Below are 70,256 nucleotides of genomic sequence, written 5' to 3' on the forward strand. Positions count from 1 at the left end.
ATATCAGAACAAGAATATTCTTTGTTTTTTCTTTTATCTATCTTTCCTTTCTTTGCTATGATATACATAAGTTCCTATTCCTTCTAATATTCAGTGCTGAATATAGAAGAAGGTTTGTTGTGTCTTGAGAGGATAGCCGCTAGAGTCTTATGCACCGAGTTTCGTACTACGAGGGGCGGAATTATCCTTAAGAATAGTGATTAGCACGCCTTAGACAATTGATATTATTTTCTCATGTTTTTCAATATATTTTCAATTCTTCTCATTTTTTCATGTTACCTAATATATTTCCAACAATCTTAAGGATAAATGCCTTGTGGATTCCGAAATTGAAAACTGCCACTACTACCACCGCCGTTGAAATTGAACAAGGACTTGGAGATGGTAAACGACAACTATATATTCACAACAGTTTGTCATGGGACATTACCGACCACAGGCACAAAAGAGCTTCCGGTCGTTTCGTTGAAACCACGAATGTTGCTTGCGGGTTAAGGGGCAACAAACCCTAAAGAGCACAGACGTGAATGATTGGTCAAGTTAGAGATCAATGGCTGATGGTGTCCTCCACGTTGAACTTCGTCGATGGGCTGAAATCTTGGTTAGTGCTCCTGTATCAACATATACTGCGGCCAAGGTAAGTCATCTATGCAACTTTAAGATATTGGAGTATGGACCTAGCTGATTCTATGCAGCCAGATAATTTTTTATTAGAAGTTATTTACATAATTTATTAACCTAGAGATTAACCTCCGTTCTCCTCTTTGCTTTTAGTTTGGGGGAGGATCATAGGAAGTTGGTAGCATTCATGTTCCGTCAAATCTAGGCCTTAAAACAGAAGTAACGTTTTGCTCTATGCTTCGTCTCCGGAAAGAATGGACTAAGTTAATACCTGAAGTTGTGCCTATGTTTATTGATGGTTTTTGAGCTGCTTTGTAATGGTGCGTTTGGGGAGGTGCTTCGATGTCGAGCCCATTTGGGTTCTCTCTGGCTTTTTAAGGCAATTTCTGGGCAGTGAACAGTGCTCCAGTGTTTATTGATTTAGTAAATAGCTGCATGAAAGGCGATGAATTTAAGTGCAAACTGGTTATGAAGGAGGAAAGCGAGCTTCTTCTTGAGGTTAGGGTTTCGATTCTTGGTTTTAATCTGACAATTTTTGTGGATCGAAGATGCGCCATTTCATTTGTTGTTGATTAAGATGTGTTAGAGATCATTGCGATTTGATTACTCCGATTGTTTTAATTGGTTGGCCACTTGATATTAGCCATACCGTAGTGACCTCAGTTTAATGAAAAAAAAAGATGGAAACACTCAAAAAGGGATTTTTGTGATTAATGTCATCTCAGTTTCATTTTCGTGTTTGTACCTTTAGAGTTGTACTTTTTGTCTATCGAATGTATTGCCATTGGATAAACTGATCAACATGCACGCTCATGGTGTTTTGCGTAATTCATTTCATTTTATTTATCTTCCATTTTAGCCTTAGCACAACATAGAATGCATTAGCATCAAGGGGATCCATATAGCCAACGCCTTTCACCGAAACAAGGCTTGGTGGTGCTTGCTGTTGTTCTATAATGTCTTTGAGCCTGTTCGAAGGAGCCGTAGAAGTGTATGTGATCAGTCCTCCTACCGGAGAAAACATTGAAGATGTCTATTCCTTCTATGAGTAGTAATAATTGAGATGTGGGATGGAAGTGTTGAGGTTGTTTATAGTGTGCACGCTTGACATACTCTTATCCAAGCATGCATCTGATGATTTCATATTTTCTTTGGTGCACATTTATTCTGACCTAGGCAATTTGTGCTTGCGATGTTTTATAGACTCACTCCTCAATGGGTGTTCTTGAGATCTAAAGAGAGGTATACATACGATTTTTGCATGTTTAAGTATCAGCTGTTTGATTCAGAGCACTTAAGGTAGCATTTTAACCACATGAACGTGCCATCAGGAGTTCTGATGTTGTGAATGTGAACAACCTTTTCTCCCACTTCTTTTGCTGATTGTTCTTAATTAATTACTCTGTGCCATGTCTATGACAAAATTTGCATCATAATGTCTTTTGTGTTCTTTGCAACAATTTTGTGTAATTGCAGTGAACGAGTTAATAAGGGGCGTATATCGAAGTGAGAAATCATACATACTTTGCGTGAATATATTTAGCATATTCATTGCGTATCATGTTAATACGCCGAATTGCATATTATGATTCATTGTGCATGTTCATTATGTTGAGAGTGAACGAACTGTAAGTATGGATTGAAAGCGTGAAACAAGAGAAAATGTTGGTGTGATGGTGCGATTGATGCTACCTACATGTGTATGTATAACTTGTGAAGTGTGCCTTCATGTAAATTATTGTATGAGAATTGAGTATGTTGTTTTATGTGTGTGAATGTGAGATTCAATGAGCAAAAAGTGTGGAATATGAAGGTCAAATATAAACTGCAGAGTTGTAATTTTACAGCCACATGAATATGAAACTACGGCATCTTACATAGTGGATTTTCCGTTGTATTGAAAGAATACAGTGATGTTAATTGGATGTTGAATTTAGATGAGACAAAATCCGCTATAAAAATATGTATTCACCCTTGGTGAAGATGATGTAACTTAGAAATTAGCCAATCAAAAATTGTGGGGGAAATGATAGTCCTGCTAATTTGGCAAATGATCTGATGATGCAATTGATGTTGTCGTTTCCCAAGCCAATATTGTGGCCAACGTGAAACAATGAGTGGTAGACTCAGTTGCTACCGGGCATATATGTGAAAACATAATGCTTTGTCCTCCTATACTTTAGTAGAGGAAGGAGAAGAAAATATTTATCTTGGTGATTTGAGAACTGCTCAAGTTATTGGGAAAGAAAATTTCTTATCAAAAACTCACATTTGAAATGACGCTGAGTAGTTGAAAAACTTCTTAGCAGATTTCCTTTGGGAATGAAACGACACATTCTATGTCTAGACATTGTGATTGCCAAGAGGCAATATCCATTGCAAAAAATGAAACTTTCAATGGTAAAAAAGAGATACATTCGATTGAAACGTGATGCGGTATAGCAGCTGTTTAAAGATGAAATTGTGTCCATTGATAATGTAAAGTCAGAAGTGATTTATTATACATCGTGGGGAATGAGACAAGCTAGTTGAAGAAAATCAACGATGATGGTAACACAATCTATGTGATTGACGATCTCATGAATTAAGTTTATATGGGCAATAACAAGGCACTTGTTGATCTATGATGCATTATTAAATTTTTTTTCTCCCTCCTAAGGTGAGAATAGTAGGAAAAAGAGGGTGAGCTAAGCTCTTAATGAAATTCCATTGCCATGGTTAGTGGTGTAATAAATTGCAGAAAACACTTGATGGAATCACCTATATATGGAATCACCTATATAAGTGTGGAGTGGGACCGTTCCTATGAGAATTATTGGCGATAATCTCTAGAGCACTAATGAATAAACCAAGCATGCGCATGGCCTATTAGCGGAAAACCGCGTTGAACAACAAACTTTGTGGGAAGTGTAATGTGATTGGTAAAAATCATTATTCACAAAAGGAATTATTGGTTCATAGAAGTTTCAAACTTCACCAATGATTTCGTGAATTATATTTCATTCTTTCTAGGGCTGGTTCATAGCCTAACAAGCACCTGTTCCGATGCATTACGCTCTAATAATCCAGCATTATTTTATGTTTTCATTTCAAAACCTTTTGAAATATGTGGGGGATTGTTCGTTGTTTCAGCAGTTTTGAAATATTTGTTATAAATTATGACTGTCATAAAGTCATCATTTTGTAATAGTTTTGCAACGGCTATATAACAGTTTTGTAACGTTTGATTTAATTCTTCATAAAACCTCCATTATTTTATAACAGCATATAACGATCACTTTTTTAATAATTACCAATTGTTTTATAACAGTTCTTAACGGCTCTCTTTCTTGTACTTATAAAATTGTTTTTTTTTTGGTAAGGTAAGAGGATTATATACTTTTCAATTCACAAGATACAGCAGAAAAGCCGTACACAAAAACATCATACCTAACGCAACATAGGTGTTGCGATAGGTGCAAAGGTGTAGCGGCTAACTAAAGCTAGCGGGCTCTACAAGCAGCAGGGGCCCGGGTGTTAAGAAGAACGAGCTGAGCCTCTAACAAGCGGACTAAAGAGCCACAAAGGAACAACAACTACAGAACATTAAGAAAAATAGATGTCGGGATGTCCCAGCTGGCCTGGATTCTTCTATTGCGCGGAGTATCTGCAACAGGCTTGAGAGAAAGAGCCTTATCTCGAACAGCTTTGACAAGATGGTTCCGCATCGCAGGCAGGAAAATGGTCCCATTTCTAAATAGGAAGTTGTTACACTCTATCCAAATGAGGTGGCATAGAACTCCAAGTGCAAACCGAGCAAGGCGGTGATGGAAGCTGTTGCCGGCAATGGATGTGGACGCCCGTCGGAGAAGATGTTGCCAAGACCCATTATGCCAGGGGAGATTAAATTTGGCGGCCCAAAATGACGCCAAAGAGCCCATATAAGTGCAACCAAAGAACAGGTGATCAACGGAGTCTGGCCTACCTTGGCAATAAGCACAAAGTCCTTCAGAGATTCCGTGATAGGAAAGGAGGAGGACCTAGGTCGGAAGCCTGTTTAGGGTCATCAGCCATAGCAAAAAGCTATGTCTCGGGGCAAAACTGCAGTCCCAAATGAATGAATCCCAGTAAACATGGTGTCCCTTTTTCCGAGTTAAATCCCAGGCCGAGGAAATAGAGAACACTCCGGAAGGATGACCTTGCCAAATAAGTTGGTCCGGCGACTCCGTCACCAGCTGGGGGGTATGTTCAGTCCAGGAATTGAAGGATTGTATCACGTTAGACAGGTGCCATTCGGAGGACAGGAAATCCCTAATCGAGGCCATTCTTGCAATGCCAGAGCAGAATATGTCTCTATTAGAGAACAATTTATAGAGTGGGCCTTTATCATGCCAGAAGTCGAACCAGAAAGAAGTGGAAGATCCATTGCCAATTCTCCATTTGAACTGCTGCTGAAATTCGAAACGGAGATCTAAGATTTTCTTCCAGGCCCAGGAGCACACCGTAGGTTTAGGGGCAACCCAAAAGTTCTTCGTTTTGAGAAAATTGGAATGGATCCATTTGCACCATAAAGATTCCTTGTCCGTGAAAAGGACCCATATGTGCTTAAGCATAGCTGCACTGTTACAGTCGATAAGTCTACGAATACCAAGTCCACCTTCAGACCTAGGTAGGCAAACATCAGTCCAAGAGACTTTGGCACCCCCCACCCCCAAGTCTGGACCCTTCCATAGGAACGCGTCTAAGGATCAATTCGATTCTTGCAAGGACAGAACGTGGAAGACTGAAAATAGAGGCCCAGTAGACTTGAACAGAATGGAGAACAGATTTTATAAGTTGAAGGCATCCCGCAAACGAAAGGAATCTCTGAGTCCAAGAGCGAGCTCTAGCCGTCATAGCATTGACTAACGAGTTACAGTCATTCTTACCCAATCTGGAGGTAGAAATAGGGACTCCAAGGTAACGGAAAGGAAGTGTACCTTCGATGAAGCCAAATGAGTGTAAAATACGGATCCTGAGAGAAGGACAACCACCCGAGAAGAATATCTCGCTTTTGTTGACATTTGGCTTAAGTCCCGACCACCGGGAGAAAAGATCCAAGCCACTCTTAAGAAGGGCAGTTGAAGTGTCGTTTGCCTCCGAAAATAACAGAACATCATCAGCAAAAAACAAATGGGTGAGAGATGTGGACTTACACCGCTAGAAAAACTTGAAACCCGGGAGACGAGATTGGGTAACCAGAATTCCGGTGAAGACTTCCATGACCAAAGTAAAGAGGTAAGGAGACATCGGGTCCCCTTGACGTAATCCTCTGCCGCTAGGAAAGAAACCGTGGAGGGCTCCATTAATTGCAACTGAGAATTTCGGGGTCGTCACACACTGCATAATAAGCTCAATAGTCATACAGGGGAACCCAAAGGCTTGCAAGGTCCTTTGGAGGAAAATCCAGTCAACGGTGTCATATGCCTTTTGAAAGTCAACTTTAATAGCGCATTTTGGCAGGTGCGGGTCATGATGAAATCCCGCAAAGAGTTCTTGTGCAAGAAGAATGTTGTCCCCAATTCGCCGCTTCTTGACAAAAGCGTTCTGAGTGGGACTGATAATGGCAGGCAGCACTGCAGTAATTCTATTGGCCAATATCTTGGTAATACATTTGTAAACCGTGTTACAACAGGCAATCGGCCGGAATTCATTCATGGATGAGGCGTTGGGGACCTTGGGCACCAAGGTGAGAATGGTAGCATTGGTCTCCTTGAGCAAGGAGCCGGATTGGAAAAAGTCCTTGATAGCTAAAGTGACTGAAGGTCCAACAATATCCCAAGATGATAAAAAGAAGTCCACATTGAAGCCATCAGGTCCGGGGGCTTTACCTTTCGGAAGAGAGAAAAAAGCATCCCGGATTTCAAGGTCAGTCACCTGGCGGGACAGAAGTTGAGTATGATTCTCATTGAGGGGGCGTTGGATCACCGCTTGAATGTCCCGACTTGCTGGCCGAGGGGCAGATGTGTCGGAGGCAAGCAGGTTCTCTTAGTATGTGACAATATGGTCACGGACTAGAGTCAGGTCAGAAAGGATAGATCCAACGCCATCGGAAATCGAGATTATTCGATTGCGGAGATGCCTTCGATTGACAGAATGATGGAAATACTTAGTATTGCGATCCCTTTCCTTCAGTCATCTGATTCTAGATTTCTGGTTGAAGAACAATTCCTCCTGAATACGGAGTTCAGAGAAGACTCGGAGATGGTCCTTCTCCTGGTTAGCCAATGACTGGTTCCAAGGGTCACTAGCAAGGGCATCTTGAGTAGAAGTTAGTTCTGCTCTCGCCTGGGCAGTGCGGGTAGAGATGTCAGAGAAAGATTCCCTATTGAGAAGTTTGAGGCGACCTTTGAGGAGCTTCAACTTACAACATAAAATGAACATGGGAGTGCCAGAAACATAAGAGTCCCAAGTTTCCGCCACAATACTCAAAAAGGAGGGATGCCGCATCCAGCAGTTAAAGAATTTGAAAGGCTTTCTGAGGACCGGGGGAGAATCAATTCTTATAACCATCGGAGAGTAATCAGAAACTCCTGGGGCTAAGAAGGTAGCCTCCGAGAAAGAAAACGCTCTGGTCAAGTGTTCATCAATGAGCACCCTGTCTATCTTCCTCTGTTTCCGCCGAGTACCTGAGGAAGTAGACCACGTGAATCTGTGGCCAACATATCGAAAGTCATCAAGACCAGCTTGATCTAGGCAATTAGCGAGCTCGTCGAATGCAGGAATCCAAGAGTTGGAGCTGCCAATTCTGTCTGAATGGTCTCTGATGGCATTAAAATCTCCAACAATCACCCAAGGCACTTCGGCAAATTGCGGGCTTAACCGGATGAGATCTTCCCAAACAGTCCGACGAGTGATAAAAGTATGTCTGCCATAAATCACCGAAAGGTGACAAGTCTTGCAAGAAGCCAAAAGATTTACACGGCCATAGATAACCTGCTCGGATACAGATAGAACAACAAAATCAACATCCTGAGGGTTCCAGCCTACCCATATTCTGCCTCGGGGAGAGTGGCCATAGTTAAAGGACCATAACCATCCCGGCACTAAACCTACAAAAATATTGTCAAAAAGAGACGGGCTGACCTTAGTCTCCAAAATACCAATGCACGAGAGGTTGTTAGATCTAACAAAAGATCTAATCTCAGCCTGCTTGAGGGGGTGCATAAGTCCTCTAATATTCCATATGCCAAAAAGTATCAAAAAAGAGATGAACACTTTACCTTTTTTTCAAACCCCCCCTCTTTATGGGTTTCGGGGGAGGCTTCTTAGCCGATCCAGAGGTGTTAACTGGAGAAGGTAGGGGCTGTATTGGAGCAGGAAGGGAAGGGTCTGGGCTCTTGGCAGAAGACACTTGGCAGATCTCAAGGACGGGTCTCGACCTCAAGGACAGGGGAGCAGGAGAAGGGGAATCACCATCACTGCCAATGTCACTGGCTTTGCCATTTTGAGAGTCATCCGAGTCGGACATATCCTCAAACGAAGTAGGAGAAGCCAATACAAGGATAGAGGGGGTCTGTCTGGACGAAGATAAACAAATGGTAGGGGGAGGCGGTTCTAGGACAGGGGAGTTAGCACCATGTTTCCTGGTAATCTTCTCCCATTTTCCCTCCCCAGAATGGGGTTCCTCAGGAGTAGCAGCAGCTGCTGGAGGGGCATGCTTCACCACCACAGCCGTAGCTGTGGCAGGAGGGGGGCATTTGTGGCCAAAAGTGCCACAAGTTGGGCATGAAATAGGACGCCACTCGTATTCTACCTTAATGGGCCAGATTTCTTCATTCAGCAGAACATCCACTGAATCAGGTAGAATTTGGGTGGCCTTGACTTCAATACAGACTCTGGCAAACGAGATCATCCTTATCCGCTCTGTTTGAACGTCAACATAGAGGGGCTTACCGATCGCACTGGCCACCGCACTGATACCTGTAGCAGACCACAGGGCATACGGAATGTTCCGTAGCTTAGCCCAAACCGAAAGTGACTCATGTTGATCCTTCAAGAGCTTCAAGTCTGGATACCATTGTTGTAGAAACATTGGTACTCTGAGAATGGTGATAGGGCCACCATCCAGAATCTTCCTTCGAAAGGAATTATCAGGTATGTGGAAGAAGTAAAACCCATCAACATTGGCAAGGACATTCACCCCCTGTGTCCTCCATATATTCTTGACCGCATTCTCTGTCAACTTAAAAGGGAAGTTTTTTCCCGACAAGGTATCCCACAAGACATTCCTTTCAAATCGGGTTTGTGTCCCTTAAGATCTCCTCCGAGATTCTTACCACCGGTTTACCATCTACAAAAGAAGGCGGGATATAGGAGAGGTTGTACCCTTTCTCCGCTGATTTGGCCACTGAAGCCCAGGAACGCTGAGGAGGCTGAGGACCTGAGACCTGGCTTGGTGAGTTCGAAGGGGCAACCCCTTTACTGCGGCTGCGAGCTTTCACCTGGGTTTTTTCCAGTTGGGAGGGCCCTGCTCCATTAGCACCACCACGAGGCAATGTGGACGGTTGCCTTTTGCGACTACGACCACGACTCCGGGGGCGAAGAGGTCGCACAACCGGGGCTACTACGGAAGTGCCCACCCCGGCCTCTTTGGAAAGAATAGCCGGTGCAACAGGGGGAATCGAAGGAAAATGGATCGCCTCTACCACAGTGCCCATCTGATCAGACAAGTGAGTGGACAACTCCTTTGAACTCAGATTTCCAGACATGGCTGGCTCTACCTCCGAACTCCCATACAGTGAAGAGGGGGACAGAGCAACCAAAGAATCACCAAATATCAAATAAACTAGGTGAAAACAACCACGCTTCCTGACGCACAGCCCAAACTAGCCGGCTAACTCCCAGCACTGACCAGAACAGAGATTACAGATGCGAACCCAGACAACCCAGATCTACTGCCCAGCAAAGCATAAACCAGGGATGGGGGATCACAACGGATGAAAAGGAGGAACCAACCTGGCGACTTCAGCCTCCAAAAACCAGGAAATTCCAACGGCTAGATCTCTGGGGAGCCGCGGAACCCAGTCACGAGCTACAGTGCTGCGGGATTCCACAGAATAGAGAGAAACCTTAACAGTGCCCGCATGAACAGTGTCAGGGGCGGATGCAAATGAAAAGTTCTCGTACTTATAAAATTGTTACTTTGAGCATAATTGGAAAATGAGATGTATATATCAGAACAATAATATTATTTGTTGTTTCTTTTATCTATCTTTCATTTATTTACCGGGATATACACATAACGTTATTCATGCTTCTTCTAATATTTAGTGCGGAATATAAAAGAAGGTCTGTTGTATTTTGGGAGGATAGCCGCTAGAGCCTTACGCACCGAGTTTCGTACTACGAGGGGCGGAATTATCCTTAAGGACAGTGACTAGCACGCCTCAGATAATTGATATTATTTTCTCGTGTTTTTCAATAAATTTTCAATTCTTCTTATTTTTTCATGTTACCTAATATATTTCCAACTGGTCGTTACAGTGACCTCTCATGTGAAAGCAACCAAATTAGGTGTTTACATGAGGCAATGTAATTCAGAGTCAACTGCTTCATGTTGTATACCTATTATCTAGCTCGATGTTGAAGCACTTTTCGATCTTTTCAGTTGTAAGATTATTCATCAGGAATAAGGTATTCAATTGCATCTCTCTGCACGCTTGCCTGTCATCTATTTCCTCAAAAAAACAATGGGGGAAAAAGGCAACAGAACAGATAAAGCAGAACTCTTTGCAAGATCGCTAACCTTCATTTAGCCGACACATTGCAAGGAAGTAACAGGACGAAGGAAACTTATGTCAAGCAGTACCTCTCATTCCTTGGCATGGCATGCTCATTGTAAGCGTATGACCTATGTCATTTCTGTTTGTATCCAATCACACCAATGGATGCCGAATCCTGCACATGATGAGGACTAATCAATAGGGTCTCAGTTCTCAAACCAGCAATAGAGCGAAGCAACATCTACACAAGAAGACTGATTATCGTAAGAACATTACTAAAGAGGAATTTTAACAATAAATACTAGACGCCCTAGTTATAGAAAGTATCAGCAGACGATAAAGTCCCCCCGATGCATTACGAGTTTTTACTGATCCTGGATATGGTAAACGTAGGACGCCGTTAACACACGCTCTTTACCTTCAGATCTGAACTAATCCCAAAAGCGGGAGGACGTCGGACGTCTCCGTACCCACCTCTTGGAAGTCTTGGAAGCAAAGAAACGACGACCCATGATAAGGAGCTACATCAAGTCGCCATCTCCCCGTTTGGCAGCTTAATAAGTTCATTTACCGGTACGAAGGTTGAAGTTAATTCTGCAGACGGTTAAATTCCGGGCTATATCCAAATTAAAGAGCCGAAATTCAAATGGATGACTCGACGATAAGAGATGGTCTAGAAATTGGATGTTGACCACGATTCTCAGTCCCGCTCCTTAACTTTCGTTGAAAAAACGCGAGTCCTTTCCATAACTTGATGCGTATACGTGGTTTCTGATCCGTGCGTTTTTTGCCGAACCTTACCGAACCATGTCGACCGAAACGCGGGTGACCCCTTTTTCTATTGGCCGCCCAAAGATGCAAAAAGTCTCCCTGAATTTGACCGTGAGAAAAAAAAATTTCACTCGGGCTTTTTCGACACTTTCGTTGGAAAAGTCGTTGACTCATTTCACCAAAATTGTGTGCTTTTCCTCATCTCTTGTTAATAATCACTCGTTACAACCCAATTTAAATAGTTGTACTTTTCCTCACCGGAGAGAAATTATATATATATATATATATATATATATATAGTTGAAAAAAAAGGAAAGAAATCTCTATTTTCACTATTTCTATTTTTTTTCCTATTTAAATTTTCGCAGAATCCATAAAATTTTTCCGACAAGGCTCGGTCCAACTATCCTCGTCTCACTGTCCGTCTCTCTCTCTCTCTGTCTCTCTCTCTCCTCTCCGCATTCAATCGTTCATTTCATTCGATCCTTCTTCTTTTTGTCGGTGCTGTTCCACAAAAGCCATCGCAGAGAGAGAGAGAGAGAGAGAGAGAGAGAGAGGAGGCCTTCGCTTTCGCCTTCGCTTTCGCCTTCGCTCGTCACCGTCACGCTTCCATCTAAGCTTCTCGCCGCTTCACTCGGTCGGCGTTCCTTCTTCCGTTGATCCGGAGGGAGATCGGCTCGATCCCGCGAGGGAGGGAGGGGGGGAGCGGGATTTCGCGGGCGGTCGGATCGGTGGGGAGGATGTCTCCTTCCAATGGCGTCGGCGGCGGCGGCGGCGGCTCGGACGGAGCCGGAGCAGCTAATGGCGGCAACCACCTGGAGCACGAGGTGACGAAGATGGACACTCTCGCCGGGATCGCCATCAAATACGGCGTCGAGGTTTGTCGGTTCTTTTCCCTCCCCTATTCGTGGGTCCTTCCCCCGGCCCGCCGCTTCGTTTCTGTGTGCCCGCGCGCTCGCGAGTTCCTCTAGATCTTGTGCGGTGAGGATTGGGGTCGCTCCCGAAGAGGAGATGGCTCGACTCGATTGGACTTTTATGGCCCTGGATGGATGCTGAAGCGAACGGCTTGAAGCTTGATTTGATTGGTTCTGCGCTTTTTCCAAAGTGAAGGAGCGGGCATTTGTTACTTTGCTGTTGGTGAAGAGTGACGAGCACCTTCCCGGAGTTCGTTGGTGTACTTTTGTATTTCGCTCCGGGATGAGTAAAGGTTGCTGTCAGGACTTACTTTGACTAGCTATGTCGGAATGCCAGAAGAGCGAGCTAATTCGGACCTGCACGAGGCCTGTGGTTGCTGGTGTCTTTCCATGGATAAAGGCTCGGGTTAGGTTGTGTAGGCTTTGCACAAAACTTTGGATGGGTTTTTCTCTGGATCCAATCCTTGATTTTCAATCAGAGTCGAAGTCATCTTTAGGCTGACTTATAGAGTGGAATGTGCCATGGAGATGGAAGTAAAAATAAGAAATTACATGGTTATTAGGTCTCTGTGGTTTCTGATGCCAATAGCCTATCCTGTAATCCTCTCATGGGGTTTGCATGTGACGGGAACTACTCTTTCTGCATCAACCATATGAAATGATATGCCTGTGATAGTCTCGTTGTGCCTCATTGTGCTTCTAGGATCAGAAACTAATGTGGCAAAGCAGCGAGGTCTTTCCTGTGTAATGGTTTGATTTACTCTAGAACATAGTTCTACAATTGTTACGATCGAGTGTGTTGCACTTCTCCAGAGATAACATCCCTATAGTCAAGTGGCTAGCTTTTGCATTCCTCCTCATGGGATTAGGTCACCAGACCAAGTGTTCCCATCTCAGAGTTGTGATATAGCTAAAGTGATGCGTGTCGCTCGAGGTTATCTCGCTCGTCTAATGGCTTTTATTTTGCTGCATAGGTCACAGATATAAAAAGGATGAATGGGTTAGCCACTGATCTTCAAATGTTTGCTCTGAAGACGTTGCGGATACCGTTACCAGGAAGACATCCACCTTCTGCCATCCTGTCTGATGGTTCTGGTTCTTCAAGGTATCGCGCACCGATGCTTTGTTATATTAAGGACATTTCATGAAGCCAAGACTCTTGTATTTCTGAAGCAAAAGACCGCAAAACACCTATATGTGATTGCTTTTTTGATAGGTCCCTATCTTGTTAATTATAGCATTGCAGTATATTCTCTGCCTATCAGTATTTAATGGTCAAAACCTTAAAAAAGACAAGGATAACCAGAGTAGTTGGATACCTGACAAGCCTTTTCTTTTAACAAAAATTACGTGGTCATGTTAATGAGTTCCTTATGAGTGCTTGTTAAGTGTACGTAACAAATAATAATTCAAGTTTGTATGTATTTAGTACGCTTGCCCTAGAAACAACCATTACATTGTAAGTAGTAAATTATCCTTATGTAGGTACATACCAAAGTTCTTTAAGGGTAGTTATCAACAAAGTCCTTCAAATGTAGCTACTGCACTACTGACTAATATAATGAGAGACTGCAATGTACTCTAGAAAGCATGCTGGGGTTTGTTTTTCCCAGACTCTTTAGGGAGGTCTAACTGAATCAAGACGTCCATAGCCTCGAGAAGACATCCCTCTGACCCTTCTCCATGGGAGATGTCCGACCTTTTTTTGAAATATGCACATGGGCCTGAAAGATGCAGAGCTAATGTTTCTCTTTAAGTAATTAAGGATCTCTAATCCCCTAGATTTCCTTGGAGTTTTATAATTGCTGTCATTCCCTTTTACCACCAGACAATTTCAAAGTTATGCACATTTGGGTGTTTATAGAGCAGCTAAAGTTTTAACCTGGGCAAGATGATCCCCGGATGAGTGGGCCTTGGTGATAGGAAAGTTAAAAATTATTGTGCTTCTGTGAAGCCAAATTGACCTGAAAACAATTAAACTGAAAGGAAAAAATTCTTCCTGTCCTGTTTTCACAAGGACTTGGTGAGCACTCCCTGGTAGAAAAAATTTCCAAGAAACAAGGAGTTGAATCCACTAAACTGATGAAAACCACCATTTCCAAATTTCCTTCTTTCATTCCTACGGAAGTATTCTTTCCGTTGCCATTGAAATTATCTCTCTATAAGAACCACTTTCCTGGTGAAAGTTGACGTTACTCGCTAATAAACTGCTCATCAACTTCTTGTGCTTGTCTACTCTTTTTGGCTATACGTACAGAGCAGTGTTGTGGAGGGAGATTCTTGTCTTGGTTTACATAAAGTGAGATTGCCAAGTCTGTTACTTAAATAGTAGTCGTTATTATGAGATGTTTATCAACTGAGATAGTCAAGGCTTCTACCTGAATGTATTGAAAAGGGAGATTAAAAAGGATAGAGCTTTTCTGGCTTTTAGTCTTCGTTATGTGGAGAGAAGTATAAATATCTTCATATACCAGAGGCTCGCTAATGAGTACTGCTCCTAAGTGATAAAAGAAAGAAGAATCATCAGTTTTTGTGATGCCTCATGTTTCAGTCTTGTTAGGGGATAATAGTCTGTACAATCATCTCTACACATTATACTGTAACTATGTGATTAATAAGGCTCACATCATTTGCAGAGAGAATGGGTGCAAAAATGGTCGCTCGCATCGCACCACCTCTAATATCTTGGACTCCTTCGAGTCTCTTAGATTGAAATCACCTCAAAAGGTCTCTTCAGCAATGAACACCTTGCAAAGCTACTATGGCCTCGATTCGCAGAATGACAGAAGCGTAGAAGGCATGGAAATGACTGTTTACAGAACAGGAACCCCTTACATTTATGGCAATGGGTTGCCCCCTAAAGCCTCACCTAGTCCTGAGTCAACTTACAAGACTCAAAGTTTAGGTTTTTCCCAAGATGGTGGAGTTGCAGACTTTGTGCCTCTTGCAGATTCTGGGGATGACGAGGGAGAGAAATCTAGTGAAAAGTCTGTCCGGAGGCGTCAAAAGGCAGAACCGGATTTAGGGGTTGGGACTCCAGAAAAGTTGTTGAAAGAAGAAAACAGTGGTGGAAGCCGCAGCAGTTTCTCCACAGTAACAGGAAAGGGTCTGGCATTGAGACCGAAATCAGCCAGCCGAACATCGCTGATTGGCAATGTGGAGTCGAGTTGGTCGAATGCTATCCCTCTTGGTATCGGGGATTCTGTAATGGTCGATGAATTTGTTGGAGTACGGAAGGCCTCAAGCTTATCTAGCCTCCAGGATCAAGATGGCCGTAGGTCCTCATCCATTTGGCCAACCTCGAAGTGGAACTTGAAACCAGACCTGCCGGTGCTTTCAGCCGCGTCCATCACCGGGCCACTTTTGGAGGGCCTCCCGATACCGATATCTGGCCGTAGGAACAAAGCAGCTCTTGATTAGCCATGGAGAAAGCTCGCCACATATACATCACATAATTATTTGGACTTCGATTTAATGGAACGAGATATTTGTTGCCAACGTTATGCCACATTCATATGTTACAGCCCCGAAGTGTACATTGAGGGGAAGAACGGAGGAAAGCCCTGGGGAGGTATAGGATATAGACATTCTGCGAAACTCTGCGAGACGGATCGATCGGTCAACGGCCTGAAACAGGCAGGCTATCGCGCTTCTAGTCTCGTTCTTCTTGTATTTCCTGATATATGTAATCTCTCTTTCATTGAATTTGTAAGTGCGGCAAATGCAATAATAATCTATGGTCAACTAAGCATTAATGAAGAATGTATTACCATTTGTTACTGTGGGGCCGCGACGTATGCTTTTGGGAGTGACTATCGGATGATTGCAAGTTCATGTCATCACTCAATGTGATCTTTTAGCATTAGAGCATGGCTACTGAAACCACTACACGCAAAGTTAGCTTTCCGCGAGATCCTTTTGCCGCGTGTTCCTTGTAGCCACACGCTCGTTAAAGATCATGTGAACATGATAGTTACCAGTTACAGAGTCTCCAGAAATTATATCGCCAAATTTGAAAACGAACGATTCCGAGGCTATCACATTGTCACAAAAGAACAGGTAGCAAGATTCTCTTCTTCGATATTCAATGTGATCCCCGATGTCACGTTTTCTGCTAACGTGGAGTGTCACCTCAGCAATGACCAGCCAAAAACATGAACTTGGATTACCAGCTTTTTCTCCAGCTCATTTTTTTTCGTCCTTTTTTCCCTCCTCTTCCTCCTCCTTTCTTCTTCATCTGGTCTTTCACCAGACTATACAAACTAGAATTTTGCCATTGCCATCGCTAGCGATCCATGGAGCCATAATTTCGTTGTACTCACCACTCCACGCTCTCTCTCCAATCACCACCATCTCTATCTCTCTCTCTCCAGAAACCATGTGAAGCATAGCTAGAGGTATTCTATGAAGTTGGTTTATAGAATAAACTAGCTAATTTCTTAGGAGATAATAAATTCTTTGTACCCTAGCTACAAGAGGATGTGCACAACATCCAATATTAGATGGCCTCAGTGCTCATTTGTTGAAATCATCTGCCGCATACAGAACCCAAGCTTTCTAGAACTACTTTAAATTAAGATCAGAAATGAAAAGTAATAATATTTTCAAAAATTTCTCAAGAAAAAAAAAAGAATTCGTGTTGATGTTAACTTGACTCATGTTACTCGATACTGATTACTCAACACTAACTACTGACAAGACCTCTCTGCTTTAACACATCAAGCATAGCAGAACCAATCTTTGCTGGGGACTCCACTACTGTAACCCCAGCTTCTCGAAGTGTGTCGATTTTGCCCTGAGCTGTGCCTTTGCCACCTGACACAATAGCTGCACGAAGCAAGATATAGGACCTCAATTCTATGAGAAATAAGAACGTCCTAGAACGTAATGTAGGGTATTTCTGAACTGTAGATATAGAGGAAATGTGTTGAGAGTAGTAAATGGAGGAAATGCTCACCTCCAGCATGACCCATACGACGACCGGGGGGAGCAGTTAGACCAGCAATAAAGGCAACAACAGGTTTCTTTGTCTTGCTTTCCTGGTTGATTGATCACCAAAGATAGTTTAGTGACAGTAATGAAGAAGAATTATATGGGGCAGCACAGCATGACTAGTCTTTGCAAGTATAACTCTTCCCAGATACACAAAACATGGCAAGCTCCAGAGAAATTAACATTTCATTTTCACGATCAGTAGGTGATGTTAAAGCAGAAGAACTCAAACAATGACAAATGCGCAGCTCAGCAGTTGTACAAGATTCAAATCCCTCTGGACCGCCACACTAAACTATGTAACAGTTTTGAAACATAATAGAAGGAAAACAGGTATCCTCGGGACTTGTTATGCAATTACCAATGTGCTTTGGAAACGTGAAATGAAAAAGTCAAAAAAAATTTGAATCTTCTTCAGGACGTGTCAAAACATTACACTTCATTCAATTTTAATGACTTGAAGATACAAGTTCTCTCTTTATAACAGCACTCAGAAGAAGTTCTTAGTGCCCTAGGTACCGATTGACAATATGTGAAAATTACTAAACTTCTTTGTAGAGTTGCCTGTGTGCATGAATAGTACGTACTACTAGTGAAACAAGAGAGCTTTCAGCTGTCAGTTGTTCTCCGGTAGTCCAGAAATTTACTATGAACAAGCTTTGAAGCAAAAGCAAGCATTACAAGCACAGGTCCAAAAGTTTCTTTCAAGTTGCTCTGACAGCAAGAATGTGTTGCCAAGCAAGCTCCAGAAGTAATGAAAAAATCTTCATTAAAAGTATACAAAACAGCAAATAAAGCATTCCAAATATGTAGAAATCTTATCTTTGGATACAGGAGACTGAATAATCAAACAAAAGCCCCAGTTATGCCTATCTCTTTCATTTTCTCATGAACTGCCAAGATTCATCAAAGGGTAAAAACATATTTCCTCACCTTAATAAATGCAGCAGCATCTTCTTCTGCAGTTCCACCTATTTCACCTATTAGAATAATCCCTGGAGGTGTACATTTGTCAGGAATCAATGTTCAACAGGATTGTATGAACGGAATTAGAAGATCACCAAAAATTCAAAGGGAATTGATGTAGTGATGAAATTATCAGTAGAGATTCACTTTCAGGGAATCTATACCAGTTCAATCGACCAAGAGAACATACACTCTATTTTGATCTAAGCCAAATGCATGAAACTCAAATTAAGAATATTCAGAACATGTATATAGAAACTTTGTTGAAGCAATTTCTTGATACAGCTTCCAATTTTTGGCAGTCTTATATTTGCCACAAAGAAGCAGGCAAAGCCATTACCAGCAGACATAGGAGTTATTCTATTACCACTACCATAAAGCCATCCCAGTGCTCATATCTCAGAAATTAACGGATAAAGAGTTTACAAATATTTGAAATATGGCTAAACTAGTGTCTTACTTTGACTAATTTTAGAACAAAATGATTTTTCTGCAAGTGAAAATTCTATGATTTCTAACCCAAGCCAATCAGGTTGACCACTTCAATATTCTTGTTAGTCTTCGGGCTCCTCATACTGAACTCACATCGGTGAAAATAGATTAGCTAAAGAGCAGGCCAAATGGGCCAGATTGTATTAGTCTCCTGGATCCTAGTGCTCCCTTTTTTTCATACAAGAATTTCTCATAAGTCGTAAGGCATTTAAAGTCCCTTCCTTTGAACCCGTTATCCTAAAATCTTACTGACAAAATAGATGATTAAGAATAATAAGAACATGTCTGTTCACAAGCTCTCGCTCAGCGACAAAATGAATAATGAGAAAAACAATCATGAACAACCCCCATTGAATTATGAGCATCTAACTGACATTCTGGACATCTACCTTCTGTCTGGGGATCCACGACGAATTTCTCAAGGCAGTCAACAAAGTTGGTCCCATTGAAAGGATCCCCACCTATTCCCACACATGTGGATTGTCCCAGACCAACTGCGGTTGTTTGAAAAACCTGCAAGGAAAAGGGAAGATAGAGAAATAATATATTTTTGTCATCCCATTTGGCATATCTATATGACTGCTATTCAAGCAAACAAGAATCCACAAAAATCAAATGACCAACGAGGCCCACAAACAAAAATTGACAAGTGAACTAAGTGACAAATTTCCAAATTCAGCAAGTACTCATAAGATGGATACTGCCACTAGAATATCGGACATGATCCAGGCAGATACAGATTAGACGCAAGCTGTCTTCGACCGAAATTTAGATGATGTGAGGGCCCAAGGGCTTGATTTTAATGAAAATGCAAACCAGAGTTCCCACCAGGGCAAAGAAACAGAGTCAGTATTTGATATGAGCAACTACAAGGGCCAACTTTGTCTAGAAGAATTAGCAATGCATTGGTCAAATTTGGAGTTGACCCTGACAGATACGAAGTACAAGACAAAACCTATGCAAATACTACTTCTCTTGTAAAACAAAAATTAAAGACGATTTCAGCAAAGATCAGAAGACAAGGATGTCATAAACTGACAAACAAGAATTCTCCTAAAAAAAAAAACTCCTTAATTTTTTCAATGGGCTTTTTCAAAAAGGAAGTGTGCATTCAGCCAGAGAAAACACAGATACCATTAAAGGGATATGAGAAGTCCAAAAGTGATGCTGCTGCATATGTTGCTGGATAACTATTTATGTGTCTAGCAGAGTCTACGTCCTCGAGTGACAATGTGCACTAGTGTAAATCTAATCAATCTTGAACTGAGGAAATTTTAGGAATGCCATGATATTCCTGCTAAAATCAAGAAGACTTACTGCTTCATAAGTCAAGGTCCCAGAGCGGGACACAATACCCACACGTCCTGGTTTGTGTATGTACCCAGGCATAATGCCGATTTTACATTCCCCAGGTTTAATAATACCAGGGCAGTTGGGTCCAATCAGCCGTGTCTTGGATTGCCTGTTCAGAGCAGCCTTGACTCGAACCTGGAATCATAAGCAAAATTTATTATGCCTAACTCCACATATCAAGAGTCACAAACTCATAATTAGTGTACAGATTCTGATAAGTAACACCATTTTCTTCTTCAACTCTACAAAAAAGAATCGCTAAGTAACTACACTAGTCCAGAATGACCAAAGTATATTTTGGCTTGAAAGAAGAGTCTATGTTCATTGATTTGTTTATTAAATCAGAGAAAATGTAGATTTTTTTATGAATCTCAGGAAGTTTTATGTTCAGCGACATACATGGGAAGTATACCTACTTGAAACTCACAGAGAGAGAGACAGAGAGAGAGACAAAGAGAGAGAGAGGAGGGGGCAATTAGAATAACAGTTCTAGACTTATAGTCTCTGCAATTGTAAATGGAAGTCAAAATCCTAACGTTGCATTTATGTTACCTGAGTATCATAAAAGAAAAAAATATAAATAGTGATTGAAATGTAAAGTTCTTGCGAACTCAATAACCTTTTAAAATGCATCAACCCTTCCTTATCAATTATCAACAAATAAGCATGGACCGGATGAATGTTAACCAGAAGATAAGAAACAAATAACTACCATTGTTTTGCCCATACAAGGTGTAAGGGCATAAATTAGAATACCATATCATGCTGAGGGATCCCTTCCGTAATGCAGACAACAAGATCGAGCTCAGCTTCCATGGCCTCCATAATAGCAGCGGCAGCAAATGGAGGCGGAACATATATGACTGAAGCATTAGCCTTAGTTTCAGCCTTTGCTTCAGCAACTGTATTGAAAACAGGAAGGCCCAAATGTTCTGTTCCACCCTTCTTGGGAGTCACACCACCCACCTGTTCCAATCAAGTACACTAAATTTTATAATAAACTCAGAAGACACTCCCAATCCCAAGTCCCATAACTGAGTCAAGTAATTCAAACCGTCGTCCACATTGATTTAGCACTCAAAAGTGGAGAATCTACAACAGATTTTTGCCGACTAAAAGAAAGACTCCATCATAATCTACAATGCAACTGCTTAAAAAATCCAACTGGACCAATTTACCAGCAGAAGAAAAAAGAAAGAGGTACTCAAACAAAATTGGCATGTATGGGCAACGTGGACATGAAGCAAAGCCAATGCTCCAAAGCTAAAGCGTGATCCGCAAGAATTTAGCATTCGAAAGTGTGCAACCTCGCACCAAGCTGTCACCAACAGACCGAAAAGGCAGAAAGCTCGAATGAGCTATGTCTTTAACAATTCCAGATCAACCACTTGAACACGGCGAAATACCGAAAATGCCCGATCAAACCTACTGACTAGTACAAAAAAAACTGCATCAAATAGCTCGGAGCAACGCGCATACTTCACCGACGCACAACGTCCGATTCCAAAGCCAAAACGGACGGACGCCATCATCTAGCCTCCTGCTAGCGTCAAAAAAGCGAGAACGAAACGACACAAGCAAAGCGATCCCTCTTACACTACGCATGGAGGAGAAGAGAGTGAGGCTCACCATCTTGGTGCCATACTCGATGGCCTGCTCGGTGTGGAAGGTGCCGTTCTTCCCGGTGATGCCTTGGCAAATGACGCGGCTGTTCTTGTCCACGAACACCGCCGGCTGGTGCGACGCGGCGGCGGCGGCGGCGTAGCCCCGCGCCCGGGGCGCGAGGGCGAGCAGGGACGACGGTTTCTCCGATGATGCGATCGAGCCTACGAGCTTGGCCACAGCATGTCGAGCCATCGATTCGATGATTCCCTCGCCTTCTCTCTCTCTCTCTCTGCGTCTCTCTAGGAAAAGCGCTCGATCGAGGGGTACATTCTCGCAAAGTCGCAGAGCAGCGGAGGTCCGACAATGGGCTTTTCGGGCTCCGACGGTAAAAGGCCCACCGAGTCGGCGTGCTTATGGGCTTATGGGCTCGAGTTCGCTTTTTTACGGAATAGTAACACAAATAGTCCCTGAACTTCGGCTTAACGTGCAATTTAGTTCCCAAACTTTTAGTTTGTTCAATATAGTTCATGAACTTTAGCAACATGTGCAATATCGTCCCCAAACTTTTAATTTGTTTAATGTGATCCTCACACTTTTGATACTACATTTTTACATAGTTCATGGACTAACTTGAGCATGTATCAAAAGTCTATGGACCAATGATAACATCGTGCATTTTCATGTAGTCTAGGGGCTAGATTAAATATGTATCAAAAGTTGAGGGATCACATTAAATAAATTGAAAGTTCATGAACCGCATTGGATATTGGGCTTAAGTTTATGGACCATATTAAATAAATTTAAAATTCGGAGATCATATTGCACATCGAGCCAAAGTTAATGGATTATTTGTGTCATTTTCCACTTTTTAACAATCCGAAAAAGCGCTTCGGGAAAAATGAGAAAAGGGAAATGAGTTATAGCATTGCGTTAGGAAAAAAATTCAAAACCTTTCCAAGATTAGGAAATTTTCAGTTTAAATTTAGAATTTACGAGAGATTTGTCAAAAGATAAGAAATTTACTAAGCATCCTTTTGCATCGCGTCCATTATCGAGCATAGTAAATTGCCGCTAACTTGTTCATCGTCTCGGATGTAACACGTCGACAATAGGCAGATTTACTGAGTTTCATGATGAGACAGCATCAATTGCTGATCAATCTGAGCTTCTGAACGCTATTAGGGGTGAGAATGGTCTAGGTTGGGCCGGTCCACCCCCTAACCCTAGGACCAACCCGCACAGTGTTGATCCTCAATTTTTGGGACCGAGGACCGACCCTATTGAGCCTGGGACCAAGGACCGGACCGACCCAATGGGTTCGGTCCGGTTCCAGGATCAACCCGGGACCAACCGGTAATTTTTTTGTTTTATTTTTTGTACTCCTTGAAAAGGAAAACCTACTACTTCAAATTACATATCATCGACAATGTGGCGCTGTGCAACCAAACTATAAATACCATTACATATTTAACAACAATCAATGACCCCAACAATCAACTCAAAAATAACCAGCTTCAACCCATAATCTCCAGACTCACCCTTTGAGTCAAGACTCACCCGCTCGAGCGACGAGCGGCGAGCGCCAAGCGCGGCGAGCGGCGAGCGCTTCAACCCATAAACTCCAGACTCACCCTTTGAGTCAAGACTCACCTGCTTGAGCGACGAGCGGCGAGCGAGGCGAGCGGCGCGAGCGTTGAGAGGCCAGAGGCGAGCGCCGAACGAGGTGAGTGTGAAGTTTTTTTCTTCGATTTTGGCAAAATGGAGAGCCTGAACTCTGAAGACTAAAGAGACTTTACAAGGAAGACTAAAAGAGAAGATCAGAAGATGTTGTCAGTACCACTACCAGAGGAGGACCGAGGGTTTTGGACGCGTGAGAGGCGTGAAAAAAGACTAAAGAGAGACTCTGAGACTGTACAGGAAAGACTAAAGAGAGAAGTTGTCAAGGATGACGCCGTGAGTAACAATGTAACACCGTTTTGGACACGTAAGAGGCTGAGAGCTGTTTCCCACCTTTTCTTTTTTGGTCAGTTTTTCACAGCATTTCACAATTTCAATTGGGTTCTTTACATAAAAAAATTGTAAATAATATATTAAATATATAATATATATAATATATTTCAAATATATTATATATAATATATATAGTCCGGGTTGGTCCGGGTTGGACCGATCCTAAACTATCTGGACCGAGGACCAATCCGCACAGTGCTGGTCCAGGGATCCCAGGACCAAGGACCGACCCAGTCCCCCTGGGAACCGGACTAGGACCGGCAGGGTTGGGCCGGTCCAGGGTCAACCCTGGACCGATGCTCACCCCTAAACGCTATAGTCTTTGTTAGATGATGATGATACGTAATGCCTCTTGAGGATATATATATATATATATATAGTCACGAAACATAATGGCCAGTCTCAGGACAACGATGAAAGAACGTTGCACGATCCAACTCGTGCTCTTCCCTTGTTTTTACGTCGCACCGAACCGGTGCCACGAGTAATGGAAATCCATCACTCCCCTTATCTCAATTACAAGTTCCACGACAAACTCAACCCACTCTCTCTCTCTCTCTCTCTCAATAGAATAAAGAACGGGGGGTTAGGAAGCAACGGCCAGTATTCACGGCTGGCAAATCTACACTATACAGCTAAAGTTGACATGTCAGAACTAGATTAATGCAGAGTAGCGAATCATGCAAGGGGCCAATGTAGGGGAACGTTAGCCGTCACGAACTATTTCTAGCCACGTGTCTGAAATCCGAGACGAATGTCATGAAAGAGCTTGCACATCGCCTTTACAGAACTTCCATGATCCATCCTCCTGCCTCTTTAGGACGTATTGAATTTTATAAGAGCTGGTATTGGCAAAAGAGAGGAGACAAAATGATATTAACACCCACAACAAGTACTGCCAAATCGAATTCAGAGAGAGAGAAAGCTGGAACGTCTTAAGTATAATAAATACCACGATCGCAGCCAAAATAAGTTGGAGGTTATGACCAATGAGGTAAAAGAGCAGACAAGGCAAGCATTTTTGCATTTTCGAGAGAGGATCTCTGCCGCAAGGATAAAAGGAGATAGGTTCTCTTTCTTAATCAAAAGCATCATCCATATGATAAACCAATAAAAAGAGTTTTGAGCAGAACTGAACAATGCATATGAGATGACCAAAGATTTGTTCATGATTGCATTATACTCGATTAACCTATATAGGCAATAACGACTTAACCTACCTGTAGTAATTTGGGTTCTTTGGATGAGATTCATCAACAAGCTCAGCAGCTTCCTCCAGGAGAGCATCAATTTCAGCCATCTCTATGCCCATCCCATCTGAAAGAATCTCAGCTCGAAGGACAGAGAGTTGCAACAGGACAAATCTCCAATAACATGACCTGGCTTTTGCCTTGTCAGCCAAAGCTTGCCACTGATCCAAAAAACATCACCAAACGAGTAAACATCAAGAGGAAAAGATGGAAAAAAGAAAAGATCTCATGTCTTTGCACCTTGAGGAAAACATATCCTTCACAAAATGGCCTAATTGCAATCCCAAAAGGAGAATCTTGAAATAATGGTTTTGACAATGTTGCAGTACTATGGTAACCCCAATATATACACAAATGACAAAAAATCAAGTAGACATGGGACTAAGCAACAAAAATGAAAGGATGACAATGAAGCCCAGTCCAGAGAGGGATGGGCAAAATAAGGGCACTAGTATAACTTTCCATGTTATTTCAGAAAATATTTCTCTAAGTGGTTATTGGCATATAATCAGATCCCAGATGGCCACGTCATGGCTTGTCTAAATTGAGTGCGACCCAAAAACCAATCTGGGGTCCTTGACTGAGATAATGCAGAAACCAATCAATCACCCTAAAGCTACTATGCTCGCTCACCTCCTTGCAATAACCAGCCTGCTAAGTTAGCTCAGTATCTCACAATACATCAAGAGCTTATTGACTATCTCCACTGCTGTGTAAACATACAAAAATACAAAAAGGAAATTTACCTGAACTAGCATGGACTCATCAAGTATTTCAGGAAGGAATTGAACTTGATGATCGGGCCCTAGAGCCTCAGCTTTGGTTGTTTGCCACTGTTTCACAAGAGATTCAGCATCCTCCAAATGCATCGGCCTCCTGTGAACTGCTGCTGTTGAGGAGAACAAACCAGTAGCCAAAAATGAATTGCTTGTGCTTTTAGATCCAGAGAAACTTTCAAACTGCTTCTTCACCACGCTCAACAATTTGTCCACTCTGCTGGTGATGCTGTTTCCCTCAGGGTGAGCAGAACCAGTCTTGTGTGGAAAAGAATCCACATGACAGACAGTAGATCCTGTATCCCTGTCAGATATACTGGTAGAGATCCATCTAGATCCATTGGCCATCCTTACCACATTCTTGCTCAGTGGCCTAAGGGTTATGAACATAAAGCAACCCAAAACTGCAACAAAGACAATCCGTCCAATTATATTCTTCTCACTGAACACCATATCCAAAATGGTGCTATGGTGTACACCAAGCCTTCTTTTCATTTGAACAGAGGGTGAGCTAATGTTGCTTCCACTGCTGTTCTGACCAACCATATCCGTGCTCTGAATATCAGTCAACTGCTTAACGGCCAATCCAAGGTGTCGGGAGGAATTTGAGGTAGGAAGTGATTCATCAAATTCTCTTCTGTTTGTTGCTAGAGAAGTGGATAGTGGCCTGTGGTTCACCAACGACATGGTTTCTACCGCTCGTTTGCTTTTCTTTTGAGCAGATCTTTTTTCACCACTAAAGAAATGAACCTGCAGGGAAATCCTGATATAATCATTTGATTTTTCTGGGTGAATATATCTTACGTCAGTATGTCACAAATCAGCTGCCAAAAAAAACTCTTACCAATGATGGGGAACAATCTTGTGTATCTGCAAATACAGTAAGAACTGCATCTTTCAGCCATTGCTCCTGCTTAATTTAACACAGAGAGTTAAACATATAAAATAACAACAGAGCACATGGAAAATGACAAAAACAGCAGAGAAGCAACAGAATCTAGACAGACATTACGATGCAATGTCCACGGTAGCTAAAGCAACATAATAATAACTTGCTTGAAACCAGAAAGTTAAAAGAGACATAAAATAAATGCTTAGTACACCATAGGTAAAGCTCATATCGTTACCACCAGCAGACAAATCAAGAGCACGAGACACCATTTGGCACAAAAAGAAAAGTACAAGACACAACAAAATTTTCACAGCTGGCAGATCCAGTACGGCAGAAGTTGTTAGTTAAGTCTTAAATTGAGGCAAATAAGTGAAAAATTCAAATCAAAGAAATACAGAATCTAAACGAGAATTTTTTCCCTTTTATTATCTTTAGCTGAAAAGTACAAGTCAGATGACCTTCCCCACAGAAGAAATGCAGTGCATACAGTAAGAAGACATATTTACTTTCAGCAAGCATATGATTAGACATGTTTAAACATATCAAAATACATTTCATGACATATTTGTGAGGTTTGACTTTGATAGCAAGCATGCATCATCGAGGAATTACAAAATGGGAATACGAGTCCGTTGCAGAATCAAATGCTCACCAAGGAAGGACTTGCAGCCGAAACATCTGTCATTTCCTTCCTTGTAGGTGACTTCTGTGTAGTGGAATTGGAATTTACTTCCAACTGGTGAAGTCTTTGAACCGCCTCTACCTCACTACCCTGCGAAACAAGGTAATTCACAAATCACTTGACGAAGATTCAGTCAATACATGATGCCCCACCAATTCAATATGATAGCACAGCATACAGAGGAAAGAGAGCAGAAAAAGTGTACACTTCAAACGTACCTGACCAAGAAGGAATAAGCAAAAGGCTTCCTCAAATTTCAGATCGATACCTTCTGATGCTATCAAGCATTCACAAATAATTTTTGCCCTGTTGATCTGCATCCATCAGTAGCACATTTTAACATGAGCACAAAAGAATCTAATGATTATCTACATTAAGTCCAACCAAAAAATAATAAAGCAAGACCTTTGAAAAAGGCCATGCCAAGGGAGGACGAAGAAGAATGATGGAGTATATTGGCTATTCTTACCAACTCCATCTGCTTCGCTGAAAATCCAAGAGCAATATGAGCTATCAATACCACGTAGAAACAATCTAAATCAACAATCACCCTCTGATTTTGAGATTCTAGAGATTTTTTGTTCTTCCTTGTCATTGCTAGATCATCCCAAGGGAGAAGATCTATTATTTCTGTAGCCATAAGTCTACTTAGTGCTTGGTTTAAAAAACAAGGCCAATCTTGGACTCTGCATGAAGTTTCCACATCAAGGCCCTGCCTCAGCAATTCACGCAAGGCTGCAAGTGCTCCCCGTCTCCGTTCAGCATTTTCAGGAGAACGAGGCATGCCTAGCAATTCCAAAGTGCAAGCAGGGGCAAGCTCCTCCAAAGATTCTTCAATCTACATTATTCACCAAAGAATTTACAACAATGACTAATTACACTTAAAGGAAAGACGAGATATGCCATAGCATACATCTATTCCAAAGAAGTCTATCTTGCCCAGATAGATATAATATCTTAATCTAAAATTAACCATCTATTCAGGTGCAGGTTACCACTTTAAAAATCCTTCAACTGATGACCAGGGCAACAAGAAAGAAAATCATTACGAATTCAACACAAAAAATAGATTCTTCCACTGCAATTTTACAAAAGACACTGGTTAATTGCATATGACGTTACCTGAGATAGTAATGGCATTTTTCCAAGGGAAATCTTACTTCTGAGAAGACATTGAGCACGAGCCAGGGCTTCAAATCCTTGGGACACTTTGTTCTTCTCAAAGCTAGTCTTCGCAATTGCACACTTCAAGAAAGCGCCTAAGATAAGACAAGGAAGCATAACAAGGCTGCTACAAATTGATGAAACTCTCTTTTCTCTTGGTGATTTTTCTCACCTCGGCTAGTGCCATAGATAGAAGCAGATCATGAACATGCGGCTTTGCATCTGGATGTTGAAGAGCTGCTTGACCAATATTTAGCACCCGTTTTTCTTCTCCAACCTGCCATTGACAATAAAAGTGGCAACATTGCACCAATTATCGGAAGGACTGGGCATTTGTCTTTCCTATTCAAAGGCAATTTCTTTTCAGATTATAAATAGAAAACAAATTTTAAGATGACAAGGGAAAATCAATGGCATTACGAATAGTAACTCAACCACCAATGCTTAGCTTCCCCAATTTATGTAAATATACCTCTTGAAGGAGGCAGAGAGCACCAGGCAACCAAGACCATGGAATTCTAAGAGATGATTTAGGTAGGATTTTTTCCCTTGTATTTCCAGAATATTCTGGTTCAAAGAGAAGTTTATCCCTCACGTCCATAAGAAGAGCCTGCAACAAAAGGGATAGCACATAAAAGTTCTCTTTGATTAATTGAGGAAGATACTGATGGAACAAAAAACAAGAAGAATGAACCTTGAAGTTGCTACCTCTCGAGATTTGACGGCAACCATTGTGTATCCCTCCTCTACCTCAGCACGTTTCAATTGCATAACAGACTTCACGATCTCATCTTTCTCTGCTTGATCAGGGAGACCAAGAAGCTGCAAGCAAATGTAATCTGCTGTGAGTGGTTCACCGAATGAAAAAAGGAAAAGTGCAAAAACACCAGATCACAGTAAATGCATGATATGGATTATTAAGCCTTTTTTGAAATTGGTCATGAAGGACAAGAATTTTGCATTAGCAAAGTACACCGAGAAGGTATCAATTTCACATCGGATCATCCCTCCACCATAATATCCTTCCCCGAGACTTAAGAGAGGTGACGTGTTCCAAGCTTACAGCCTCTCGTGCGGAACAAAAACCCAACACCTCCCCTCCCCCGGGATAAGCTAACTCTTGCCAGTTGATGAATGAGCAACCGAGTAATAAGAACTAATTTCCCTTCATTTCTCAGTTGACTGCACCCAGAATTAAGCTTCAATAGCACACTGAGCCAAAATCTAAGCAGGGAAACGCGACCCAACTATCATTTCGTGAGCATACATACACCTATACGAACGAGGTAAATCACCTGATAACAAGTGACGGGGATGTCGACGGTGCTCCGAGTCGGCGGGTTCTCCAAAACGCGAGCCGTCTCGGTGGCCCTCAACCCCCACGCGCGGGACCGGACCGCTCCCTCCGCCGTGCGCGGCCCACCCGCGGCCCCGCGGACGCCGATCCTGGCGACGGCCGCCGCCCGGGCGAGGCGCAGGAGGGACAGCGAGGCGTCCCGATCGAGGCCGCCGCCCCGGCCGCGCACGCGAGGCGGAGCGGAGACATCAGCCGCGACACGGGCCAGCGCCATGAGAGAGCAGACGATTCCGGACGCACTACATTTGGGTTGGGGGGGGGGGGGGGGGGGTAGCAGCTCCCCGGAGCTAGGGTTTCTGTAGCCGGAGCTCGGTGGAGGGAGGGAGCGAGCGAGGTCGCCGGCGGGGAAAGGGAGCGAGATGGGAGCTTGATTTGTGATTTTATCGGGGAAGTTGATTTCGGCTTTGGAAAGCGTCGTCCGCCTGAGCTGGAATTTTAACAATTTGTCGGCAAGACCGTTGGGAGCTCTGGGAATCTTGGGGTGGGGAGGGGTGGGGCTGCGCTCGCCTGCGCCCGGGGTGCAGCCGACGGGATGCATAGCTGCCGTCCATCTTTGCGGGCACGGCAGTGCGGGGTCCACGTGGACTTGCCCACGAAGCGAACGGTCGTGATGGGACTTGCTTACTTATCCGCCCATCCGATCGAGGGGACATCGTGGTAAGAACTCCCGTGGAGCGGCTAGTATTGCCTGGATCCGAGCCCACCGCACCGGATCCATCCCAACCGTCCGTTCCGTGGGTTTCGTACACCGCCCCTCTTAGATCCCATAGGATTGCACGATGATTGGACCCGGATCTACTAAACCCGAGTCCGGATAAGAAATTGTTGGGCCGGTCTTGCTTGGGCACCGGTCCATCACACACGTGGATTAATTTTGAGAAAATAACACAAATAGTCCCAAAACTTTGATCAATATTCAATGTAATCCCTAAACTTTTAATTTATTCAATATAGTTTCTAAAATTTAGCTTAATATTCAATGTCGCGCCCGAACTTTTGTTACATAATTAATATGTTCAATGTCGTCCTTGAACTTTTGATACAAGAACTATATGTATCAAAAGTTCAAGGACGACATTGAACATATTAATTATGTAACAAAAGTTCGGGGACGACATTGAACATATTAATAGTTCAGGGACCACAATGAACATTAAGCTAAAGTTCAGGGACTATATTGAACAAATTAAAATTTCAAGGACTACATTACACATTAGGCCAAAGTTCAGAGACTATTTGTGTCATTGTCCCATTAATTTTCGGTTCGTTCTTTTCTCAAACAGCTTTGCTAATGTAAATTCCTTTTATCAACTTTTTTCTTCTTCTTTTTTTTAAAATAATTCCTCCTGTGTTCTCTAAGTTATTGGCTTTCCACATCGCTACTCATAAAAGTACGTAGCAACATTCAGGCATTCAGCAACCAGATCGGCGGCAGTTAAAGCAAGCTACAATCGTTACGGACTTTAGTATATCTCCTATCATATTTCTCAAAAGTTAATACATTAATAGGATTCGACGTCTTCTCGAGTTCCATACACTTTTTGAGCCTCTAAATCCATGGCAAAAACCTCGAATCCATCGTTCCTTCGGGCTCCATCTTGTTGTCCCAATCGTGACACCAATAGATGTTCGTTGTAGCACGTATACTGACCGTTGTAGAAAACTTGATAAAATTATGTCTTTATGTTCATATATGTAAAGGTTAGTCAAAGAGAGGACAGAGTGGACAAAAATGTTTTGTTTTAGGATTTTTTTTTTTGGAAATAACATGCTTTCGATTTCATAGAAAGATTTACTTAATTATGATTAAACAGATTAACGTGTTTTACCAAAAAGAAAATGCTCGACCGATTTTCCTGCAGTGAAGTTTTAACAACCGCAGGTGGTCCGGCTTTTTTTTTTTTTTTGAAACAAATGGTTTTTTTCAAAAGAAATTTTTTTAATTTATGTTGAGGGAAGAGAAAACTTTTTGGGTGTTGTTCTGAAGACTTTTCGATTCAAGTGGAATCCAAATCCCAATAGAAAAAGGAAAAAGAATAACAATTTCCTATTGTTCTCCGAATACGATATTTCGTAATGCCAAAAGAGGGAATTAAAGGACGCAGTAAAATAACCAAAACTGGGTGTGTTTTATAAGCCGCACTCTTCTGTGTGTGCGATTTTTGGTGCCGCAGAGCACAAAAATACTGGGTAGATTGATGCTTTTGCCCAAAAAAAAAAAAACGGCACCATCCGCAGATTACACAAATCAAGTGTATCTAGACCGTTGATCATGTAGGACTTGTATAATTAATGGTCTGGACAATTTTGGTTCACGTGATTTATGAATTGTGCTATAACTTTTCAACCTATAATCAAACCCAGACTAACTCATGATATGGAGCACGATTTTAAAAAAGATAAAATCATAAAAGTACATTTCTTTTACGGTTTTTTTAATAATATTTTGAGAAGAAAAGCTATTTGAAAAAACGAGGCTTATCTCGGATTTTCACTCACATATCAAGAAAATATCACGTAATGGTCAAAATTTAACATCTTCGTGTCAAATTATTGACTCTCATAAAGTTAGAATGATTTGCCAACTTTTGTGAAACTAAATTATGAATTAGTTTTGAGTTACATCCCGATGTATATTTTTTATTTTTCTAATTTACTAAATTTTTATTGAGTTACTTATGTTTTATGAGGTTAATACCATTAAAATCCCAAACTAATCTCATGACATATTTGCCTCAAAAGAACTAATATTTATTCAGTTAAGACCATAAGCCTCGCCAAAAATCTTTGTTTGGGTTGAGTGACCAAACCATCAGGCTGATTTCACATAACAGAGATTTGGAAAAATTATCCAAAAAGTTATAAACCTATTGCACTTTTGATATATCAATCCTAAACCTTTCAATTTTATCAATTGAGTCATAAACCTTTTGACAATTTGCTAATTGATCCCATTTGACCGATTTTGGCTAGAAATTGCTAACGAGGACGCCGATCATCCTGTGGCATGATCGGCATTGACGTGTACAATTTTTAAATTTTTGTTTAAATTTTTTGCTTCTCTTTTCTTTCTTTTTTTTATCGTTGTGGCCGACGTGGGTCATGGCCATCGCCTAGTGATTCACAATGAAAAAAATTATAAAAATTATAAAAATTGTTCACGTCAATGCCAACTGTTCTACATAGCACAACCGGCATCCACGTCTGCGATTTTCAACCGATTTTGGCCGAAAGGACTAAATTGTCAAAAAGGTTTATAACTAATTGGACAAATTAAAATATTTAGAACTAAATTGACATCCATACAATATGTCCAAGACTTTTTTAGTAATTTTCCTAAAAATTAGCCCTCCATATGCAAGCGTCCAACAATTGTAGGCGATTAATTTCGAATGCCTTAATTTATATCAATTTAAATAATTTAAAAAATCTTTCATCCTTCCATTCATTTGCATTCAACAAGCTAGATTACTACAACTTTGAAAAGATAAAGTGACATCCAAATTTCTGAATAGATGATACAGAAATTATTAATTTATCATATCAAATTTTTTTGGTCGAGATGCATGTGTGTGGAAGCGGATACAAAGAAAGACTTAGTGGAGATTGACAGATATTTTTATTAATTAACAATAATTAGAAAGGGAAGGTGGTCCCGCCGAGTGCTGCTCGACTTGACTTGTCTGAATCGGATCCACACGAGCCGTGCTTGTGAATATTAACACTTACTAGAACATTTTTTCCAGATAAGATTCTATCAAAGTCGATCATAGTTTACACTAGAGAGTTTTGTTAAACGTACACATAAACTTACAAAATAAAGAGAGGTTGGATCTTTATCAAATTCGGCAAATGATAATACCCAATATGAAGAGAAGATGAAAACATCAAAAGACTAATATATACATTTGCATTGAATTTCTTAAATATTTGAATGGACTTGCACGCCTTTTTGGTTAATAATCCAAGTGATGGCAGGAAACTCAGCTCCATAACTGGTTGGGACATTGGATTGGAATGAACAGTCTCTGGATGCTGCCAAGAAAGGTAAGGGCAAAAAACAAGCTGATCCTGGTGCGAAGAAAGCTGTTCTGTAAAGTGGATCTCCTGGTATTGGGAAAACTACATCCCGCGAAAGTGGTTTGCCAGGTGCTAGGCTTTCGGGTTTTCGAGGTAATGCACCTCACTCGATTGACAACAAGATGGACACGTGTTATTGATTCTTGAAGTCAACCTTTTGCGCTTGGTCTCTTCTTTTTGCGTACCCTCTTTTTCATGCAATTTTCAGGTGAATGCGATTGATAGCCATGGGAAGGCCGACGCCAGGATCCCTGAAGGGAAAGGTGGCAGCAACGCCAATTTCTTTAAAGAACTCGTGAGCAACGCATCCCTAGGTGTCAACATGGATTGGTTAGTCATGATTTCTTCGTTCTTCTCTGTGCGTGGCAGAAAGTAGTGAGAGATGTCTATCTGAGGCTTGCTTTCTGTTGCAGGTCCAGACCTCTCAAATCCGTGCTCAGAATGGACAAGGTTGACGGAATGTCTGCCGGAGTTGCGCGTACCGAATCTCGCGCTGGATCTGAACAAAACACGAATCTCTAATTCATAAATCTTCAAGAGCCCCACTGTGTTGGCACAATCCCATCTTTTCAGAAGCAGCTTGGTTGCCACTGACCTGGTTGATAAGTCTTGTGATTTCTCTTAAGTTTCTATATCAAGCATGCATAAAGATGGGAAGAACTACTTAAAAATGGAAGCTAAGAAACGTCAAATAAATCTAATTTTACATCTTATTGAACTATATCCTATCATATCCTATTTGATTGCAACCTCCCTTTTTATTAATTCTCTGTAACGTTCCGTACCGGTGACGGTGAAATATTAAATTTGTAATTATTTTCCTGATGATTGTTAGAACATAATATCGTTAGAACATTTGAATTTATTTTTAAATTAGAAGTTATTGTTGAGCAATCTTGGGCTGAGAGGTCCTTAAGGTTGGTCTTTAATTTTTTTTTCCAAGCCATTCCATCGTAAAGTTTTCTTATGCAAATCTCCTAGCCGTGCCGGACCAAACTTTGATAGGGCCCCGTCAAGTCGTGTTAGGCTTTTTTTTTCACCAGATGCACTTACTCAAACCTATCCAAAAAGTTTTCACGATCTTGTGACTACGGTTGAATAGTCAAATCTAGGGAAAAGTGTTGAAAAAGTCCTAAACATTTTGTATTTGTGCCAATTTAGTCATAAACCTTTTTTTGATGCCAAATGAGTCCTAAACCTTTTTGTTTTTGTGTCAATTTAGTCCTTCCAACTAATTTTGGCCGGATTTTGGTGACGTGAACGACGGCCGGCCTATGTGGCGCCACTGGCATTAACGTGGACACTTTATAATAATATTTTAATTATTTTTTGATTTTTTTCCTTCTTTTCTTTTTCTTTCTTCTTTCTTCACCCTTTGGCCAGTGACCGGCCACCTGTGGCCAGTGGCCGGCCACCCCAGCCATGGCGGGGTTGGCTAGTCTCGCCTGGGCGAGGCCATCGTCGCCCGCCACAGGCGAGTCCTGGCCGACCCTCGCCTGGGCGAGGGCGTCCCCAGCAAGGGGAGCCCTTGCCCAGGCACGGCCAAGCGAGGGTCGGCCTTACCCAGGCCAGATTTGGTAAGGCCGGCCCTCGCTGGGGCACGCCCTCACCCAGGCCAAGCCAGACCGACCCTCGCCGGTAATGCCCTCGCCTAGGAGAGGATCAGTCGAGCTTTGCCTGTGGCGGGCGATAGCAGCCTCGCCCAAGCGAGGCTAGCCAACCCTGCCATGGCCGATGGCTAGCTATGGATGATGGGTTGAAGAAAGAAGAAAGAAAAAGAAAAGAAGGAAAAAATCAAAAAATTATTAAAAATTATTCACGTTAGCGCCACATAGGCCGGCCGTAGTCCACGTCACCAAAATCCGGCTAAAATTAGCTGGAAGGACTGAATTGGCACAAAAACAAAGATTTAGGACTCAATTGGCACGAAAAAACGGTTTAGAACTAAATTGGCTCCGGTGCAAAATGTTTAAGACTTTTTCAACACTTTTCCCATCAAATTTGCGATGGTAGATTTCGAGTTGCCACCTGCCGAAATCTCCTTGTAAGAAAATAATGTATACACGGATTGTACTAACAAAGATGGAACAAAACACATAACGGTATCAATGGATGCCCTATAGCCATTGGGTGCGCATGTTTCTTAACGCTTTTGGTCCATACTCGAGTCCTTATATGCATGCATGCGCATGGTCATATTGAAAATTCAACAAAAATGTTCTACGATCGTTCGGCACCTACCTTTTCCTTAACCGGGGTCTCACATTCAGCCTAGGTGAAAGATGGCCCTCGTGCCCTGATAGCTCTAGGCTTAGTTAATACGGGGCTTAACTATAAATTGAAAAGTTTGTTTTATTACTAGCATCAATATTACGATCTATTAAAAACTAGAAAGGTCTGGTAGAAGTGGTCGAATGCCTCTGACCACAAATTAACATTTGTTTCAAGATCGAAATAAATGATCAATGGATGCTTACAATTTTGCTATAAGTTCGCAACACATGGACCGTCAAGATACATGAGAATAATAAGTTTTTTGGGTGATCCAACATAACTTATTTCAAAGGGACACTAATACGCGTAGTGCTAAGTTATTGCCTGAAAATATGTACGTATCTACACGTAGACCATGTTTTTTCCCATATTTGATTGGAGGGTTGGATTAACCATTCAGCTAAATGGTTCATCACATACATGAAGATCACCCACATTTAGATATAATTAAATTTGTTCGTAGATACGTCCATAACTTATAACTCACCAAAAAATAAACATAGATATTTCGATCATGCATGGAGAAAAAATAGCCCGTTATGCATTCGGAATTAGTTGCATGTCATTTGCGTGGAAGTTTCTTTCTAAATGCCACAAAGTAATCGAAGTAGACCGTGACACTCAACCGAAAAAAGGGAAAAAGAAAAAGTTGGGCATATGCTTGATGCTGAACAAACAAACTCTAAACGTAGCTTGTGTTGACAAGGAGAAACTCCAATGCGTGAATAACTCTAAGAACAAGAGTTAATATTATGCTACTAGGACCCATGGAGACAATTTAAGGTTGCTTTCCTTTTTCTTTCCTAATTAAAGAGAACCGAGCGATTACATCCAGAAAGCGGGCATGGATATAACGTTTGTGAATTTCGTCTATTGTTATACTTAGAGGTGGTAAATGGGTCAAGAACCCATTATTAACCCATATATAATGATTGTGGGTTATTAAATGGGTTAGTTTTAGTTTAAAAATAGACTTAAATAGGTCAATAATGGATTGGCCTATTAACTTAATAGGTATTAAATGAATGACAAATGGGTTACCTAACAAGCTTAAGTGAATAATAAACATGTTATTTTTATTTTATTTTAATTTTTTTTAAAATTATTTTTCTTTTCTTTTCTTTTTTTTTCTTCTTGCTCCGCCGGCAAGCTCATCCCTTTCCAGTGGCCGGCCACCGACCGTCGCCGTGGTTGGCCACCGGCGGGGAAGAAGAAAAAAGGAAAAAAGAAAAGGAAAAAGGAAAAGAAAAATAATTAATTAAAATATGATTTTTTAAAAATAAAATTAAAGAATATTAAAAAACATTTTCATTTTCCTAAAAATACTTTCTAGAAATGTCATATTTTCCGTGAAACAAAAGGAGCCTCAATTTTTTTTAAAAAAATATATAAAAATTATTCACTAGATTTGTATTGCATGAAAATGTTTTAGCAATATAATTTTTTAAAAAAATTATCAAAAATAAGCTTTCCTAGATTTAGTTAAATGGGTCGGGTCGGGTATGAGTCGAGAAATTTGTCTCGCAATAAATGGATTATAAACAGATTAAATGGGTCAAGTTGGGTTGGACCATTTATGATCCGACTCAATCCACCCGTTTAACAGCTTTAGTTATACTATAAAGCCACCCACAAAGTCCCTCCTGAAGAGACTCACAACCCAACCCAACGGAAGATCCCAATCCCCTCCTCTGTCAAAAAAGAGAATAATACTTTTGGTGGGAAAACAAAGGAACTTTAAATGGGTGGAGACGATATAATAGAGAGTGGGTATGGCACGGAGGCCGAGCTAAGGACAAGAGACGTGCCAAGGAGGACAGAGAGGAAGAGGAAGAAGAGATGAGGATGTCGGTGGAGAGGGTTTTCGAGAGCAAGGAGGTCCCGCCATGGAGGCAACAGCTGATGGCAAAGGCCTTCATAGTGAGCTTCGTGGTCAGCGTCTTGTTCAGCTTCATCGTGATGAAGCTGAACCTTACCAACGGGATCATCCCGTCCCTGAATGCGTCCGCTGGGCTCTTGGGCTTCTTCTTCGTCAAGACTTGGACCAAAGTGCGAGAGAAGTCTGGGATGTTGCAGGTCCCCTTCACGAGGCAAGAGAAATTTAGACCTGTGTTGTCGCCTCTTCTGGGCTCCCTTCTAGCGGTAACGACCCCTGCCCATTTCTTCCCATTAATTTTATTTCTGTAACTGTATAACATTGTCCATTCTTCTCTCCGGGAAGCTACTTGTTGGCAATGAGCCATAACTTGGCCGACAGTTCACAGGAGTATAAGAAATTATCATTGGCCTGGATGATCGGATTCCTCTTTTTTTTTTTGGGTCTGTTATCAGATTCCTCTTAAATGTGAGTTTTATGGGGCTCCTGGCAATGGTGCCTCTCAGAAAAATTACAAGTTTTAACGAACAAAATGTAAGATTTTGTAGGATCACTGGCTGTTCTACAAAACATTCAAGGACCTAGGTCTTTCTACTAGTGCGTATTTTAGAGATACGGGATGCTCGCCATCTTCGTGATGGGATCGTGATGTCAAAATGAGTTTAAGGGGATCTTAGAGATAATTAGGGATTTTTCTAGAAAAGAGATATTTTGATAATTTTGTTGATTATTTGTATCTCTTGAAATTGCACATCACTGAACGTACATTGCACGTACATGGCACAAACATTGCACGTAGATTGCACGAATATTGCATGTATAACTCCCTTTGATCGTACATATCTTGATTGAGGTATTATTTTTGAATATTTATCCAATAAAGCTTATATAAACAAGTCAAGTTAATAAAATTTATTACTCCAGTTCGACTCAACTCGAACACTTGCATCAATTCTAGATCAAAGAAGCAGCATTTGCTGTTATAAGGGAAATGAAGTGAATGCAAGTACAGGAATTCATATATGTAACGTGAAACAGCCATTATCTATGAGGAAGAGGAAGGGAAACAATGCTACTACCAAAATTTCCTAAAGCCAATTTTCTCTTTTGTAACCTTCCACTCTACATGGTCATATCATGAACTTGGTTGATATATGATAACGGCAAGCAACAATCTTCTTTCTGCTAGCACGCTGCTTATGACCGAAGCCAATGATAGAGTGCCAATGTGAAAGAAAATTTGAAGATGGTTCATTACACTTACCGCATAAGTATACATTGTTTTGGTCTCAAACTTCCTAGTCTCATGATAAATCCTTGACTTCTCCATATAAGAATCCAGTGCCATCCCAACCTCCTGTCGATATTCACTTGAATATGATATCCTCTGCCTCCGACGGTGTCTTTAAATGAGAATAAAGGTAACTTTGAAATTTATGACTCATGAACCGACGGTTAAAATTTATGAGACTCCAATAGAGGCATCGAGCTAGATATTTGATCCTTGCCCGTCTTTACTCTCATAAATAAATGGCAACTTCTATTCTGGCACTTACTCAGCCTCAACTTGAACAAGTGCCGTGGTTTGCACTTACCTTTTTGGCTTTGGATCACCGTCATCTCTTGTTAATTCGAGGTGACAATCACTTCTTCTCCTAGTATAGTTGTACATACACTATACAACCATTAGCGATTGATAACACAGTACGTCATGAGTCGATAGAGTCATGCCTTTCACAATCTTTTTTATATCATGTTGGAACATGCATGACATCCGCATAATATGATTATGACTTTTTGGATAATTTTCCTGTTTAATGACAATTTCACGTTTATTTTAACCAAAAGAAGTCAATCAAGGCAAATCAACTTTGTGCCTTTAACTTTCACAAGGCAATTTTTAGAAACGGATCTGGAAGCATAATGTATTTTCAAAATTTACCTATGAACATATATGATCACTATGCAGCACCATTTATGAATATAGTGTGATGAATTTGACCCGTATTTTGTTGAATCAAAGTCTAAGAATTGAATTGACATCCACGTGTGTATCTGAACAAGCACTGGGTTAAGCTATAGCAAATGGGCATTAATTTCCTCGTAATATACATAACTAATATTTTAGTAGTTTAAATATTATTTTTTTGGTAGAATATGTCAATTAATCGATGTGGAGAAGTTGTTTATAAGGCATTTTAATTTTCCTAATATCTTAAAACAAGCACGAGCAATCATTTCAATCTTAAAATTTATCTAATCAGTTCATAAATGCCCTTAACCACTTGCTGAGCATAAGGATTTCGATCCCGACTTGTTGTGATTAAAAGAAACGTTAAATTTTCTATGCATTAGCGATCTAGGCCATAATTACGGGTCAATCGAGGTAACCTGAATGAGCTAAAAAAAGGGGAATCGTTTGCCCAGGCTTGTCGATTTACCCATTGGGCTGAAAGGGCTTTAGCAATTCTGTTTAGATACGGTATATGATTTTAATTTTTGTGTTACCTAAAAAAATGATTGATAATGTGATTTTAGGATAGTGAATATATATTCCATTCAGTCTCCTACGTATTATTTTTCTCCTTAAATTTTAATCGAAACATTCCATGCGAAATAATTTTTCTAATGCACCTCTAACTATAAAATATTTGTCATTTAGGATTCCTTTACTAAAATTAATGATCATGCCCTAATAGGTCATTGGCTTGCCTAGGCCCGGCCGCGCCACAAGGGCCCAAAGGCACTGCTGGGCAGGTTTAGATAAAAGCCTATAGTTATAAAATGCTTACGGCGCTTTTTTTTTGACGCGCTTTCAACGTCTGCTTCTACATTTGACATAACTTAATTAGTCAACGATTTTATCAAAATTATCATGTACATAGTGTACTAAAAACTTTATAATTGTCCAAATTCAGTGTCGATAACAATGAAGTATTCAATTCTTGTTTTAAAAAAAAACAAAATTTTCGATCAATCGGCTAAGAGATGGGTGCATGGAAGCCGATACAAAAGAAAGGCTTAGTGGAGATTAAATCCATTTGTTTCTTAATTAACCATAATTTGATTGGAGGACTTGGAGGAGATTATCTTTAATGAATTTTATGAATGAGACTTCACTAAAATTAGGTTGTGTTTGTTTTGGCGAAAAATGAATGATTTGAAAGAAATTTTCCTTAAAACGATCGCTTTTTTCGTTTGAAATAATTAATCAACAAAAAAAGGTCCTCATTATAGGTAATAAATTATATGTATTATTCATTCATTTTTACAAGTAATATAAATGTCAGTTTTGTGGAAATATTTTTTAAATCGGTTATTTTTCATGAAACAAAAGAAATCCGAATAGAAATGTTTTTAAAGGAAGAAAGAAATTGAAAATGAAAATCAGGCGCGCTGGCCGGAGCGTGAAGTGAACGGCGAAGGACGGAAAGAGTTCGCTTCCCGCCATAATTTTCCGAAGCTGAAAGACGAGAATCTGAAATCGGGCGGAGGGGAAATGGGGCGAGCTCCGAAGAGCGCCGGGCCGAACCCTAGCGACGGCAACCCGGAGGCGGCGGAGCGGCGGAGGCTGAAGAGGCTCGCCCTCGCGAGGGGGGCGCTGTCGGAGGCTCCGGCGAGATGCGGCGCCCCGCTGGGCCCTTCCAAGACGGCGCTGAAGCACCACGGCAAGGACATCGTCAAGAGGTCCCAGCGGAAGAACCGCTTCCTCTTCTCGTTCCCTGGCCTCCTCGCCCCGATCGGCGGCGGAAAGGTCGGGGAGCTCAAGGACCTGGGCACCAAGAACCCCGTCCTCTACCTCGACTTCCCTCAGGTTTCGCGCTTTCCGGTTCCGTTGTTTCGATTGCCGTACGGTTTGGTGCCGGCCTGCCGGGGTAGCGATTCGTTCGATTCCTCTGTGATTCTGTTTGGAGTTTGATTGAAATGGCAAGAGACGAGGCAAAATTGGGAACAGAAGAATCTAGGTTGGATAGAGAATGGGGGGTTGATTCTTTTTTAGATCGAACTTTGTATGTTTAGCTGATGAATCAAGAACAGAAGCGGTGATTTCCCAATTTGCAACTTCAGTACTGAAATGGCAAGAGACGAGGCAAAATTGGGAACAGAAGAATCTAGGTTGGATAGAGAATGGAGGGTTGATTCTTTTTTAGATCGAACTTTGTATGTTTAGCTGATGAATCAAGAACAGAAGCGGTGATTTCCCAATTTGCAACTTCAGTCTCAGAATGATTAACATGTGCTGGACATTTTACTTGCCTATTTTGCAAACAGCTGCTGCACTCAAGCTCACAGTTCTGTTTTTCCCTGTTCATCTACTTCTGATTGAGCTTTTTGCGTGATTGATATCCATGAGCAGTTTATTCTTGCGTCGTACCACTGAAATTGTTTCAAACTCAGAAAGCAGATGATAGGAATCCGTACTTTCTTCTCTCGGATTAATCTGGAGAATTAAAGTTATGAATGATTGTGTTGAGTTTACCTATTAATTTTTTGGAACTCTTTCTATTGTTAAATTGTAGGGACAGATGAAGTTGTTCGGGACAGTTGTATTTCCAGAAAACAGGTATCTGACATTGCAGTTCTCTAAAGGCGGGAAGAATGTTATGTGCGAGGATTACTTTGATAACATGGTCAGTTGATCCATATCGTTCTCTGTTGCCTCCATCTTGCTCACTCGCTTTTGCCGTCACTGCTTTGACCATTTTGTTCCGGACAGCACGATTTAGCATATTTGTGACCATGGATGTTGCCTGCTGAGTCTTCGAGGGAATTTCCTCTTCTACTTGTTGATTTTAACGAAGCAGTGAACTTCTCTGCGATGTTGCTCTTCTTCCTTTCTCTTCTTCGTACTGAGGTCAAAGCTGGACCATTCATAACCATCTAATCTGATGATTAATATCCTTCACTATTTCTGTACTTAAAGAGGAGTGAGATTGATCTGACAAAGTCTAGGGCCGAATTTGAGTCAATAAGATTTGTAAACTAGGGTATGCTTACTCTATGATACATCTACTGAGCATGAATCTGGAAGTTTTATGTGTTATGACCCTGGCATTTGTCATGGCCCATATAAAGGCAAGAACCCAATACATGTCAGAACTTTATGAAGAAATAATCAATGTTGAATTTGCATATAGCAAATGTTGGACTTATTTCCCTAGCATGAATCTTAAACTGAAAGTTTTATCTGTTGTAACTTGCCTGTGCTGTCACTTGTCACAACTTGTTGACATCTCAAAGCAACTATATATACTGTCCGGAATATTATGAAGTGCAAATCCTCTTGAAAATGGAATTTCGAGTTGAATATACTGAGCATGCCGCGATATCATTTTGCACTTTTCACCTTTAACAGAAATACATGTTACGCCTAAGGCATGACCTTTTTGTCCTTTCTTGATATTGATGATACCGGCAGATTGTATTTTCGGATGCCTGGTGGATTGGGAAAAAGGATGAGAACCCCGAGGAAGCGCGTTTGGAGTTTCCTGAGGAGTTGATTGAGGTTAGTTTTTCTATTCAATCTTTCAAACTTGTCCATTGTCGTGTATTGCATTGGCAAGTTTTCCAACAGATAGAACAGAGAAGCAAGGAAAAAGGGAGAAACATTTGTAGAGAATTACGTGATTGTTCTTTTGGTTTCAGGGCCAACATCTAGAACATGACTTTCAAGGTGGGGCAGGTGGAAGCATTGCAGATAAGCTACCGCGTAATAGAACAGCAAAGAAAATTGCGGAAGACCCCCAGACTCCTAGATCTCCACCTGAAGATGATGCATCAAATGATGACAATGAGTTGAAAGAACCAATGGAAGTGACACCGATTCGCCATTCAGAGAGAAACATGGGAAAAAAGTTAAGGTCAGCCCTTCAGTTATTATCGTTTGAAGTAATTTATACTGCTCTTTCAAAAAAGATGCAAACATCCACTGAATTTCTCCGGTTAGGTTAAGGTGCCAATGCAAGATGATGTGGTTAACTGTTTATCTTGTCTTGATATGGAGTACCTTTCAGTCTCATGCACGGGTTTGGATATACAGAATGAACAACTGATTTGGGTTATGAACTGTTTGGTTTTTCATGAACACTCTTATTTGACCTAGAGAGTTCTAATTGGTAGTTGCAGCATCTCTCTCAGCTTCCGGCATCACAAAGAGCAATAAGACAGTCAACTAGTAGCAAAACTCCTAACCCCAGGAAAAAAGTTCATCATCAAAACCGAATGTACTTTGGCGGATGTGTAGCTTTGTCATATTTTCTTAAATGCATGCTACCTGTTTCAGGAAATTTGGGTTTCCCTTCTCAGTTTAATTGTAATGCATCAAATATATTCAGCTAGTTATTTGTAATTTTTTTAGGAATATTTGATGATAATAATGGCTCTTTTGGAGGTCATGACAAAGTGGGTTCAAGTACACTGGACCCTAGATTGTGCAATTGACGATAAATATCGCATGTATGCATGTTTGTGAAAGAGTTATTGAACCGAACAATAGAGTGTAAATGGTGATTGCTGACTACTAGGCAAGACATTTTATTCCTCTTGTATTGTATTTTAGGTGATCCGCATTCTGGATTTTTCAATCATATGTCTGACTAAGTCGGTGTCTGTACTTGTTGAAAATTCTATTGTTTCTAGATTGAATAAGTTTTCTTGCTAATAATTTTTAATCGTTCAGATATATGGAGATTTCTTCTGGAGATGATTCTATTGGAAGTGATTTGGGTGTGGCTGATGCAGAAGAAGAAAAGGTTGATCTTGAATTCGATTATACAAAACGGAATTTTTACTGTTAGATTTGCTACGATTGTCTTTTTTCTGTTCTTCTATTGCTTGATCCATATGAATATTTTATTGTCATCAGAACCTTATATAAAGCTTGTGTTTGATGCTCTCAATATTGATTACTACAGATTCCAGGTTCCTTATTAGCACAATCTAACATTTACCATCGAGATTCTGTAGAAATGATGGAACAAAGTGAAGACTGTTCTGTATTAGCAACTAAGTCTAAGAAACAGTCTGTTACTTCAACCACGTCAAAGGGAACGTCTCATGCTAGTCATGGTTCACTTGTTCAGGCGACCATCTCTACATTGTTTAAGAAAGTGGAGAAAAAGGTGAGTGTTATAAACATATGTTTGATCAGTGAAAGTGGTCAACCAAGAATTTAGGTATTGTAGTCTTTCCTGCATGTATTAACTATGATAACTAATGAAGTGTGTTGTAGTGCATATGAGACATGCTTTCTTTCTAATCTGCTTTGTATTTTTCTGCTGTACTAGAATAGTCTTGTAGATATCAGAAAAAGGTATATATGAGACATATACTAAGTGCTGCAGTGCTTATGAAGCTCTTTAAGTACTCGCATTGGGTTGCACTTCTTTCCCAAAAAACATTGTTCTTTAATCACGGAAGAAAGGAGTCGCTGTGGCAGGATCACTTACTGTTACTGATCTAATACTGATAGAATAGAAAAGAACTGATCTGTCCACCTTGAGGGTTGCCTTCTCCAATTTTAAATTATTTATTTGCTTTTTGGGAGAATTTCAGATGGATATTTAAAGCTGAGCTATGTTCTTACCCCCTATGTTTTGTTGTCTTAACTGAATTCATATGGGTTATCCATACTTTTTGGGTATGGAACTCCTGTTTTTCACTAAGAAAGCCCTAACCTTTTCCCTATAAGGTACGCTAGGGAATGAGAAATTATTCTGGAGACAGACTATTTCTTGCAGTAGTTGCTTGTATCTTTTCTACAAGTCTTGTGTGCTTAATCTGTTCAAATTTTTTCTGTTAATTTGGTTTTAAAAATCTCCAGCGACTCCAACATGTGACCGGTTTTAGTTGAAACTTTCCCTTTTTTATTGATAGGACCTTCCTTGAAATTAAGGTCAATAGCTGTTATGGTCTCATATGAGACGAGGTTCCTTGCAATTCCTGTTGGCCAGTTTCTAGCAATCTGCTTACCTTTCTGGAAATTCCATCTTTGCTTGAAGCTTCTGTAATGTATAAAAGATCGAAGTTGTATCATGTTTCATGTTAGAAATTCTATAGTTAGACCAATAATCTGCATAATATTCAGGCCACAGTTTTCTCACAGAGCTCTGCTATTTCAGAATGGACCAGAAAAGCAGGAGAAATCTCGATCAGTTACAGGTTTCGATAACTTCCTGATTGCTTCTTCTTGGCTATAGGATGAGGGAAAAACTAGGATCCTAATGGAAACAAATCTGTGATTTTGTTCAGTTTCTGGGAAGAAATCAAGGAAGACTGAATCAAAGAGGAAATTTGATCAGGTGAGAGAGCCAAACACAAGCCATCTTCATTTTAACTTTCTGATGCACCTTCCCTTTTTTGCCTAAAATGCTGCACCTTCCTTGATAGTATTTATATTTTGTTAATGAGGCTATTAACAGTTCACTAAATACTGATTTACATCTGCTTTGTGTTATTCTAGTCTCAGGAGGGATGGATAAAAAAGAGAAAAGTGACAAGAGGAAAAGAAATCAGTGGTTAGTCTTCTCTCTCCCTGTGCCCTCCCTCTTTGTCATCTCCTGCTTTCCCGGGGTGGGCATATGCTTTCAATCCTTTTGTTTGGCTGGTCCATATATCTTTAGGTGAAAGATGATGACTTCTGTCTATAAAGGAGTACAATGTCCAGCCGACCTGATCAGAGGGCCATAATTGTCCAAAGTGATGAAAATAGGCGGAGGACATGTGAACCAGACATCTTTGCTATGAAAGTCTTAAAAGGGGACAATGTCTATCTAGTCAAACCAGCTAACTCCCATGCATGCATCAAACCAAGTTTAACTTCCTGCATGATAACATTATTTGCCTGGCCTTCCTGAAGAAGTCTAAAAAGTAAGATTTGACATTTTTAGAAGCATAACTGGTACCCTGACATTTCATGATATATATCCTGTGTTATCTGGCTTATGTCTATCTTGTGAGTATCAACTTTATCCATAAACACTCACTGTATCCAACAAGTTGTATCATACAAGTGGGCCAGCCAACAGCCAAATACGTAAGGGATAAATATGGGGATGAGTGGTTCCAGTCTTCCAGATACATGACAAAACCCTAACCATCAGCTGACTTCATAACATCTTCTTTTTATGGTGCTAATAGTAGCAGTGGAATCCATGCATATCATACTAACTAATATAAATCTCAATTTTTTTTCTCTCTTCCTACATGATGCTCTTGTGGTTCTCCAGAGAAAGCTTCCAGGGAGAGTTGAAAATGTTGACTTGTTCTGTCGATGGGATTATGTTGCCATTAAATTGTTGAGAAGTCTGTTACTCTAGCATGAGAGAGGAAAATGACCCCTTTTTTTTTATAAGATAATAATTTACCAATAGAGAAAAAGGTTCAAGGACATGAAAATATTTGGTTCCAATATGCCCTGCTAATAGCCATTGTTTGAACTTGCATGTGCTGTCTAATTACCTAAATAGGCGCAGGCAAACCAAACTAAAAGTTACATGAGCCGATGATACTCAAATATTCCCCTTTAATTGAAGTGAGCACCCAGAGCAAACTGAATGATAATTTCAGTACTCTATGTGAAGCTAGAAGTGTTTTTCAATATATCCAGAGCGTGCCTGTATAGATTTCAACAGCTCCAACCTATTGGCCAAGAATGATCCCTCTCCCTGGGTAGAAAACTTTAGATGAAGACTATTGAACAGATCAGTCATCCATGTTTTCTGACATCCCTCCATTCATGTAGCCAACAAGCAAGGATTATTGGAAAAAAAGAGGGGCACTGGGGGTTCAAACTTAGTATTGTGTGATGACAGATAAGTTGGTCATCCTAATTAGGAGCATGCTGGCAAAGATGTTTTTGACAAGAATACACATGCAAAGTTCCTCAACCTCTTTCTAACAATTTTCAAAAGATGCTTAATGGAATGAATTCATGAGAAGTCTCCTCCTCAATCCATCCAATTGTTTTTACGTGATAGGGAATGCAGATTTAAGGTCCTTGGACATTTCTGATGGCACTGATTTGAATTCCAGAATCATGGGCCTAATGGATGTCTCGACCATGTGTTTGATTACTCTTTTAATAGTGAGAGACTGTCAGCCATTAATTGTTGAATTTGAAATTGCAGTGCAAGAGATCCAGGCAAAAAATGAAGATTTCGAGGTAAACTGTACAACCATTAGGATTTTGTATTCAGTTTGATGGCTTCTCGTATTTCTAATTACTATAGTTATGCCTTCTGTCAGTCTCATCAGTTGTCATTTGTTATATTTGAATGCTCGCATGTATAGTTGCAAAAGTGGTTTATTTGTTAAGCAGGAAGCTCTTAGAAATGCATTCTGAAATTATGAAAAGAAGGCATATGAGAGAGAGGACTTGTGACAGATTGGGCTGCAGACAGTAGCTTGTTTGGTCAAAATGTATAAAGGTTGGAATGTTTATACTGTCAATCAAGGCAAAAGGCCAATGTCTGTAATGTAGCTGTGCGTGCTCTAGTTCCACATGTTTGAGATTCCTTCTTGTTTATATACCGAGAAGATTGATGAGTCGTCAGTTGTGCAACCACGGTAGATGCCCATAGGAGCATACTTTTAGAAGCCTCTTGTTCCATGTGATGGTTGCAATTCATTTATGTCGGCAGAGGAGAGATTAGATGGTCATTAAACGGTCCAGCATGCGAATTAGTAGAAACTCTAAGCTCCCGATTGCTGTTTGGTGTGTTGATCTGGTTAAGGTTTAGCTAGTTCATCCTAAAGTTCATGATGATTGCTATTTATTGGATTTGACATTGACATGTTCTATCATGGGAAAGGGCTTAACTTTCGTAATCTTGCAAATGATAGTTTCTATGCCATAATCCATCTTTACTTTCACTAAAGATGTCAGCTTTTTCCACATTCAAATTTGGCCACTATCGGCTTGCCATTTGCCAAAGGAATGAATCTTGTATCATCATGAGATTCATCTTTCGCCACCATTAGAGAACTAGCTAATGTTGTCCTAGTAAAAACCACAACAAGCTAATATAAGTAACTGTTGTAGGTTGAAGAGGACCCCATTGAAGAGTCATCAAGCGCATCACAGGTACTATTTGAATCGGATGGAATTAATGAAGCATTTTGTTTCCTTACTTTCAACATAAAGCTTTTGATGTTAGCCCTGATTCTATGGGAACATCATTTTGACAGCAATCTGAAAAGTGCTGATAGGAAGCTGGAAATTGTAGATTTGCTGGCACAAGTTTTACTTACCTTACTTACCCTTCATCTCTACGACGTTTGACGAGATGAATTGAGAATGTAGATCTATGTTGTCTGGGCACTCAATAATTTCTTCTCTTTTTTTCATTCAGGACGCTGAAGGAAGTGATGCAGAGTGGACTGCTTGAGATCCTAAAGTGACTACACTTTGTTGCCCAAGGCATGCTTATTCGAAAACATTCAGGCGCGTCCCTTGATTCCTCTCGGATGTCTATCTTCCACAGTATCCCACACAGCCAAAGCATCGCTGCATTAGCCATAATAGCCATAACCATAGAGTTTCTTTTCTTCCATCTTTTGCTTTTTTCCTATAAACCAGATTCTTTTCCTCCAACTTGGGAAAGGTCGTCTGATAGAACTAGCGACCAATTTTTTTTTATTATTGTTAAAGCATAATTATTTACTATGTAAATCATATACGCAAGCTGTACACTTCTATGACCGGAACACTTTTACGGTACATCGATATTGTTTATTATCAAATTGTTGATTTGGATGACACTGATTGGCAAAAAGATTAAACTAATTAAAATGAATTCCAACTGTCCAACAATATCATTATATTGAATTGGTTCCGTCCAGTTCAATTTTTAGAACGCCGCGAAAATTAATTTGTCTTGAAGAGCAACATTTAGCTCAAGTTCTTCGTGGGTTGTCCTCGGAGTCTCCGAGGTTGACCCCGACATGTTACTGGCATGGCGTCGAACGAAGCTGCCGTCAGGGCCCTCCAACTCCTCCACCATCAGTCCCTCTCTCAAGCCCTCAACGCCTTCACGAGGCCGTCCCACCTCAGGCAGGCCCACGCGCACCTCGTCGTCGCTGGCCTCACGCGCCGCCTCTTCACCGCCACCCGCCTCCTGGCCTGCGCCGCCATCTCTGCCCTCCGCGACCTCCCGTACGCGGAGGCCATGTTCCGCCGCGTCGAGGCGCCCACCTTCTTCATGTACAACACCATGATCAGGGCCTTCTCCGAGTGCCCCGGCCATGATTGCCTCGAGGGCGTCGCGTATTACGTCCGAATGCTCCGGAACGGCGTTTTCCCCGATAACTTCACGCACCCTTTTGTGTTGCGGTCGTGCTCGCTGTCGTCGCAGCTGCTGCTCGGCAGGCAGGTTCACGCCCACGTCGTGAAATTTGGGTCGGGTCGCGACATTTACGTTGTCAACAATATGCTAAGTATGTACTCGAGCTGTAGAGAGATGGGGAATGCGCGCCACCTGTTTGAAGAATGTTCCGGGCTCGTGGATGTTGTTTCCTGGACTAGTTTGGTCACGGGGTACGTGAAGGCTGGTGATATCGATGTGGCCCAGTCTTATTTTGAAAGGATGCCACGGAGGAATGTCGTTTCATGGAATGCCATGATTTCAGGGTATGCACGGTCAGGAAGAATTTCTGACGCAAGGAAGCTCTTTGACATGATGCCCGAACGTGATGTGTCGTCATGGAGTGCGATGATTTCTGGCTATGTTCAGTGCAAGATGTGTGCAGATGCATTGGGGCTTTTTAAGGAGATGGTTGGAGGAGGAATTGTGGCCAATGAGGCTGCTGTTGTGAGTGCAGTTTCCGCCTGCGCACAGCTTCGCGCGATTGATTGGGGAACTTGGCTCCACGAGTATACAGTGGAGCATGGGTTCGAGATGAATGTGATCCTGGGCACTGCGCTTGTAGATATGCATGGCAAGTGTGGAAATGTTGCGAAAGCTGTTGAAGTGTTCAATTTGATGCCTGAAAGGAATGTCTGTTCGTGGAATTCTATGATTGCTAGCTTGGCCTTGAATGCACGTGGAAAGCAGGCACTCTCATTGTTCTGGCAAATGCAGCGTGTGGGTCACACTCCGAATCACATAACATTCACTGCCGTGCTAAGTGGATGCAGTCATTCAGGGTTAGTCAAGGAGGGTCGTCAAATTTTTAGTCTTATGACAGAAGAGTATCAGCTTGAACCTTGGTCAGAGCATTATGGTTCGATGGTTGATTTGCTAGGGCGAGCTGGGCTCATAAGGGAGGCGGTGGAATTTGTTAAGGGGATGCATATTGAGCCTCATCCCGGCTTATGGGGAGCTCTTGTTGCTGCTTGTAAGATTCATGGAGAGATTGAGCTAGGTAAACAACTTGGGAAACACTTGATTGACTTGGAGCCGGATCATGGTGGGCGGTATGCTTTATTGTCAGATCTATTTGCATCTGTTGAACGATGGGATGATGTGGAATTGGTGAGGAATTCGTTTGTACAAAGGAAGGTGCTCAAGGCCCCGGGAAATAGTATCATTGAGTTATGAAGATAATCTCTTTATCTTTTTTAACTACCTTCCCAAGAAGCCTGTTTCTAAGGGCATACATAAAACGAAAGGAAACGGGATTTCAGCCCCGAGTTTAGGCCACTTAACAATCTAAAATCAGATGGCATTATATCTCCTCATTATCCTCCGGCGCCTCTTCAAGGTAATTGCACAAAACCACATTGCATATCAATGCTATCATCAAACATAATGGGGAGGTATCGTGTTACACAGTGAAAAGATTTTGATGCTTCATTGTAATAAAAACATAAACTTTTTAGTTCATCGGTCTTATTATTGCCAATGCTGATGCCCTTTATGATCCAATAAACTCAGTTACCGTGGTATGGTGCCTTAGAGATGATAGTCACGAGCTATGCATATCTTAATTGAAGAGCTTGTGCCTTTTATTGCAAACCATACAGCACATTTTGGAAACTCTTCTTGAAAGACCCCACTACTTCAAGTTCTAGCTGAGCTCCAACAGCATTCCAATCAATGCCCAACTCTTCAAGGATATGGTAAGTGCATTCAGCCTCAGATACATTTGCATCAATAGTTTTTGAGACAATTCCATGGTGCAAGAATGCTTTTAGAGCTTCATCTGGCATGGTCGAGATCTGCAAAATACACCGACCAATCACTATTAGCACCTTCAATTACCTTCACTACCATTTCTGCTACATATATGCTTGAAATGGTCAATTATGGTTTGCACTTCACAGTAAGAGATGCTCACTCACTGTGTTTGGCCCTATCAGGGGATTAATGTAGGAAGTATGATGGATCCTTAACATTTATTGAGGCCCAAAGGAACTTCTGCTTCTTGGTATCTCTCTTCATCAAAGCTTCATATCGTGGTATGTAGAACTTTTTCTGAAAAAGCTTATATGCTAAAGTGGCTTGCACTACCGCAGCCCGAGGTTCAATTGAAAGTGAGAAAGAAAGGGTTGGACTTGCATATAAAAGATAACTCAGCCATCATATTTCGGATGCACATACCTTTCCTCTGAGCGTAAGTGCCGGGAGGTACCGATTTCTTCAAGCTTCTGATCAATGAGGGTATCAACCCTTGTGACCCTGGAAAGATCTATAAGCCTTGACGCCTCAAGTCCATCCAGATAAGCATCAATAATCGCTTCATACGTGGAATATTATCTGTCGAACCATTGGATGGTTGTGCCGTAAGAACTTCAAGCAAGAGTAGATGCTATAATAGTTAATTTGTCCTATTTGGCGAAGCTATTCTATGCAGACCATGTAAACAAAAGTACAAGGGGTCTTTTTAGGATCCATTGTCAAAAAATGCGGTGGATGTATTTTGGCTATTTAGAGCAGATGTAGCCAAACTTTTATTGATCGTCATATAGACAAATTACCAGCAATACCAGTGTGCTGAGCAAGTGTGATTTTAACCACTCTGGGGAGAATCAAATTAGTGGAGTTACTTAGGCTGCGCATGACAACGATTCTGTGCCCGGGAACAGATTATGCTCAGAAATGATTCTTTTTTATTTTGTGCCCGGAATTGATTCTGAGCATTTTAAGGCGTTTGTTAACGGTCCAAAATTCCATCCCTGGAATAGAAAAAGAACAGAAATGCGTTTGGTAACGCTACAAAATTTCTTTTTATTAATAATATTTTAAAATATTTTAATATTTCTTTCTTTTTTTTCTTTTCTTTTTTTCGTTTCCTTCTTCTTGGCCATGGCCTGCTCGCCGGCCATGATCGGTAAAATATTTTTTTATTAATAATATTTTTATTAAAAGTGTTTTTTTTCTTTTTTTTTGCCATGGCCTGATCGCCGGCCATGACTGGTAAAATATTTTTTTTGGCCATGGTTTGGTTGCTGGCCATGGCCGGTAAAATATTTTTTTATTAATAATATTTTTTATTAAAAATATACATTTTTATTTTTTTGGGCCATGGCCGGTAAAATATTTTTTTATTAAAATATATATTTTATTTTTTTTTGTCATGGCCTGATCGCCGGCCATGGCTGGTAAAATATTTTTATTAAAAATATATATTTTTTCTTTTTTTTGGCCATGGCTTGATCGCCGGCCATGGCTTGTAAAATATTTTTTTTATTAATAATATTTTTATTAAAATATTTTTATTAAAAATATACATATTTATTTTTTTTGGCCATGGCCTGGTCGCTGGCCATGGCTGGTAAAATATTTTTTTTATTAATAATATTTTTATTAAAAATACATTTTTTTCTTTTTTTGCCATGGCCTGGTCACCGGCCATGGCGGGTAAAATATTTTTTTTATTAATAATATTTTTTATTAAAAAAATATTTTTTTCTTTTTTTTGGCCATGGCATGGTCGCCAGCCATGGCCGGTAAAATATATATATATTTTTTAATAATATTTTTTATTAAAATATTTTATTCTCGTCAGATCCGGCGAGGGCGGTCCTCGGGCCGGACATTAAAAGCTACATTACAAACCAAGAAAAGGAAGAAGAAAAAAAATTGATTCTCAAAATTGTTCCCAGAATAAAGAAGCTATTTTTTTTTTATTCTTGAAAACTGATTCTGGGAACAATTTTTGACAAAATTGTGCCCAGAATCAAAAAATTAAACAAACGCATTTCTGTTCCCAAACTGATTCTGGGAACAAAAGAACAGAATCAAACACTGTTTGGCAAGTTGTCATACGTAGCCTTAGTTGCTTGAACTTAGTGTTGCATTTACACATATGCTATGTGAAATTACTTCCTTGATTGAAATGATAGATTCTGTTGTTCCAGGGATCTTGATGCATATGTTTGGGCAGTTTACCATTTCACAAAGTCTTTTTGCCTCCTCAGTTGTCCGTCGAGTATCATAAGCAAGCATGAGTGAAACCTCAATGGAGACATAGCCATCTTCTCCATCTGTATCAGCATAAATGGGTTGAAAAAGTTTGCATGCTTCTCGAGCATCGTCGACAACCATTTCCCATTATGCACTTTCAACATCCTTCTTTGCTTGTAAGAGTTCCCTGGATCAGCTCATGTTTTTGTTAGTAAGAAACAGTCTCTTTATTACAGGCTGACATCTTCTAAGTTGCAAACTTTAATTAGTGGATCGTTCAGAATTCATCGTGACACATTAAAATACCCTCTTTTGGCTCTCTAAACTTTTTGTATGGAGGTGTAAGCAAAGAGTGATTAGACAGCGCAGCTGCCTGCAAAAGGCGGTGATTGGCCTCTCCAAAGTGACTGCATGTACGGGTCATTTAAACAACTGGTGTAGAAAGTTATGGTGCCAAATACATGTTAGAATTGAGTTACCTTTTCTCACAAGTTGCCATCTATTTGGCAAATTATAGAGCAAGTATTATAACTTATGGGGACAGAAATGGAGCATAAAGCCTTTAACCAGCTCCTTACCTGAATTGCGAGTGATAAGCGTCTGATGACAACATAGCTCTTCATTAATTCTGCAGCCATATTTCATGCATAGTTAGAGCAGCAAACTCCAATGTCAGTGGCTTCTTCAACAGTTCAAGTTGTGTTTAGTAGTTACCGCATGATTAGTAGTTACACACGTCTGATTCCGTTAGCAATCAGTGCAATCAAATCCGTGACTGGTCGTCTCATGTTGTCGTACCAAGGGCTTTGGCCTTGGTCGTCGCACAGATGATGCAGTGTTGTTCTCTTTGTTTGGTTCCCAGTGCCGCCATCGAGGGAGCAACTGATCATGCATAAACATGGAAAGCAGACATTTAATGGACAGTAATCGGAGTGTCGATAAGTGTCAAAATCCAGTTGGTAAAAATAAAAGATCGGTAACTAATTTTTTTTTTCTAGGTAATTTGTTGATGATTCACCAACACCTATGTGAAAATTACAGACTGTTTTTGTCGGGGAAAAGTGTTGAAAAAGCCATAAACCTTTTGTATTGATGTCAATTTAGTCCTAAATCTTTTTTTGGTGCCAATTGAGTCCTAAATCTTTTGTTTTTGTACCAATTCAATCTTTCCGGCTAATTTTGGTGACATGGACGACGCTGGCTGGTCTACATGATGCTGCCGGCGCTAACATAGACAATCTTTAATAATATTTTAATATTTTTTGCGATTTTTTAATTATTCTTCTGATTTTTTTCTATTTTCCTTCTTTTCTTTTTCTTTCTTCTTTCTTCAATCTTTGGCCGGTGACCGGCCACCCCAGCCATGGCGGGGTCAGCCGGCCTCACCTGGGCGAGGGCGTCCCTAGTGAGGGGAGCCCTCGCCTAGGCAAGGCCAAGTGAGGGTTGGCCTCGCCCACTCCCAGGCCAGATCTGGCGAGGTTGGCCCTCACTGGGGCACGCCCTCGCCCAGGCCAAATCTAGCGAGGTTGGCACTCGCCCGGGCCACGGCGGCCTTGCCTCACTCGGCAAGGCCATCGTGGCCTGGACGAGGGCTCCCCTCGCCGGGGACGCTCTCGCCTAGGTGAGGCTAGCTAACCCCGCCATGGCCGGTGGCCGGCCATGGTTGAAGAAAGAAGAAAGAAAAATAAAAGAAGGAAAAAAGAAAAAAATCAGAAAAAATAATTAAAAAATTGAAAAAAATTAAAATATTATTAAAAATTATTTACGTTAGTGCCGACGGTGCTACGTAGGCCACCTGATGTCCACGTCAGTAAAATCTGGCCAAAATTAGCCAGAAGAACTGAATTGGCACAAAGAGAAAAGATTTAGAACTCAATTGGCACAAAAAAAAAGGTTTATGACTAAATTGTCATAAATACAAAAGGTTTAGGACTTTTTCTAACACTTTTTTCCCTTTTTTGTCTATGGTTTCTAGAGTAGCAATTTTTTGTAATAACTTACTAATTTTCATTTGCGTAACTTACCATCATTTTTGAATTTACTGAGTGTTGTATGAATTACCAACTTAAGTTAGAATGATTTGCCAACTTTTGTCAAACTAAAGTACTGGTTAATTTTAAGTCACCAAATCTAATTTGAGGTATTTCTCGATATATATATTTTTTATCTATTTACCAAATTTTAATTGAGTTACTAACCGTTTTATTGGGTTAATACCATTAAAATCTTAAATTAGTGTCCATGATATATTTACCCCAAACTAATTGAAGTCTCGAACTGATTTTTATTTGGTTAAGACCATAAATCTTGCTAAAAATCTTTGTTTGGGTGGAGTGACCAGTCCATCAGGTTGATTTCACATAACAAAGATTCACCAAATTGACTTTTCATATTTTATATGAGAACTAGACTGGGTAAAGATATGGATAAGCAGAAACAATGGGTAGATACTCCATCAAAGTTTCAATTTGAAGTTCCAAAATGAAAAAGGAAAAATTGCTCCATAACATTCTGAAACAGACATAATTTTTGACTTGGCAAGGGCATTGATTGCTCGTATGCACGACAAAATTAACAGAACTTCACATGAATTGTGCACTTAATTCGTGTATCTATCCATTGCACATTTCACACGAAGACTTGAAAAATCACATGAATTGTGCACTTAATTCGTGTATCTGTCCATTGCACATTTCACACGAAGACTTGAAACAACTTTGATGAGTTCATGGGCCTTCTCCGCTGCTTGTCACGTAAGGGAAATATGGCAACAGCCCTTGACTTGATTGTTTCTCTCTAACTAGGCTTGAACATCTCCAAACAACAATATCAGTAAAGGCCAACATTAACTTATGCTATGAATTATACTGATGACCATGCTTTATTCTCTTCAATCCAGAACCTGACTTTCTTGATTCTAAAATCCCATCCAACTACATTGAGAAAATAAAGTAAACTGGAACATTCATATAAACATTGTCTGCTAAAATTCCCATAAACCCATCTTTTGCACTTGACTCATGAGCCCTTCTTCAGGAAGTCGTCAACTCTGCCCTGGACAAGAACTTCATGCAAATCGGCGGCTTCACGCCTGCGAGGGCGAGTATGGAGCTCGGTAGAGTCCATATGCCATCCCCGCAAATCATTCCCGAGGCGACCGCTGGTCCAAATGCATCGGCCTTGGCCTTGTCGATCCTCTCCCACAAGTACAGAATCAGGCTACCAACGCACATGTCGATAGCAAAATACGATCCCAAGTAAAACGGTATTGCCATGGCCATCGGGAGCGGGATAAACCTGGAGTACTTCTTGGGGACTGAGTCTCTGATTGCATTTATGACTACTGCGGCCGCAAAGAATCCATAGCAAAGAGTGAGGCAGTGTTTGGGCAATGACGAAAATCCCTCCACTCCCAATATAGCCATGCTCCGATAGATGCTGGCATAAGGGGCGGGGTACGCGCTAGTCTTGAGACCTAGGTCCTTAAATGCTTTGTAGAACAGCCAGAAGACACACGGAGATATGACACAGCCCATGGCAGTTCCGATCACCTGACTCACAAACATGGACCGAGGGGAAGCCAGGGTCAGGTACCCAGTCTTGAAGTCCTGAGTCAGGTCGGAGGCTGTGGAGACGATGTTCATCATGACGCCACAAGCGGCGAGGCCGGCAACAACCCCGCCATGGGACGCGCCAGCCCACGACCCGATCACAAAGATGCCGAGCTTCCCGTAGGTCGATGCGAGGGACCAGTCTGTGAGCCCGCACCCATACGCGTTGCAGAAGGCCAAGGTGGGGGCCGCAACGTACATGACCAATATGTGGTACCACTTGAGCTGATGAAATATGTGAGGGAGCGATATGATGGAGATTATTGCGATCGCGATGTAGCCTCCAACGGCAAAACTCATGGGGATTTGGTCCTTGAGGAAGTGGCTCGTTCGGCGTTGGTCATCAAAGGAGAGCTGAGGGGACTCCGGGGGAGAGCTGTTCACGACCCTTGGAAGACTCTTTCTTTCCCTGACTTGATGATACAAACCCAAGAGGGTCCAGCTCAACACTTTACAGAAGTTGTAGAGCCCGTCACCGAGGATCATGGCAATGGATATGAATACCTATCGATAAAAGATGAGCATAGCAATAAAGATAAAGAGTTGAGCCAAGCCGTTTTTTCAGGAACGATTAACATTACCTTGTAACCTTGAATGCCGTGCATGTCGCCCGGATCCGGTTTAGGATACCAGTCACCCTCTTTTTTCTCAATAAGAGGCCACATCAAGCCCCAAGACAGTATCCCACCAAGAAGCAGCGATATGTTAATGACGTAGGGGCAGATCATCCCGACACCAACGTACGTTGCAGAAAAGTCAAAGTAGAACCTGCATATTTGCCCAAAGAATCATCTAAAGATTTTCTTTGTTTACATTAGGCCTAGCCGTTCAAAATAGAATGAGAACAGAAATTTATTCTTCAGGAAATCGAAACCGGTCTTACGATCACCTGTTCTCAAAAGCTTTCAGTCCCAACGTTGGAAAGTTTGCAAAGCCACAGCCATCTGCAGCAGTGTAGAACCATTGGAAGAATCCCCACAAGAAACTAAATGAAAAGAATTTCCCCAGCGCTCTCACTTGTTTCCTGCATGATCACAAGAAAGCATGCCCATTAAACCGGCAGGATCAAATTTCAGCAAATCTAATTCACGCTACTAACTTAGCTAGCTTGGCTCCTTCGGGCGTGTGGAAACTGTTGATAAGATGAGCAGTCGCGGTACCACTTGGATATGTCAATTTGAAATCAATGATCATGATCTACGCGGAGAAAATGTTCATGCAATGTTAATCATCACGTGACAAAAAATCGTAAGAACCCTCGAACCTGTAACTAAAGAAGAAATGAATGTCCATGTTCTGCTCGTTAGAACCGTCAAATTTAATTTACCTTCCTGAGAGGCACCACTGCCAAGAGCCCCAGAAAACTGACAATGAAGAGGAAGCCGAAAACCCAGCCCAATGATGGGTCCTTGTAGTCATTTGCACCAGAGTTGCTCCCCGACTGATCTGCAATGCTTCTGCTCATTCCAAACAAGTAGCTTCCAAAACCTCCTGTTCGATTGATAGTCGATAAAATCATACCAAAAACCCAATCTTTCATTCTCTCACCCTATGACACAACGTGATAGAAGACACGGAAATTAAAAAATAATAATTTTTAAGGGTAAAATGGGCTGTCGTTACCGCTAAAGGCGATCCCAGAGGAGGCTACAACACAGGTCTGAATCACGGTGTTCTCTTGCCTCGTGAAGGGGACCTGCAACATCCCGGACTTCTCGAGCACTTTGGCCCAAGTCTTGACGAAGAAGAAGCCCAGGAGCCCAGCAGACACATTCAGGGACGGGATGATCCCGGTTGTCAGGTTCAGCTTCATCACGATGAAGCTGAACAAGACGCTGAGCACGAAGCTCACCACGAAGGCCCTCACCGTCAGCTGTTGCCTCCAGGAGGGGACCTCCTTGTCCTCGAACACCCTCTCCACCGACATCGTCACCTCTTCCTCCTTGTCCTTCTTGGCATGCCTCTTGTCCTTGGGCTCGTCCTCTGAGCCATGCCCACTCTCTACTCTGTCGACTCTACCCATCCGTGATTTTTTCGGTTTTTCCACCAAAAGTATTCTCTTTTCTGACAGAGGAGGGGAGTGGGGATCTTGGGTTGTGAATCTCTCTAGGAGGTGCTTCGTGGGTGTGAATCTTTTCTTGTGGGTGGCTTTATAGTGTAACAACTGGGCTAAATATTGTAATTCTCTCTTTTTTGTTCGACACTTTCAGTAAGGACGTAATAGGGAAGGAATCCGCTTAATGTTGGTCTTTTTGGTAATCAGATTATGAACATCAAAGGCGTGATGTGGTATGAACGGAAAAAAAGGAGGACCCAAACAAACAGATTTAGAGAGAGAGAGAGAGAGAGAGAGAGAGAGAGAGAGAGGAATGGATAGAGATCGACACTGGCCGTTCGAGGACTGTGAGTCAACTTCAAACTCATGTTCTGATTTTGCCCTGTAATACACTCTCCCTTGTCAGGTTTATCCCCCTCCTAAATGCCTAAATGCCTAAATGCATTTCCGCTTCTTTTTTCTTCTTTTGCTGTTTCCCTTTCAGCGTATGAACACTGTACAGTGTATATTTGCAGGTTAATGAATGCGCAACGCAACCAAATGAAATGGCTCGGTTCTCTTTAATTCGGAAAGAGAAAGGAATGGAGTGCTTCCCCTTACGGTCCGTTTTTGTAACTGAAACGTCAGCTTAGCTATGCCCCAAAAACGTGAGAAGAAAATCGAAGAAGACAATTCAAATTTTCATTTTCGTAAAAATACAAAAAAAATGAATAATAAAGAAGACCCATCAATTTGGATTAACCCATCTATTCGGATCACTGAATAAGATTACAGTTGTCCCTTTCACTTTGCCACGTACTGATTACAGTCGCATCGATGTTCAGTCCCCTAGGTTGAAGCATGTCTCTTCGACCGTAACGTGGACAGGTAAGGAGACCGTGATCTTCTTTTACTTTAAGCTCATCGAAGCTCCCCCGATTGCTTGAAGATGCGCGCGATAGGATAAAGGGCCCCTGGGAGGACCAAAAGAAAAGCCAGGGTATGTGTTAGACACGATTGGACTGTCCTTTTGTTGATTCCGAATTCTGCTTTGTTCATTTCCTCCGATTCAGGCCATGAATCTGACTCCGGGATAGTTAAATTTTACTTCACAATTTATTGACCACCGACAATATGCCTCTTAGGCACAGACATGAAATAGATCACGATTTTGTTCTATCTAAAGATGTATAGATGTATACTAATCATTTTCTTAGCGCATCGATTCAATTCTCGTTATATTTCATTATCATTGAACTTGAATCTGAATGCATTTGTTTCCGCTTGTCTCTTCTCTGTATTGGCATGTTTCCTTGCTGCCGTTCGATGATGGTCACCGATGACGAGCCGGCGCGAAAACAATGTTCCAAGTGTTAATTTCTAAAGCTCAGTGCACCAATTTGTTTATCACATCCTTTTATCCGAATGTGTCCCTGTCCTTGTTCTATACGTATGTGGAGGTCGTGGCTAGCGTGTGTTTGGTAAATCTAACGGGGGACAGATGAATGCGGCGGACGAAGGCGGAGGTTTGATAATGAGTAGACCTGTTAAATTAGTAGATTGGGTTAGGTTTGGGTTGAGTCAGGTAGTAAATGGTCCAACATAAATTGACCCATTAACCCGTTTATGATCCATTTATTCATAAAATAAATTTCTTGACCCATACCCAATCCGACTCATACCCGACTCCGACCCATATTACTAAAATACTTCCATATTTAACCTAATTTAAGAAAACTTGTTTCTTATGTTTTTAAAAAAAAATATATTGTTAAAACATTTTTATGCAATACAAATCTAGTGGATAATTTTTATAATTTTTTTTAAATTGATGTTCCGTTTGTTTTGTGGAAAATATGACATTTCTTGAAAATGTTTTCTAGGAATTCATTTTCCAAGAAAATAACAATATTTTCCATTGTTTGGCTAAAACCTGAAAATGAATTAGAAAATATTTTCCGTTGCTTTGGTATGGAAAATCTGATTTGATTTTCCTTCGTGTACTCATTTTAATATTTTTTTATTTTTTTAAAAATCAAAATTTTAAATTTTTTTCGTTTCTTTTTTTTCTTTTCCCTTCTCCTTCAGCCGGTCATCGACCATCAAGCGAGGGACGAGCTCACCCGAGGCCAGTGAACTCAAGGCTTGCCAAATCAGCGGCTCAAGCCTCGTCAGGCCGGCTAGATCGGCGAGCTTGTCCCTGGCCTATGGCAAGTCGCTAGCCGTCGTTGTGGCCAACGATTGACCGAAGAAGAAGGGAAAAGATAAAAAGAAAAAAAATTATACTTTCGATTTTTTAAAAATATTTTTTTATAAGGCTAAAGAGGGAAATGGGTTCTAAACTCAACTTATTTAGACCCATTTATTTTAGACTTTACATTTTAAAATCCATTTAAGATAGGCCCTTCGAAGTTGTAATGGCCTATATATGACCCATTTAACAGGTCATATATGGGTTTAAGACCCATTTTGACATGTCTAATAATGAGTATAGGTGAATTAGTGATGAAGGATATATTTACATAGTTCGATGATTTGGAAGATGGATATTTCATGGTGTTTAGGTCATTACAGTGAAGACGACGATGATGGAAAAGAACCAAAGTAATAAAAGAAAAGAAAAGAGATAAAAAAAAATGGGTTCAAAAAAAGATATTAAAAGATGGGCCAAAAGGCCAAGCCCCAGTCTAAAAAGATATCTAAAAATGGATCTTTGATGATGTTTTAGGGGGAAAATTGTCCAAAAATTCCTAAACCTATTGCACTTTTACCAATTCAATTCTAAATCTTTTAATTTAGCCAATTTAATCCTAAAATTTTTGAAAATTTGTCAATATAGTGGCCGATCACCAGCCATCGAGGAGGTAGACGACTACTGAGGAAGAAGGAAAAAAAAGCGAAAACAAAAGAAAACAACAAAAATTATCCACATCAGCGCCGGCTGTAGTGAGCGATGCCACATAATACAATGGGCGTCCACGTTAGCTATCTGGCCAAAATTAACCAAATGAGTTCAATTGGCAAAAAGTGAAAATGTTTAAAACTCAAATAACACAAATAAAATGTTTAGGATTGAATTGACAAAAATGCAATAAGTTTAGAACTTTTTGGATAATTTTCCTATGTTTTTGGTTGTTCTCTATATCTACAGACGAGGCCAAAGGGCCTTGCCCAAGTCCCTTTTTCCAGAAAATATTGAGAATAAAAGATTATGAAGAAAAAAAAAGGGAAAGTTAGTTAGAAAAATTGGCCTTGATTAGGTTGTTAGGTTTTAGTATTAGAATAGCTTAAAATTAGCTTTGTTTCATTTAGTTAGTGTACGGTTTAGGGTTTTAATGGACACCTTTAATTTGGGAATTTTTTTCAAAAAGTCCTAAACATATTTCACTTTTGCCAATTTAGTCATAAAATCTTTTAATTGTGCAAATTGAGTTCCAAACATTCTTAGGTTTTGCCAATTGAGTCTATCTAGGCAATATTGGCTTGAAATCGCTGACATAGATATCAACCGTTCGACATGGCACAACCGAAGCTAATGTGGATAATTTTTAATAATATTTTTTCGAATCTTTTTCTTTTTCTTTTTCTCTTTCTTTTTTTCCTTCTCTTCTTCCTCTAGACGATCACCAGGACTCGGCGATGGCCAACAATTGGCCTCGCAAACTTTGGGCAAGGGCCCCAACACTCTAGTCGGCCACAAGGCTAGAGCCATTGCTCGGCCACTAGGCGTGAGCCCTCGCCTAGTTAGGCGAGGGTTGTGACGCCCTTGGCAGGGTCCAACGAGGGCTGCCAAGCCCTCGCCTGGCCCAGATCTAACAAGGGCTCACACACCCTTGCTTTGGCTTCGAGGGCGTCGCGGTCCTCCCCCATGCGCTCGCTAACCACAGCGAGGGCATCGGGCAAGGGCCACGAGCCTTCACCTAGTGGTCGACGAGGGCGTCGTGGCCCTCGCCCAAAGCTGGGGAGGGCTGCAATGCCCTCGCTAGCCATCATTTAAAAAATAAAAAATATATAAAGTATAAAATATTATTAAGTATTATTTAAAAATGTCCTCGTCAATGTCGACTGTTCGGTCATGCCACATAGGACGGCCGGCCGGCTTTCATGTTAGCAATTTCCGGTCAAAATGGCCAGTTGGACTCAATTAGCAAATTGTTAATAGGTTTAGGACTCGATTGCAAAATTGAAAGATTCAGGATTAAATTGGTAAAAGTACATTAAGTTTAAGATGTTTTGTACAACCGACAACCAAGTTGACTGCTAAGAGGTAAAACAAGATGTGATTTTACAGTGCAACTAGAGCTATAGAGGTGCAAAGGAATCTCGAGAATCTTCTACACAATTTATTTCACCTCATCTTGGTCACAGTTTAATAAATTTATTTAGCTTTCTTCATTAATTTTATTTTGGCAAAGCTTCCAAGCAGAATTTCTTCTCTACTATTCTCCGATGAGTATTCACAATCATAAGCAAATGAGTCCAAAGATGGCAACAACAGTAAGGCTGAGCAAGCTACATATTTAATAACGGGTTGCAATAAGAGTAATCAATGACGGGAAGCATTCCCGCTTTTAATTTTCCACTAAGGGTCTCAAGACATTAGAAGGCATTGTAGTCTCTTGATGTGTAATGTGGTCCATGAACTTTCAACTTGTTCAATGTAGTCCCTGAATTTTATTTCAATGTGCAATGTAGTTCATGAACTTTTAAGTTATTCAATATGATTCACAAATTTTCAATACATGATCAATTTAGTCCCTGCACTTTATGAAAATGTTCAATGTTGCCCCTAAACTTGAATTAATGAAAGGACCACATTAAACATTTTCATATAGTTCATGGACTTAATTGAAAATGTACCAAAAGTCCAAAGACCACATTGAACAAATTAAAAGTTCAAAGACCACACTGTACATTTGGTTAGAGTTCGGGGACAAAATTGAATAAAATAAAAGCTCATGAACTACATGGAACAAATTAAAAGTTTAGGGACCACATTGCACATTAGGTCAAAGTTTATGGACCATTTGTGTCATTAACCCTTTTATTTATGGACTTAGGAATATCATTACAAAGACAAATCTTGTTGAGAGAAACGAGATAGTGATATGTATGCATGTATGTATGTATGTTCTCTTAATAAGTATGTTTCCATATATGTTTTTCTCAAGATATCATGTGTTATAAGGATGATGGCATTTTCCCACCTAAGATATGAAGTGTCAAGTGAACCAGATAAGAGAGCTTGCCATGAAAGAATTTCTAAAATAGACTTACGAGTGGACCATCATCAAACTTATACTATTATTATCGTCATTTCGTATCTTCCTTAGCTTATTGGATAAGGCTACAAATTAACTATTTCATTTGAGTGAATAAAATGTCGATTTTATCGTCAATTTCGAATTAAACATTATCATAATGCGGTAAATTTATGTTGGTAAGGTGAATACGACCTGCCAACCATAGGACGGTCTACCTGAACGATGCCACTAATAGCTTAAAAACAATGCATGGCGAGATAATACACTTGGTCACTTGAACTTACTGCTGTATTGATGCATATGCCTTGCGAAATGAGTTCCTTGATGGAAATGACACATCACGAAGTCGCGAGGATCTTGACGCATAGGTTCGCGAACTTCACCTTATCATGAACCCTGTTTCCATCCTCCGTTGTCAGCCGCGGGTCGTAAGCCAACATTGGCGAAACCTCCATGGGCGCACAACCATTTTCTCTGTTCGTCCGGGCATAAAATGGGCTGAAAGAGTTGGCAAGCGCTCCGAGCGTCATCGACAGCCATTGCCTAGTATGTACTTTCGACGTCCTTCCCAGCTTGTACCAGTTCTCTTCTCTGGATCAACATCAATGCTTCGGTCAGTAAGAAATAGCCTAACCAGATTTCTTGCTGCAATATACTGCTTGGCATCATCTCATTCTCTAAGTTCCGAGTTTTTATTTGGTCGGTTGAGTTAATAGTTTAACCAGTGGATAGACCTATCAAAATGCATCATAAACTCATTTTTTCACCCACATATGATGCGCTAAATCATTATATGTGTTAGTTATATTCGGTAACAAGATCATATATAGGTTTAAACATAATATGAATATTAATGGGTCATATATGAGTCACAAATGGGTCTACAACTTACTTAAATCTAATCCACTTTTAAGACTCTCTTTTTATTCTCTTTCGGGGAAAATTACCAAAAAGTCCTAGACTTATCGCAATTGTGTCAATTCAGTCCTAAACCTTTTGCATTTGTGCCAATTCAGTCCACCCGGCCAAAATTGGCCGGACAACGTTAACATGGCACGACCGGTGCTGATGTGGACAATTTTTAATAATATTCTTTCGAATTTTTTAAATATTTTTTTTATTTTTTATTTTTTCATTTCTATCTTTTTTTTCCTTCCTTCTTCCTCTGGTCTATTGCCAAACCCTAGCCCAGCGACTAGCGAGGCCGACCGGCTAGAGAAGAATGAAGGAAAAAAAAAGAAAGAGAAAGAAATTGTCTATTCCAGCGCCAGTTGTGCCATGTCAGCGCCGGCTAGCCAAAATTGGCGGATAGACTGAATTGGTAAAAATATAAAAGGTTTATAACTTAATTGACACAAAAAAAAGGTTTAGGATTGAAATATGTTTAGGACTTTTTTGGTAATGTTCCGTTCTATTTCTCACTCACTCGATCTCTTGCTCACTTACTCCGCACTCTTATCCCAGTTTGAGTATAAGTTTTCTTAGATTAGATTAAACATGGAAGTGTTTTAGCAATATAAGTCGGGTTGAGTATTAGTCATTAGATTTTCATTGTATGTGAATGAATCAAAACAAGTTAAATAGATTTATATCATTTTTTACCCAATCTGACTCGATCTAACCCGCGTGTTTAACGGGCCTACAGTGGACTATTTGGAATGGCTGCCTGCAAAAAGTGTTTATTTGGTCTGTCCGTGCTGGCTACTTACAAGGTCATTCAAGCAACTGATATTGGAATTAATGTTGTCGAATGATTATTAACTTTTCACTGACTTTTCCGGGTAAGTTTCCATTTATTTGGCGAATCAAAGCGTTGCTTTTCGGGGACAAGCTCAAAGAACAAAGTAATGTGTACTGGACCGTTTCACTCTGTTCATGTGGTTTAGTACAGACTAGTAAGATGATCATGCATTTCGCTGGCTTTAGGTACTTTTGTACCACATCTTACATGATTGTGAGATTATTTTTTAGTATCACATTCCACGCGGTTGAAATCGAAACTTTGACAAAAATCAAATAGATGTGTAAAAGCCGAATTAGACTAAAAGTATGTATTTATGAAATGGTTCTAAGCATGTTAAAAATTTCCCGGACGATGCATGAAAGAGTCTTTTGATATAGTTTGATACAGTAATCCTTTCGGATTCAAGTATATAAATTTTGATAATTAAATTTACGTTGGAAATGCTGTTTTAACATTATATACTTGTGATGGAGTTGTTGCTGTAGGACTAGTAGTATATTTTATAGTTTGCTAATACAAGTAACTGTTATCGGAAAAAAAATATATGAGTAAATATTATAGTAACTTGTAGTATTTTGTTTTGTCCTCATCCAGTTCATTAAGATTGATGACATTATGTGTTATCCAAATACTTTCGTTTCAATTTTTATTTGAGATATGTAATGAAATAAGATTAAAATGAAGAAGGGGGATCTCTTCATGTAATGTGTAAATTTTTATGTATTGAAAAGAAGGATTAATATCATGAAAAATCTTGAAACGGTACACTTGTGACAAATTTACCAAAAACTAATTTTTTTACCATAAAAAAATCTCAAACTGGTACACCTGCGACAAATTTACCATTTATTAGTTTCCGTTAAATTTTATTGTCAAATTGTTGAGTTGAATGATACCTAGTAGTTGATGGGTGTACCAATTTCCTTTCGTTTGTCACAGGTGTACTAGTTTGGGATTTTTCGTGGTATCGATCTAATTTAACGGAAACTAACGAATGGTAAATTTGTCATAAGTGTACCGGTTTGAGGTTTTTGGTGGTCAAAAAATTAGTTTTGGGTAAATTTATTATAGGTGTACCAGTTTGGGGTTTTTAATTGTCAAAAAATTATTTTAGGATAAATATGTCACAGGTGTACCAGTTTGGAGATTTTCGTGGTATTAACCTTGAAAAGAATTATGTATAGTTAGAAGCATTATTAAAAATAAAATATAAGAAAGAAATGATAAAAAAAACCATTACATGGAGTTGGTAAGTTCAAAACCCACTTTCACCAATTTCATTCTCTCCCAAGAATGATAGGGAAATTGTCCAAAAAGTCCTAAACTTTTCAATTTGACTAATTTAGTCAAAACCTTGTGACAAATTTTTCATGTAGTCCTTTCGGTCATTTTGGCTAGAAATCACTAATGTGGACGTTGCTGTCTCACGTGGCATAGCCGACGCTAACGGGATTATTTTTGCAAATTTTTCGAAATTTTCTTAATTGTTGATTTTTTCCATTTCTCTTTTTTTTTCTTTTTTTTTTTCCTTTTCTTTTCCTTTTCTCTTATGGCCAGTCTCAACGGTGGTCGAGAATCAACCACAAGCAAGGGCCGCGCTCACCCAGATCTGGGCAAGGGTTTCGTGGCCCTCGCCAGTGACCCCTCGCCAAATTTAGGCAAGGGGTGGTCAGCGGGGGTGACCCTCACTTGTGGATGGATCGTCGTAATTGCTAAGACCAGCCATTTCAAAACGGAAAAGAATAGTGAAAAAAAGAAAAGAAAAACTGGGAACGAATCCAATAGAAATGGGGTGGGAAAAGTTTTGGAATTCTTTAAAAAACTACAAAAATTGTCCACATTAAGTCGTTCCCAGTGAACGGATGTCGCTAATTGAATCGTCATGTCAGTGATTTCCAGTCAAATTTGACGAGAAGGGTTACATTGAAAAATCGTTAAAATATTTAGGACTAAATTGGTCTAATTAAAAAATAAGACTAAATTAATCATCATACAATAGGTTTTAAACTTTATGGACCATTATCTCCTGGTGGTACAACCTTCAAAAGCCTACCTTCCTATGTTTTTATACGTGGGGCGCGTGCACTTGAAGATCTTTAGTTAGATGATTTAGTCATGTTGTCGTAGCATCGAGTCGAGTTCAGGGATTTTGGAAACTTTTATGAACTATAGTTGGAGCGAGGCCGAGTGCGGTTTACATTTTATTGTCATCCAAATGCAGTGACCAACCTTCAAGTGCGGATAAGTGTCAAAATCCCGTTGGTAAGAAAAATTACCAATGGCTAATTTTTCCAAGTAACTGATTGATGATTTATCAACACGTACATGATATTACACAAAGTTTGCAAAGCAGCAATTTTCGTAATAAATTACTAACTTTCATTTTCATAACTTACCGTCAATTTCGAATATACTAACTCTTATATGAATTACCAACTTAAGTTAGAATTATTTGCCAACTTTTGTCGAACTAAACTACCGGTTAGTTTTGAGTTACCAATTCTCATTTGAGTTACTTTCCGAATAATTTACCAAATTTTTATTAAGTTACTAATGTTTTATTGGGTTAATATCACTAAAATCCCAAACTAGTACCCATGACATATTTATCCCAAATTAATTAAAATCCCAAAATAATTTGTATTTTGTTAAGACCATAAATCTCGCTAAAAATCTTTGTGTTGGGTCGAGTGACCGGACCATCAGGCTGATTTCACATAACAAAGATTGACCACATTGACTTTACATATTTTATATTATAACTAGATTGGGTCAAGATATCTGACAAAAAAAAAAGAGTGGGTAAAGATATGGAAAAGCAGAAACAATGGGTAGATACTCCATCAAATTTTCAATTTAAAGTTCCAAAAAGAAAAAGAAAAAAATGCTCCATAACATTCCGAAACAGACCTAATTTGTGACTTGGCAAGGGCATTGAGTGCTCGTATGCACGACAAAATTAACAGAACATCACACGAATTGTGCACTAAATTCGTGTATTTTTCCATTACACATTCACATGAACAATAGAAAGAAAGTTGATGACTTCATGGTCCTTTTCTACTGTTTACCATGAAAGGGAAATATGGCAAGAGCCCTAATTGTTTCTCTCTAACTAGGCTTGAACATCTCCAACCAACAATATCAGGAAAGTCCAACGTTAACTAATGCTATGAACCATATTGATGACTAAGCTTTACTCTTTTCAATCTAGAACCTGACTTTCTTGATTCTAAAATTCCATCCAACTACATTGAGAAAATAAAGTAAACTGGAACATTCATACAAACATTGGGTGCTACAATCTAGGAAGCACTGACACATTCCGGAGGCCGACTCGGAGGAAAAAAATGAAAAAGGTCACTCCAAGAGAAAAATATATATGGCCAAACAGAGGAACTTTACCATATCAAATGGCATAATAAAATATCTCATGGA

General features: G+C 40.5%; 5 protein-coding genes and 1 pseudogene across 13 annotated transcripts; 3 read left to right on the forward strand and 3 right to left on the reverse strand.

The window, feature by feature from the left end:
* The first annotated feature begins 11,831 nt into the window (after positions 1–11,831).
* Positions 11,832–15,828, forward strand: LOC115676105 (uncharacterized). Its single transcript, XM_030598978.2, has 3 exons — positions 11,832–12,013; positions 13,024–13,154; positions 14,686–15,828. The coding sequence occupies exons 1-3, from the start codon at positions 11,876–11,878 to the stop codon at positions 15,467–15,469; spliced, it is 1,053 nt and encodes a 350-aa protein (XP_030454838.1). The 5' UTR covers positions 11,832–11,875; the 3' UTR covers positions 15,470–15,828.
* Positions 15,829–16,463: 635 nt separating this feature from the next.
* On the reverse strand, positions 16,464–21,773 carry LOC115676106 (succinate--CoA ligase [ADP-forming] subunit alpha, mitochondrial). The gene is made up of 7 exons (XM_030598980.2): positions 21,482–21,773; positions 20,609–20,818; positions 19,817–19,987; positions 18,889–19,012; positions 17,975–18,036; positions 17,007–17,088; positions 16,464–16,876 (listed from the first exon to the last, which is right to left on the reverse strand). The coding sequence occupies exons 1-7, from the start codon at positions 21,707–21,709 to the stop codon at positions 16,734–16,736; spliced, it is 1,020 nt and encodes a 339-aa protein (XP_030454840.1). The 5' UTR covers positions 21,710–21,773; the 3' UTR covers positions 16,464–16,733.
* A 2,280-nt stretch (positions 21,774–24,053) lies between these two features.
* Positions 24,054–30,036, reverse strand: LOC115676101 (plastid division protein CDP1, chloroplastic). The gene is made up of 12 exons (XM_056317999.1): positions 29,527–30,036; positions 28,940–29,053; positions 28,704–28,841; positions 28,404–28,508; positions 28,190–28,312; positions 27,537–27,905; positions 27,286–27,381; positions 27,038–27,157; positions 26,338–26,403; positions 25,464–26,243; positions 24,688–24,878; positions 24,054–24,309 (listed from the first exon to the last, which is right to left on the reverse strand). The coding sequence occupies exons 1-12, from the start codon at positions 29,800–29,802 to the stop codon at positions 24,225–24,227; spliced, it is 2,463 nt and encodes an 820-aa protein (XP_056173974.1). The 5' UTR covers positions 29,803–30,036; the 3' UTR covers positions 24,054–24,224.
* An 11,164-nt stretch (positions 30,037–41,200) lies between these two features.
* LOC115676104 (DNA-binding protein RHL1) lies at positions 41,201–49,560 on the forward strand. 2 transcript variants are annotated; one of them, XM_030598976.2, is made up of 12 exons: positions 41,202–41,632; positions 42,339–42,449; positions 43,238–43,324; positions 43,465–43,679; positions 44,498–44,570; positions 44,733–44,939; positions 45,939–45,978; positions 46,069–46,118; positions 46,280–46,334; positions 47,946–47,980; positions 48,860–48,901; positions 49,170–49,560. In XM_030598976.2, exons 1-12 carry the CDS (start codon positions 41,318–41,320, stop codon positions 49,203–49,205), a joined length of 1,266 nt encoding a protein of 421 aa, XP_030454836.1. In that variant the 5' UTR covers positions 41,202–41,317; the 3' UTR covers positions 49,206–49,560. The 2 variants fall into 2 exon arrangements, with proteins under 2 accessions (XP_056170064.1, XP_030454836.1); XM_056314089.1 differs by lacking the exons at positions 47,946–47,980; positions 48,860–48,901; positions 49,170–49,560 and adding an exon at positions 47,851–47,879 and having other exon boundaries at positions 41,201–41,632.
* A 75-nt stretch (positions 49,561–49,635) lies between these two features.
* On the forward strand, positions 49,636–54,489 carry LOC115676102 (pentatricopeptide repeat-containing protein At5g06540-like). Of its 8 annotated transcripts, none has more exons than XM_056314060.1 (4): positions 49,636–51,519; positions 51,693–51,877; positions 52,118–52,216; positions 54,119–54,489. In XM_056314060.1, exon 1 carries the CDS (start codon positions 49,773–49,775, stop codon positions 51,354–51,356), a length of 1,584 nt encoding a protein of 527 aa, XP_056170035.1. In that variant the 5' UTR covers positions 49,636–49,772; the 3' UTR covers positions 51,357–51,519; positions 51,693–51,877; positions 52,118–52,216; positions 54,119–54,489. The 8 variants fall into 8 exon arrangements, with proteins under 8 accessions (XP_056170035.1, XP_056170042.1, XP_056170028.1 ...); XM_056314067.1 differs by having other exon boundaries at positions 54,179–54,489; XM_056314053.1 differs by lacking the exon at positions 52,118–52,216.
* A 2,525-nt stretch (positions 54,490–57,014) lies between these two features.
* LOC115676044 (probable metal-nicotianamine transporter YSL5) lies at positions 57,015–59,812 on the reverse strand (annotated as a pseudogene).
* Positions 59,813–70,256: the final 10,444 nt, after the last annotated feature.

Source organism: Syzygium oleosum, unplaced genomic scaffold (genome assembly GCF_021117445.2).
Source record: "Syzygium oleosum isolate NSW1041296 unplaced genomic scaffold, Sole_v2.1 Sole_v2.01, whole genome shotgun sequence".
In the NCBI taxonomy this organism is placed as follows: Eukaryota; Viridiplantae; Streptophyta; class Magnoliopsida; order Myrtales; family Myrtaceae; genus Syzygium; species Syzygium oleosum.

What these genes read in the sequence shown, in the direction of transcription:
- LOC115676101 (XM_056317999.1), bottom strand. Translation starts at nt 29,802, where the DNA reads ATGGCGCTGGCCCGTGTCGCGGCTGATGTCTCCGCTCCGCCTCGCGTG. An exon ending in GCTTATTCCTTCTTGGTCAG is followed by an intron (nt 27,158 to 27,285) that starts GTACGTTTGAAG and finishes CTTGTTTCGCAG; the next exon opens with GGTAGTGAGGTAGAGGCGGT. An exon ending in AAGAACCCAAATTACTACAG is followed by an intron (nt 24,310 to 24,687) that starts GTAGGTTAAGTC and finishes TGCCAATACCAG; the next exon opens with CTCTTATAAAATTCAATACG.
- LOC115676102 (XM_056314060.1), top strand. Translation starts at nt 49,773, where the DNA reads ATGGCGTCGAACGAAGCTGCCGTCAGGGCCCTCCAACTCCTCCACCAT.
- LOC115676105 (XM_030598978.2), top strand. Translation starts at nt 11,876, where the DNA reads ATGTCTCCTTCCAATGGCGTCGGCGGCGGCGGCGGCGGCTCGGACGGA. An exon ending in CCATCAAATACGGCGTCGAG is followed by an intron (nt 12,014 to 13,023) that starts GTTTGTCGGTTC and finishes TTTGCTGCATAG; the next exon opens with GTCACAGATATAAAAAGGAT. An exon ending in GATGGTTCTGGTTCTTCAAG is followed by an intron (nt 13,155 to 14,685) that starts GTATCGCGCACC and finishes CATCATTTGCAG; the next exon opens with AGAGAATGGGTGCAAAAATG.
- LOC115676106 (XM_030598980.2), bottom strand. Translation starts at nt 21,709, where the DNA reads ATGGCTCGACATGCTGTGGCCAAGCTCGTAGGCTCGATCGCATCATCG. An exon ending in GGACCTTGACTTATGAAGCA is followed by an intron (nt 19,013 to 19,816) that starts GTAAGTCTTCTT and finishes TTTTCCTTGCAG; the next exon opens with GTTTTTCAAACAACCGCAGT. An exon ending in CGTGGATCCCCAGACAGAAG is followed by an intron (nt 18,037 to 18,888) that starts GTAGATGTCCAG and finishes GTACACCTCCAG; the next exon opens with GGATTATTCTAATAGGTGAA.
- LOC115676104 (XM_030598976.2), top strand. Translation starts at nt 41,318, where the DNA reads ATGGGGCGAGCTCCGAAGAGCGCCGGGCCGAACCCTAGCGACGGCAAC. An exon ending in AGGATTACTTTGATAACATG is followed by an intron (nt 42,450 to 43,237) that starts GTCAGTTGATCC and finishes TGATACCGGCAG; the next exon opens with ATTGTATTTTCGGATGCCTG. An exon ending in AGTCATCAAGCGCATCACAG is followed by an intron (nt 48,902 to 49,169) that starts GTACTATTTGAA and finishes TTTTTCATTCAG; the next exon opens with GACGCTGAAGGAAGTGATGC.